Here is a 72,089-nt window from a genome sequence, read left to right as displayed (position 1 = left end):
TTGAATAAAATTGAATTTCCATTGCAAGAACTTGTACAAATCATCACATATTATTCAGTTCATTCATTGTCGTTGATTATCAGTTATTTTCACTGTATGATCACTTTAAATTCACTCTAATAGTCACAGCAGAGTTTTCACCTCTATAGATATGTAAAGTAAATGTCAAATTATTAATATTTCAAGTAAAACCAAATTCACATTTTGTTCTGTTTTATTCCAGGAATGACGGAATATGTTACATTATTATGGGAAACAGGAACAAGTGAAGGTGGTGGCTCTCAGACGTGAGGGCTTAAAGCCAAAGTGCCAGGTGGTAGTTACAGTGGGGGGAGGTACCTAGTGCCCCACTCTCCTCAAAAGCCAGTGATGATGGTGACACTGACTGGAACAGGTTAGATGAGAAAGTGCCCACTGGTGGACAGAGGGACGGCAATAGGTGGGATGACCCACCACCTTGTAAGGCCCAGAAGGCCGTGTTTATGGCACCACAGTGCATCAAAATTCAAACTTTGACAGACAGGAGGGGGGCAAGAAAGGGAACTGACAGAAACCAAATTGAACCGTTTACCCAGCTGAACGACAGGTGTTGGTGATGAACACCCAGCCTGATAGAGAAATGGTAATAATGGGCCTTATTGGGAGAATACAGATGAATTAGTTGAGGTACAGTCTCACTGATGATGGTGTCAGCCAATATCTCTCAGACCAAGATGCCCCGACGTGTACAGCCGATTCTGTCCCGGCAATGAGAGGGTGAAGGTGTGAGCTGGCTCCCCCCAGTGCACAGCCGATCAGTGTCTCCAGGCATTTACAGATATTACAGGGACACACTGGGGAGGGGACAGGCTCAGGGGCCCAAGGGTAATATCGAGGATCATACAGAGAGGAAGCCTGAGGTGTGCAACGACCACGGGGGATTAGTAAACCCCAACCTGTGATGATGAAATCGGTTTGATGTATTTGAAAGATAACATGGGACCCTATTTAACTGTAATTATGAACGTGGGACTGCCAGTGGGAGATAATTCTAACTACATTCTGAATTGGGCCATGAGAGCTGAGGCAAACTCAGAAACACAGGGAGTAGTACAGGGAGGGTAACCAGACCCACAATGTTACAAGTGAAGCACGAAAGGACACATAGACAAGGAACGTATGCAGAGAGAGGGAGATAGATGTTCACATTGTGTGTGTGCATGAGTTCACGTAGGCCAATGCATAGCCCATGAATATTCATTGATGCTGTGTTTGGGAAACAGCAGAACATAATATTAATACAGGAGCATCTACATCAGTTACCGATACGGATTTGCCCCTCACCCCTCAATTACTAAAATGAGAGCAGTTGGAAGGGAATCGAGGAAGCTGGATGAAATAAACCTGTCCCAATGCAGATCATGGATACGGCAAAATATATTCAGATATGGGAGTGTGAAACTGAGGAAGGAACCATTCTGGGAGTTGCCAGTTTAGAACAGTTCGGAACAACTATTGATGCAGAGACACTAACTCTAATATGGGAACAACCTGGCCAGGCCCGGAACAGGAAGCAACGGAGAGGCGACATCTCCAGAGTAGTTGCCTTGCTGGGAGACTGGAACAGTCAGGGAATCTGGGGGAGTTATAGCTAGGACCCAAACAGCAGGGCGGGTAACTCAAACAGGAATGTGGGTTATTATCTGTGGATCCTGTAAAGGTCGAGGGCCCTCTCACTCCCCACACAAACCGGATCACATTAAAGCTGGGGCTGAGGAGACAATAATTGTGACAGTAACAGATTGAGAGAAGCAGGGAATAGTCAGACCAACAGTATCCCAGACTAACTCACAGAAGCCGAACGGCTCATCCCACCTCACTATTGAGAATACCGCCCTCAGTAAATCCTCCACTGAAGAGTATCCTACAGTAGTGAACCACACCACTTTATTTAATTGATTAAAATTGCAACAGAATACAGTCTCAGCCCTTGATATTGTGAATGGGTTCCTGTCGACCTAGAATGGCAGAATAAGCTAGTATCTACTGTCTGAGGAAAGCAGTTACCTCAGGGATCCCATAATATTCCAGTATATCCCACCGATACATGGCTGATGGAGTTCGTCGATTTAATCTTACCAACACCTCATTACCTCAGTTGGAGAGAAAGAACATATCCGGATATTACACAGAGTATTGGGTCAGGTCAGGCAGGCCCAGCTTAAAATTAACCTACAGACCGTGGGAAGGTCGGGAGAGATGTACCTGGGACATCACATCAGGGAGATCAAATCAAGAAGGGAGGGGGACAATCCCAGTGAAACAAAAGACCATGATTTCAAAACTATCCACCCGCACACCGTGAAGGGGGTAAGGCAATCATTAGGATTGTTTAATTATTGGACGACTTTTGTGGAGAATTACCCAGAAATGGCAGAACCATCACGAGCCCTGACAGAAGCACGGACATTAGCCAGGGGTCAGGGAGTCAGCATATACACAGACAGACAGCATGCCTTTGGTATAGTTCATGACCAAGTGATAGCCTGGGCTCGGTGACGGTACATCACCCTGTCTGTGGGCACGTAGAGCATGAAGGACAGGTCAGAGAGTTAGTGGAAGCAGCTAACTTTCCCAGTGAAGCAGCAATAATGAAGATTAGAGCTCACAGGGAAGTAGAAACCTCACACCAACGGAGCAGTGAGTATGTGGGTAAGGCAGGTGAATAGACAATAGACAATACGTGCAGGAGTAGGCCCTTCTGCCCTTCGAGACAGCACCACCATTCATTATGTTGATGGCGGATCATCCTCAATTAGTATCCTGCTCCTGCCTTATCCCCATAACCCTTGATTCCACTATCCTTAATAACGCTATCCAACTCTTTCTTGAAAGTGTCCTGAGACCTGGCTTCGACGGCCTCCTGGGGCAGAGCATTCCATACACCCACCACTCTCTGGGTGAAGAAGTTTCTCCACAACTCTGTTCTAAGTGGCCTACCCCTTATTTTTAAACTGTGTCCTCTGGTTCGGGACTCACCCATCAGCGGAAACATGCTTCCTGCCTCCAGAGTGTCAAATCCTTTAATACTGACTGAAACAGTGCAGACATTTGAGGAGATAGCAATGGCCGTAGCTACAGAAGTGAGAGAGGAAGGTTAAAGATATTCCCAGAAACAGTCCCACAACAGGAGAAACAGGAATGGGAAAAGAGTGGGGCAGTAATCGGACACGTCAGAGTCTGGATGACCCAGCAGTGCCACTCCACCTGAGGTGGGAATTGAACCCAGGTCTTTGGCGCTGTGAGGCAGCAGTGCTAACCACTGTGCCAACGTGCCGCCCTCAGGAGCATGTTACTGGCTGGAGGTCTATGGCTAGTGCTGTTCCACAAGGATCAGAACTGGGACATCTGTTGCTTGTAATGTATATAAATGAAAAGTTTGAAAATGTAAACGATTTAATGAGCAAGTTTGTAAGTGGCACAAACTGTTGAAGTTGTGAATCGTGAAGAATGATGTCAAAGGATACAGCAAGAAAGAGATGAGTCAGAAAGTTTTGTGGAGAAATTGCAGATATATTTTAATTCAGACAAGTGTGAGGTGATGCGTTTTGGAAGACACAAAGCAAGAGGAATGTATACGATAAACGGAAGGGTATTGAGCAGCTCTGATATACAGAGGGATCTTCAGTTGCAAGCTGAATGATCCCTGAAAGTGGTGAAGGAGGCGAATGGCAGTCTTGCCTTCTTTTGTCAGGGGAGTGAATATAAAACTATGATCAGGCCACCTTTGGGGTATTGTGTGCCGTTTTGATCACAACATTATAGGTAGAATGTGAAGGATTTTGGGAAGGTGGAAACAGGTTTGCCAGGATGTTGCCTGGATTGGGAGAGGTTAGAAAATCTTGGATTGTTCTCTTTGGAAAGTCAATGGCTGTGGGGTGACCTAACTGGCACAGACAGACTTTGTAAACCATGGTTTACTACTGAAACTGCATCTCTTGTTAAGAAGAAGAAAGAGGCTTTTGTGTTGGTGAGGCAAAATGGTACAGATGAAGCAATAAAGAGTTACAGATCAGCTAGGAAGGATTTAAGGAGAGAGTTAAGAAAAGCAAAGGGAGGACACGAGCAGTCTTTAGCAAACAGAATAAAGGATAACCCTGAAATTTTCTCTTGGTGTGTGAAGAATAAAAGGGTGATTAGGGTAGGAATAAGGCTAATCAAAGACAGAAGTGGGAAGTTGAGTGTGTGAGTGTGGATCCTGCAGAGATCGGAGAAGTGCTAAATGAATATTTCTCATTGGTGTTTACACAGGAAAAGGAGAATATTGTAGAGGACAAAAATGAGGTACGAGATATTAGACAAGAAAGGATTGAGGTTAGTTACGCACAGGTGTTATCAATTCTAGAAGGAGTGAAAGTAGACAAGTTCCCAGGACGGATGGGGTTTATCCGTGGATTCTCTGCTCAGCGAGGGAGGAGATAGCAGAGCCTTTGGCTTTGATATTTGAGTCATCATTGTCTATGAGTTTAGTACCCGGGGACTGGAGGATTGCAAATGTTGTGCCCTTGTTCAAGAAGGGCAGCAGAGATAGAAAACTGGCTAACCGGTCGAAGTCAGAGAGTGATGGTAGATGGTAAATATTCAGCATGGAGTCCAGTTACAAGTGGAGTTCCGCAGGGATCAGTTCTGGGTCCTCTGCTGTTTGTAATTTTTATTAATGACTTAGAGGAGGGAGTCGAAGGGGGGGTCAGTAAATTTGCAGATGATACAAAGATAGGTGGAGTTGTGGACGGTGAGGAGGGCTGTTGTCGGCTGCAGAGGGACTTAGATATGATGCAGAGCTGGGCTGAGGAGTGGCAGATGGAGTTCAACCCTGCCAAGTGTGAGGTTGTCCATTTTGGAAGAACAAATAAGAATGCGGAATACAGGGTTAATGGTAGGGTTCTTGGTCAGGTGGAGGAACAGAGGGATCTTGGGGTCTATGTACATAGATCTTTGAAGGTTGCCACTCAGGTGGATAGAGTTTGTAAGAAGGCCTATGGAGTATTATCGTTCATTAGCAGAGGGATTGAATTCAAGACTCGTGAGGTGATGTTGCAGCTGTACAGGACTTTGGTTAGGCCACATTTGGAGTACTGTGTGCAGTTCTGGTCGCCTCACTTTAGGAAAGATGTGGAAGCTTTGGAGAGGGTGCAGAGAAGATTTACCAGGATGTTGCCTGGAATGGAGAGTAGGTCGTACGAGGATAGGTTGAGAGTTCTCGGCCTTTTCTATTGGAACGGCGAAGGATGAGGGGTGACTTGATAGAGGTTTATAAGATGATCAGAGGAATAGATAGAGTAGACAGTCAGAAACTTTTTCCCCGGGTACAACAGAGTGTTACAAGGGGACATAAATTTAAGGTGGAGGGTGGAAGGTATAGGGGAGATGTCAGGGGTGGGTTCTTAACCCAGAGAGTGGTGGGGGCATGGAATGCGCTGCCCGAGGGAGTGGTAGAGTCAGATTCATTGGCGACCTTTAAGTGGCATTTGGATAGGTACATGGAGGGGTGCTTAATCTAGGATAGAAGTGCGGCACAACATCGTGGGCCGAAGGGCCTGTTCTGTGCTGCATTATTCTATGTTCTATGTTCTATGTTCTAGATGACCCAGGTAATTATCGACCAGTGAGCCTTATTTCCATTGTAGGAAAGGTTTTGGAAAGGATTATAAGAGATAATAGTTAGAATCATCTAACAAGCAACAATTTGATTTCAGATAGTCAACATGGTTTTGTTAAGGGCAGGTCGTGTCTCACAAACCTCATTGAGTTTTTTCAGAGGGTGACCAAGCATTTAGATGAGACTAGAGCAGTTGACGTGGTATACATGGAACCTTTGATCAGGTTCCACGTGGTAGGCTGTTAGAGAAAATGCAGAGGCATGGAATTGAGTGTGATTTAGCAGTTTGGATTAGAAACTGGCTTTCTGAAAGAAGGCAGCGAGTGGTGGATGATGGAAAATAATCAGCCTCTAGTGCGGATATTAGTGGTGTGCCACAAGGGTCTGTTTTGGGATCACTGCTGTTTGTCATTTTAAAAAAATTCTTAGACGCAGGCATAGGTGGATGGATTAGTAAATTTGCAGACGACACCAATGTCAGTGGAGTAGTAGACAGTGTGGAAGAATGTTACAGTATGCAGGGAGGACTTGGATAAACTGCAGAATTGGGCTGAATGTGGCAAATGGAGTTCAATGCAGCGAAATGAGAGGTGATGCACTTTGTGAAGAATAACAGGAAGGCAGAGTACTGGGTCAATGGAAAGATTCTTGGTAGTGTAGATGTGCAGAAGGATGTTGGAGGCCATGTACATAGATGCTGGAAAGTTGCCACCCAGGTGTACAGTACTGTTAAGGCGGCATACAGTGTGTTAGATTTCATTCGTGGATGGATTGAGTTCTGGAACCGCAATATCATGCTGAAACTATCCAAAACACTGGTGCAGCCATATTTGGAATATTGTGTGCAGTTCTGGTGCCCATATTTCTGGAAGGATGTGGAAGCATGGGAAAAGGCGCAGAGGATATTTACCAGGATGTTGTGTGGTCTGGAGGGAAGGTCTTATGAGGAAAGGTTAAGAGACTTGAACGTGTTCTCATTGGAAAGAAGAAGGCGAAGAGAGGATTTGGTAGAGACGTACAAGATGATCAGAGGCTTAGATAGGATAAACAGTGAAAGTCTTTTTCCTAGGATGAAGACATTAGTGTAAATAAGGGGGCATATCTACAAATTGAGGGGTGATAGATTGAAGGCAGATGTCAGAGGCAGGTTCTTTACTCAGAGACTGGTTAGGGCGTGGAATTCACTACCTACTAATGTAGTTAACTCAGCCACGTTAGTGAGATTTAAACAATCCTTTAGATAAGCACATGGGTGATTTTGGGATAGTATCGGGGGATGAGCTGAGAATAGTTCACAGGTTGGTGCAAATTCAAGGACCGAAGGGCCTGTTCTGCGCTGTACTGTTCTCTGACTATTGTGCTTCAAGAGATTTTTACTGTCTTAAACAGAGTGATGGATCTTGTATTGTGGGCTTACAAAATGTCACTGATCTCTACCAAACATGTACGAGGTAGAGAATGCTTCCTGACCTGCTGCGCTTTTCCAGCAACACAGTTTTCAGATCTGTTCTCCAGCATCTGCAGTCCTCACTTTCTCCATGTACGAGGTAGAGTCAGGCCAATAATAAGAGGCTGCAACAGGAGGGGGACAGGTAGCTCCATACAAAACCCGACTCCTTCTCAACTGTTTTCACCACAAAAACTGAGCGCCTTCCAGAAAAGAACCTCTATATCCCACCACTTTGCCCTACCATTGTGGTATCTGGCTGTGCACGAAGAGCAGTGCAACAGTCTGGACTGGGACCCTGAAACGCTTGGTAAAGAGTCAAATCATCTGAGCATTGAAAGCCCCACCACATTGCATGCATTTTCTCTTGTTTTCACTCTGTTCCTGACTTCCCTTAGTTTTCCTAATGAACCTGCTAAAGTTGTTATGACACACATCTGCACAAGCTGTGAATTGAACCCAGGCCTCTCGTCCAAGATTCGGGATATTTTCATCGCATCACAAAACATCGACTTTGTCCCTTGCCTGCTAAGTAACGCCTGAATCAAATCTGCAATTGGGAGGAAGGGGCGGAACAGGTGGACCGAGTAGCGGCCGGTCCTCTAACCAGAGTGAGTGAGGAGAGGGGTCAAAGCATTCTCGGGAATGAACGCTTCAAGATTGGTCAGAGAGCAAACTATTTTGCAGGAGTGATCATTCTCATTACATAGTGGAGCTTTAAATGTCTCTCATAAATCAATGTTAGATTTTAAAAAATGCTGTAGTTGAAATGTAAATCTGATAACGTACATATTTCCAATCGATTTACACTACTTGAGGAAGAAACTTCTTTCCAATCTCCCAGAACAGTTGGTAATTTACATACCTGGCCGGTATGGTTGATTTTAACCGGACAAATTGCATGTTAGACATCTCTATGACTATAACTCGACAAAGCAATTGTTAATGACTAATATTTTACCCCTCAGTCTGTGCAGTTATGAATATTCTCTATAAACTCACTGATAACCTCAGACGCACGCGCAGTTTGGTTTCTATGCAGAGCATGCGCAGTGTCACGTTGGTCAGGACACAGAGAGAAACATGGAGCAGATTTTTCCGGTAGCGGCTGCGATCGGCTTCAGAGAGCAGCGATCAGAGGCGGTGTGCGGGATCCTCGCTGGGAGAAAGGAGCGGAGAGAATTCACAAGTCCCGGATAAAGGTTAAAAAAAAAACTCGGAAAAGACCCTCCAGGCCCGGGTAAGGAAGTGGCGTTCTCTGATCTGGGAAGCGGCCCAGGGTCACGGCCGCCATTTATTTGAGGGAAGAGGGAGCGCGGGCCTCAGGGCCGCCATCTTGAGAAGGTCAAGGTGCAGGAGGGCGGGGCTCTCGGGGTCTGTAGAACAATCAGAGGAAAGGGAAGCCCCATTGTTATTGATTAATTCCACGAACACAGCTTCACTGGGCGGTCCTGCAGGAATATCCTCTCTCAGTCCTGCTGTGATGATTCACCCAATCAGAACCAGCAGCTCTCCTCCTCTCTCAGCTCCCCTTCTGTCCTTCCTGCAGCATCTGACCCCTGGAAGATTGAGCTGCCTGTCCTGTCCCTCCCTAAATGTGTTTCTGTAATACCTGTGATATCCCAGTCCCATCTTCACTCAAGACAGAATTGCACGCGATAGATTTTTCTTAACATCAGTAATTGTTTAATACTCATTTACAGGTTTTTAATTACATCGTTTTCGAAGCATTTAATTCACATTTAATCATTTACAATGGTGGGATTTGAACCTGTGTCCAGAGAACATTTGCTGAGTTTCTGTATAAATTGTCTCAGAATAATACCACTAGGCTATCACTTCGCCTGCTCACAGGTTGCGCATCCCAGTGTTACATGATTCAAAACCCTTTCTTCCCGCACAATTATTTGATCCTGAACTCTGGTGATATCACTCAGTATCTCTCCATGTGGGATCCGTCACTGTGTGAGTCTAATTGATCCCTCTGTCAGCGTCTCTAACTCTTGCAGCTACTCCAGATCCTGAACCAACAGAATTCTCCACTACAGAGAGATGAGGCAGCACAGGCCAGGATTGGAGACTGGGATTTTCCAGATCTCTGTGGGCTCAGTGCCATTCTACATCTGTAGTCCTCACAGCATCAGTCTAATTTCCCATTCTGCTTATTTCTGTGTCCTCTACAGGTACTCATGGAGTTCCTGACTCAATAGACTTGCCAACTGCTGGTTGGGAAGATGATTGGTCAGCCAGAGAGACAAAGGTCATGGAGGTCGGGAGCCTTTAATAAATCCTGTCGCCAGAGCAGAGAGCAATGAGACGGCTCCAAATATTAGCTAACAGGTCATGACATAGACATAGTGCTGGAGGGGGAGCACAGTACAGACACACCTCAGGGTCAATCACCACCCGTACTTTAAGTTTTGTTGTACTGAGACAGCATCGGGAGTTCCCAGTTTTCAATCCAAGCGTTTGCTGTCTTGGTGAGCACCAGGATAACAGAGGGGAATGCAGGCCTGCAATGAGAGGGTAGTAATGCTGCCTGGGATATTTCTGTTCCCTATTCCCTCTCCAACACTGTATCTATGGCTTGTCTTGTGGACCAGTGTCTTCAATCATTCTAACTCCCATAACAGTTCCTATCTCTGTCATCCCCTCCCCTCTCACCAATTATTTGTCACATTTGAAATCTCCAGTCCAGACGACTGTCCATATCGCTGTAACTTGCTTCAGTCTCTACAATATGTCTTGTCTCAATAGTCTGCTCCTCCAGCAACTGGAGACATCGGGTCTGTTTCTGTGCTGCATGACTTTTTGTGTTGAGGTTTCCGAAATGGAATGAGTTGCATTTGCCTGTGTTTGGTCCATATCCCTTCAAATCTTCACCTCTCCGCGTACCTGCTCAAGTGTCCTTTCCATGTTGTAATTGTACTTGTTTTTACCATTTCCTCTGGCAGTCCATTCCATCCATGCACCATCCTCTGTGGAAAATGTTGCCCCTCAGCTCCCTCTTTAATTCCTTGCTCTGTCACCTCACGTTTTTTCCTCTAGCATTGGACTCACCTACCCTTGGCTATTCACCTTACTTAGGCCCTACTTGGTTTCATAAACCTTTGTAACATCACCCCGTGGCCTCCTCTGCCTAGGAGAAATAGTGACGGCAATGTTACAAATATCTCCAACTTATGTACTCAATGCTCTGGCCACTGATGGCAAGTGTCCCAAATGCTGCTTTCCCCACCCTGTCCACCACTGATGCCACTTCCAAGGAACAATGTAACTGCACTCTTTGGTCTCTCTCTCTGTTCGTTAACACTGTCCAGAGCCCTACCATTAACTGTATTAGTCCTCCCTGGTTTGTCTGAACTAAATTCAACACCTGAATTAAACTCCATCTTTCATTCCTTGGCCCACTGGCCCAGTTGATTAACATCCCCTTCAATAACTATTTTCCCCGCCCACTCTTCCACTAATCTTGGTATCCACAAACATAATAACAGGGGGTCCGAAATTTTCACTCAAATCGTTTATGTAAATGGTGCACAACAGTGGTCCCAGCACCAATCCTTACAGCACATTGCTGGTCAGAGGCCCCAGTCTGAACAACAACCCCCTCCCACCACCCTCTGTCTCCCACTGTCATCCCATTTCGTATCCAGAAGGCTAGCTCTCCCTGATCTCTTGTGATCTACCCTTACTAACCAACGTATCATGCTACACCCTGACCAAGGGTTTGCTGAAGACAGAAACAGCGTCTGTTGCTCTGCCTTCATCTATCTTCTTGGTCACATCTTGAACAAACTCCAGTCAAGTTTGTGAGACATGTTTTCCCACGCACCAAACCGTGCAGGCTGCTGTAATCAGTCCTTGTCTTTCCAAATGCATGTAAGTCCTACCTCTCAGAATGACCTGCAATAACTGACCCACCCTGATGTCTCGTTCATCAGTCTGTAGTTCCCTGGCTTCCTCTTGCAGCCTTTATTAATTAATGACACATCATTATAATCATAGTCAGAGAGTCATACCGCACTGCTTGGTTAACGCTAACCAGTCTCTAAAACTGATCTCGTCCCACCTGCCTGTTCCTTGATCATATCCCTTCAAACCTGTACTAATCCTAATGTCTTTTAAACATTGTAATTGTCCCCAAGTTCACCCCTTCCTTGGGAAGTTCATTCCACACACAACCCACTCTCTGTGTAACAATGTGCCCCTCATGTCTTTTTAAAAAATGTCTCTCCTCTTACAATTAAAAATGTAGCTCCTAGTCTTGAAACTCCCCTGTCCACGGGAAAAGACAACTCCCATTACTTCTATCTATCCCCCTCGTTATTTTATAAACTTCTATGAGGTCATCTGTCAACATTCAGGTTTCAATGAAAAAATACCAACCTATTCAGCCTTTATTTATAACTGAAAACTTCCATAACCAGCCACATCCCAGTAAATCTCATCTGAACCCTCTCCAACTTAATAATATCCTTCCTATAACTGGGCGACCAGAACTGGACACAGTATTCCAGAAGAGGTCTCACCAATGGCCTGTAAAATCTCATTGTGACTTCCCAACTCCTATATCCAAAGGACTGAGCAATGAAAGCAAGTGAGGCAAGCACCTTTTTTAAACATCATGTCTCTCCATGTTGCAAACTTCAAAGAATTATGTTTCTGAACCCGGGGTCCGTCTGTTCTACAACACTACCGAAGGTCCTACCATTAATTGTGTAAGCCCTACCCATGTTTGTTGCACCAGATGCATTACCTCACAGTTATTCAGATTGAACTCCATCTACAGTTTTTCAGCCATTCACACATTTCATCCGGATCCCTTTGTAATCTCAGAAAACCTTCTTCACTGTCCACAATGCCACCCTCCAGCCTAACAGCTTATCACACATGGTACAGATATCTCGGTTAGGGGCCCTACAATTTCTCCAACAGCTTCCCACAATGTCCTGAGATACATTTGATCAGGGCCTGGGGATTTATCCACCTTTGTGGTTTTAAAACTTCCAGCATCTCCTCTTCGATAATGTGGACTCATTCCAAGAGATTCAGTCACAGAGATGTGCAACACGGAAACAACTTCGGACCAACTCCTGCATGACGTATCTAGACACTTTTGCCAGAACTTTGCCAGTATCCCACTAAACCCTTCCTGTTCATATACCCATCCACATGCCTTTTAAATGTATTTCTATCAGCCTCCACTATTTCCTCTAGCAGCTTATTGCATAGACTGTGCAGGAGCCAGTTGTCCTTTAGGTCCCTTTGAAAAGTTTCCCTCGCACTGTAAAGCTATGCCCTGTTGGTTTGGAATCCACCAGCCCTGTCGAAAAGACCTTGTCTGTTGCCCCTATCGATGACCATCATGATTTTAAACACATTTATCAGGTAACTCCTCAGCCTCCCATGTTCAAGTGAAAACAGCCCCAGCCTATTCAGGCTTTTCCCTGTAGCGCAAACCCTCCAACCCTGGCAGCATCCTTGTTCATTTCTTCTGAAACCTTTCATGTTCCACAACATCCTTCCGATGGCATTGAGACCAGAATTGCACACAGTATTCCAATAGTAGTCAGGCCAAACACTGTTTAGTTCCCTGAGCGCCCCAGTCCTTATCCACAGTAAGTTCCAAAGTGAAATATTTGTCTCGGATCTTGTAGTTTCACACATCGTTGCCTTCAATGATCATTAAGGAGACCGGGTTTGTCTCGATCTCTTCTTTTGCTCTTAATACACTTGTCGTGTCTCTTTGGATTCTCCTTAACTTTCTCTGCCAAAGCGATCTCGTGTCCCCTTTTGACATTGCTGATTTCCATCCTAAGTGTATTTCTACAGCCCCGATGCTCCTGAAGGGATTCCCTTGAGTCAGCCAGTTATATATGACATGTGCCCACTTATTTCTTGACCAGACCCTCGAAACTCAGCCAGTGTTTCCTAATTCTGTCAGCATTGAGCTGCACACTAACAGGAATATGCTAGTGCTGAATGTTCATTTTATCCCGCTTTTAAAATATTCCTACTTGCCAGACTTCCCTTTACCTGCAAATAGCCTTTAAAAATTCATTTCTAATACTATCTTGCTCCATTGTATAACTTGAGCTTGTGGACGAGGCCTGTCCTTTTCCATCGCTACTTTCAAATTAATACAAATGTCGTGACTTTCCAAAGCGCTCCCCCACTAACACCTCAGTCCCTTTCCCTACCTTGTTTCCCAAGGGAAGGTCATGTTTAGCCCCATTCTCCAGTTGGGCCATTTACATAATGACTGGGAGTTTCAGGAACACAATTAACAAATTCCTTCCATCCAAATGCTTAACACAGTAACAATCCCAGTCCAGGTTTGGAAAGGTTAAAATCCCATACCATTCCAACCCTATTATTCTAAGAGATATCTGAAATCTCCTGACATATTTGCTCCTTCATCTCCCATTGCCTATCGCTGTAGTACGACCATAGCAAACTAATGACCAATTTTTATTTCTCAGTGCCACCAATATCGCTGAACTGGGCGATTCTGCATGAATACTCTCTCTAGGTCCTGCTGGAATGTTTCACCCAATCAAAACCACCAGCTCTCCTCCAGTTTTGCCTCCTGTTCTGTCCTTCCTGAATCATCTGTCCCTCCCTTAGCTGTGTTTCTGTAATACCTCTGATATCCCAGTCCCATGTTACTATCCATGCTCTGGGTTCATCTGCCTTATCAGTCCGGCCACTTGCATTGAAATAACTGCAGTTTAATCCACCAGTTTTCCCTCATTGTCTGCTATGTTCTTGCCTGCCTTGTCTATTTATATTGCTCTCTTGAACATCTGTACCAGCCTCAAATTTCTTTTGGCCTTACAACTGTTTGGGGTCCCACACCCCTGCAAGATGGTTTAAATCCTCTCGAGCAGCTCCAGCAGCTCTCCCCATCAGGATATGGGTCCCCCTCCTGCTCCCAGTTCAGGTGTCTTCCCTACCCTGTCTACTTATGCTGACACCTTTCAGACATCCAGGGACTTGTCCACCAAGCTCCATGTGTTCCTCAGTACTCCAGGACGACCTACCAATCATGATCAATATCGTTCCCTTGTGAGACTTCCCACAGTGCGTTATCTCACAGTGATTAGAAGTAAACTCCATCTGCCATTACTCTGCTCAGTTTATCATCTGATCGATACCAGACTACAGGCTGAGACCATCCCCCTCACTGTGGAGAACACCCTCAGCTTTCATGTCATCTGCAAATCGACTAATGATACCTTCTCCTTTCACATGCGAGATAGAACATAGAACATAGAAGAATACAGCGCAGTACAGGCCCTTCGGCCCTCGATGTTGCGCCGATCAAAGCCCACCTAACTTACACTAACCCACTATCCTCCATATACCTATCCAATGCCCGCTTAAATACCCATAAAGAGGGAGAGTCCACTACTGCTACTGGCAGGGCATTCCATGAACTTACGACTCGCTGAGTGAAGAACCTACCCTTAACATCAGTCCTATATCTACCCCCCCCCCTTAATTTAAAGCTATGCCCCCTTGTAATAGCTGACTCCATACGTGGGAAAAGGTTCTCACTGTCAACCCTATCTAACCCCCTAATCATCTTGTACACCTCTATCAAGTCACCCCTAAACCTTCTTTTCTCCAATGAAAACAACCCCAAGTGCCTCAGCCTTTCCTCATAGGATCTTCCTACCATACCAGGCAACATTCCGGTAAACTTCCTCTGCACCCGTTCCAGTGCCTCCACATCCTTCCTATAGTATGGCGACCAAAACTGCACACAATATTCCAGATGCGGCCGCACCAGAGTCTTATACAACTGCATTAATGTACATAATAACCAGCAATGGTTATTGCACAGATCCCTGTGGTACACCCGCTGGGCAAAGGCTTCCAATCGTGAAAACACCCTCCACCAATTGTGGATCCAATTTGCCAACTTGCATTGGATCCAATGGGCTCTTCCCTTTAGGACCAGCCTTCCATGTGAGACCTTGTCAAAGGCCTTAATGAACTCCATTTAAACCACACCATCTGCACTGGCCTCATCAATATCAGAGTACAGTCCTCTACCAAATCCATACAGACAATCCCTAATGAATTCCTGTCCTTTCGAATGTTGATTCATCGTGTTCCTCAGAATTGTTTCCAATAATTTCCCTCCCCCTGCTGTCAGACTATCTGCTCTGTAATTACCTGGCCATTCCCTGTTGCCCTTCCTGGACAAAGGAACCACATGAGCGATCCTCCAGTCATTCGCCACTTCACCTGTGGCCAGCAAAGTATTAAATATATCCAACAGGGGCCCAGCAATCTGCTCCCTTCCCTCCCATAGCAGCCTGGGATATATATTATTGTTACCGGGAAATTCGACGCCTTTTTGCCTGTGAATAAATTTAACGCCTCCTTCTCATTGATCTTAACATGTTTGAGAACCTCACCACCCCAACTGAAATCCACGGCTACAATGTCTTTTTCCTGTTTGAATACAGATGGAAAGTATTAATTGAAGACCTCACCTACTTCCTCTGGCTCCATTCACTGATTGTCCCTTTGGATTCTAACAGGCCCCACTGCTTAGTTGGGGATCCTCTTACTCTAACTGTACTTATTAAATATCTTGTGGCTTATCCTTAACATTATCTGCTAAGAATATTTTGTGACCATCGTCGTCGTCGTCCCCCCCCCCCCCCCCCCCCCGCTTTCTATCTAATGCCTTTGTTACCCATTATTGTTAGCGTCGTCCATTTTGCCTGAGTTTCCACTAGGTTTTGAACCTTCCACCTTTTGTTCACCCTGTAACCACATCTCTCTGCTGTCTAAATCTCTTTCATCTCTGTGTCACAAATTCAGCTACCTTATTGAAGAGACTTTGTCGATAGGGAAAATAAAAGTTCTGTACTCTTTTCCACAATTTCCTATCACAAACCAATTTGCTAATGTAGAGTTTTAGTTAAACCTTATCCCATCCTGTTCCTTTCTGCTTGTCTTCAGCCACATCCCCACGCTGCTCCGATGCATCACGTTTTCTATTTGGATTTGGAAAACACTTTGCTGTGTGTATGTCGTGCAGACCACGTGAGGATGGGCAGATGTCCTTCTCGAAAGGACAGGTGTTTGGAGTTTTTGTACATTAGCAATGGTTTCATACATATTTATGGATTGTTAATTATTATTAAACTATTGATTTGAAATTCCACCATTTCTGATAGTGAAATTCAAACCTGTCTCCCCTGAACATTGGATGACGTTTTGGATACATGCCCTAACATTAATATCACTAGGATATCACTTCACGTGTTCACACGTTGCTCATCCCTGAGCACAGAAACCTTTCTCCCCACACAACTGTTTGATCCTGACATCTTCCTGCATTCTGGTAATATCACTCAGTATCTCTCCATGTGGTATCCCTCACTGAGGGTCTAATTGCTGCCTCTGTCAGCACCTCTCCCTCTTGCAGCTACACCAGATCCTGAGCCAACAGAATTCTCTACTACAGAGAGATGCAACAGCACAGGCCAGGGATGTAAACTGGGATTTTCCAGATCTCTGTGGGACTCAGTGCCAATCTCCATGTGTAACCCTCACAGCATCAGTCTAATTTCCCATTCTGTCTATTTCTCTGCCTCTTGCAGGTAATCAGGAAGGTCCTGACTCAATAGACTTCCCAACTGCTGGATGGGTCGTCCATCACCTCATCGAATGCAGTGGGTCAGCTGGAGCGCAGGGAGATCTGGATCCTTCAATAAATCCTGTAGCGAGGTAATATCACTCACAGTGACCAGAGCAGAGGACATTTAAAGGGCGAGAATCTTCAGCTCACAGCACATGTTATAGATACAGTGCTGAAGGGCAAACACAGGTCATAAAGCTCCCAGTCTCAATCTCCACCCTCTTGTAAGAGGATTATTTTCCAGCTCTGCTGTCCTGAGCCTTCCTGAGACAGTATAGCGAGTTCACAGTTATCAATCCAGGCCTGTGCTGTCTCAGTGAGCATCAGTACAACAGAGGGGAAAACAGGCCTCCCTTATGTAAGTGGTATTGAAGCTTAAGATCCTTCTGTTCCCTGGTCCCTCTCATACATTCTCTGTTGTCCTATCATCGAGTCATACAGCACGGAAACTCACCTTTCAGTCCACCTTATCTGAGCCAGTGCCCTGAATGCTTCTTACTCTGAGAACAGTTCCTATCCCTGTAACTTCCTCCCTTGTCTACAATCCCACTGTATATTTAAAACCTACTCCAATGCTGAATATTCTCCCTGTCTCTGTCAACTGCTCCAATCTGAATAATGTTCCCAATCCCAGCAATCTCCTCCTTTAGTCATTACAATAATCCCTATTACTGTCAACTTGCACAATACCCACAGCCCGCCCTGTCTCTGTAGCATCCTCCAGACTTTACCAACCACTCCCATCTGTGTACCTTCCTCCAGCCCCTACAGCACATCATATCACTATCACCTTCAATCCCTATAACATTCCTGCCTCCTGTCCTTCATCACCACATGGCCCCTGAAATCATACTATCCGAACAGACCTCCCTATCTGAGTAAACTCCTCCAGTCCCTTCAGCCTTTCCTGCCAGTGTAACATGCTCCAATCCCTGCAACCCTCCCTGTGTATAGTGTTCTGAAGCCAATTTAACCTTCCCCATGTCTGCAACCGCATCCATCCTCTGTGATATCGTCTGTCGCTGTGACCTTCTCCCAACACGACAATGTTTCCTTACTCTACCTCCTGCCATCACTACTAGCCTTCCTGACTCTGTAACCTCGTAAAGCACTAATACCATCCATGTACCTGAAACATCCTCTTTATGGCTGTATCCAAGCCCACTCTGTACAGCTCCCTCTTTCTGTAACCTCCTTCTGTCTGAAGAACCATCCAGTGTCAACACCCCTCTGTATTACTAACTTCATCCAACCTCTTCCAGTTCCTCGCTATCACTGTACGTCATCCTATCCCTACTCGCCTCCTTATCACGTCATTTCATCTCTGCAAACCTCATGGTCATAATAAATCTCTTCTATCTCTACAAAATAGTCCAAATCTCAGTAAACTCTTCTCTTCCTACTCCCCTGCCTGTGCATGTAATCTCATTGAGTCTTTAGAAACATTTGCCTATGACCACTTCTGGAAAAGACGACAATATATGTTTCTCCAATGAACACTACATCCTATAATCCTCCCTGTCACAGTAACTTTATCCAACCCATTCACACATTCCTTTTCAGTCACCTCCTCCAGCCTCCACAGGATGATTGACCATCCCTATCTCATTAAGTCTCGGTCAGACTCCAAAAGCCCCTCTATCTCTGTAACCTCCCATAGTTAATCCATCCCTTTCTATTTCTGTAACCGCCTCCATTCACTCCCTCCCTCCCTATCTCTTTCACCTCCCCCAGTCACTCCTTCTCTCCCTTCTCCTTAAGCTGACCAAATCACTCCATCCACAGCCTCCACAAATGGCGAGTCAAAGGGCCTGTTGCTGTGCTGCACTGTTGGATTTTCGAATTTCCTGGCATCTACCTGGCAGAGCCTCTCCGAATCCTAGATGTTCTGTTCAATTTCTTTGCGATTTTTTGAAATGTCAATGGTTCAACCTCAGTCTACGCCACCTCTTTCTATGAGAAAATCCCACCAACTCCAGGATCAGCTGAGTGATCCTTCTCTGACCTGCCTCCAATACAAGAATAGCTTCCCTTCGGGAACTCACACTGTTCATACTATTCGAGGGGTGGGCTGACTGGTACCTTGTATAGTTTTAGAAAGAAATCTATGTATTTTGACTCCATTCCATTTGTAATAAATGGCAGCATTTGCTTTACATTCTCAATTACCTGCTGACCCTGTAAGCTACCTTTTTCAGATTGGTACACAATGATTCCCAAAACCCTTTGTGCAGTCAGTCTGAAACCAAACAGTGTTAGCCTGACAGTAAATCAGGAACGTGCTGGAGTGTATTATAAAGGATATGGCAATAAACGATAACTGGACACTTAGAAACAATTGGAGATGCATGATATTTTAAAAGGAGTATATTTTTAAATCTGCTGAATTCTATATTTTGGTGTCACCATAAATGGCAGAATAGGTAAGGGTGGGGGAGGCTAGTGGCAGGAGGGGTATATTTGAAATTTCAGAAGCATTTTGACAAGTTTTAACCAGGGCTGAAGAGTAGTGAGAGAGAGAATAGGGCCCCTGAAAGGTCAATGGGGCTGTCTATGAGGAATCACTGTTGATGTGGAATATCCAAATCAAATATTTTGCGTTAGGATTTACTGTGAAGAAAGATATGGAAGCTCGAAAACTTGGGAAAATACATCGTGATATCTTGAAGAGAGATTAAATTTGAGAACAGGAGGTGATGTATGTCTTAACATGCAAAAAGTTAGATAAAACCTTGGGACATGATCAGATGTATCCCAGTGCCTAGTGAGAAGCTAGGGAGGAATTACAGAGCCCTTCGCAGAGATATTTGTATCAGTGACAGCCACTATAGGCCAGTGAGACTGATGGGAGGGTAATTTGTTGGACTCGATTCTGAGAGAGGATCATCATACATTTGGAAAGGCAAGAACTCATTAGCGATAATCAACATTGCTTTGTGGGTGGAAACTGATGACTGAGTGTTTGTGGAGGTAGACAAATAACAGATCAAGGCAGAGCAATGGATGGTGTCTCCATGGACTTTAGCAAGGCCTTGGACAAGGGTCTGCATGGCAGACTTGTTATTATGTTTAGATCACACATAACCAGGGAGCGCTCACCAACTGGATACAAAACAGGATTGACGGTAAGAGACAGAGCATGTTCAGAGAGGGTTACTACACAATCTGCATGCCTGTGACCAACGGTGTGCCATGGGGTTCGGTGCTGGGTCACTGTTGTGTATCATTTATATAAACGGTTTGGATGATAATACAGGAGTCATCGTTAGCAGGTTTGTGAGTGAGACTGAAATTAGTGGTAAAGTGGACAGCGAAGAGGGTTATCTAAGAGTACAATGGGGTCAACAGTACTGCTAGACCAATGCGTTTAGGAATAACATGTGGCCAAATGCAAGATGTTGCGTATTGCTAAGGCAAACCAGGCTGGACTTGTACAGTTAATGTTCAGCCCCTGGGTAGTGTTATCAATCAGAAACCCAGGGATGCAGATACACAGTTTTCTTTTGAAAGTGGTGTCACAGGTAGACAGGCTGGTGAAGCAGGCATTTGGGATGGTTATCTTCATTGGTCAGAGCATTGAGATTAGGAGTTGGGATGTCATGTTGTGGCTGTACGGAACATTAGTGAAGCCACCATAAAGCATTATTGATTATGTGGAAAAGCACAACTGGTTCACTTATGTCCTTGAGAGAAGGGCATCTGACATTCTAACCTGAAGTGGTCACATGTGACTCCAGACCCACAGTAATATGTCAGACTCTGAGCTACCTCTGAGCAATTAGCAGTGGGGTAATGTACACTGGACCAACCGGTGACATCCTCAGCCCATGAAGGAATCAATGAAAATACATGTCCATCTCTACCTCTGCAAACCACTCCAGCTGTAACAATTCATACTGGCTTAGTAACATTGTTCAGGCCTTTGCCTCTCTCTGTAACACTGTTACTACCTCCAGCGCCTTCAACTCTCCCTGTTCCTATCATCTGATTAAACCCTGACAATGTTTCCTCTTCCTACTGCACTCACCCTGCTAGTCGACCCCTAGTGATCCCTTTTTTAAAAAAAATCCATATTTCTAAAGCATTGACTTCTTCAGAATTGTTCGGTTATTTTTGTATTCTCAGCAGCTCTTAATCAAATTTGGTAACTCCTGGGAATTACTGGGTCAAGACTGTCCGAAGTGGGGGAAGAGCATTGGTAAGGTATCGAACACCTCGATACTTGCTGTGGGCAGAAAGGGGAATCCAGAAGAAAACAGCACAAGGAGCGTGCTGTCACACCAACATCTCACCCACCCCTTCCCATGGCCACCTTCTCCCCCAAGTATAACGGAGTCTGTGGAAGGCCACATTGGTCTGTACAGCCACCTACAGACTCCCCCTCCCCCTGAGAGTGGGAGAGAGTCAGCCTCGTCTGTGACCCATCACCAATAAGATGGTGAGATAGGAAAGTTGAATTCAGTTGTCCTACTGCCTTTTTTTACAAATTCCAATAATTCCCCGTCCAATGCCATGCCTTACAATGTAATGCTGAAAAGGGTCTAAGGACTGTCCTTCCAATTCTGTGTTCTGACTCTTATTACCCAGAATTTTGTCTCCTAATGATTGATAATCTGAGGCCACAAATTTTCTTGATCATCCCATTGTTGTCCCTAGCGATGAGAGTTTCCCATCCTCCTTCCCATTCTGCCTGACTTTCCACAATATTGTGTAGCCGTGAATATTAATGCCCCACCTTTTGTTCACCCTGTGACCATGTCTCCCTGATGGTGATTAGATAGAAATCACAAGTCACACGTGCATATCCCTTATTGCAAATACTTCGTGCATTCAAATTAATAAATAGTAATTTACTCTTTAAATCACAATTTCCTCTCACAAACTTATCTGCTGATGTACAATTTTCGTTAAACTAGGCCTCTTCTGTTTCTTTCTGTTTCTCCTCAGCCACAGCCCCATGCTTCAATATTTCAATCTTTCTCTATGGAAATGGGAATTTCCTTTCAGCTTTTCCAAGTCCCTCCTTGTCTGTGTTAGTTTAAAGTACTCTACATAATCCTGGTCAACTATTCCCAGCACTGTATCATCCCATTACAATAGCTGACTCATCCCTGAGTACTGGTAGCAGTGCTCACTGCATCAGAACCTCTTCTTTTGCCACCATGGTTTCATCCTAAAAACTTCCTGCACTCTGGTGATATCACTCAGTATCTCTCCATGTGGTATCCCTCGCTAGGTGGATCTAATTGCTGCCTCTGTCAGCGCCTCTCGCTCTTACACCTGGTCTGAGATCCTGAGCCAAAAGAATCCACCGAATCGCAACAGCACAGACCAGGGACGGAGACTGGGTTTTTCGTGGTCTCTGCTGGACTCAGTGCTACTCTACATGAGTTATCTTCACTGCAACAGTCTAATTTCCCATTCTGTCTTTTTCTGACTCATGCAGGTAATCAGGGTGATTCTAACTCCTGTTTCATCGATCACCTCATTGCAAATGCTTGGTCAGCCAGTGAGAGGTGGAGATGGAGATGGAGAGGGAGATCTGGAGCCTTCAGTAAATCCTGAAGCCGGTAAGATCAATCACACTAAACAGCACAGGGTGGAGGTAGTAGACGTCTATATTCAGACCCAGAAGACAGTACAAAGATACACTGCTGGGCTACATTCTAGGCTTAATTCCCACCATCTTGTGAGGGTCCTGCTTTCCCCTCCGCTGTACTGGTACTCCCTGAGACAGTACAGGAGGTCCCAGGCAACAGGCCTGGCCCATGCTGTATTAGTGACCTCTCTAATATCCTCCAGTCCCAATAATCCTTCCTCTGTTTGGAATCTTCTCTAGTCCACACAATGCTCTCTATCTCTGTCAGGTTCTCCAATCCCTAACACCCTAATCCTTAAACTTCTCCAGTAGATACTGAATTCCTTCATCCATGTAAATGCTGAGTCCTGTCTATCCCTGTAAGCTCCTCCTACCAATGCCACCCTCCATGCCAATGTGTTTTGTCTATAATCTCTCCATCCATCCCTATCTGGGTAAATGTCTCCAGTTCCTACAAACCTTCCTTATCTGTGAAAAAATTGTAACCTCGTTATCGTTCTCCAATTCTTCGATCTTAATCTATTTAAACTTCACCTGCACCCCACCAACCCGCCTGACCACAGGAACCTCTTTCAGTTTATGCAACCCTCCCCATCTGTGTAACCGTCTCCAACCCAGCAACCTGCATTTTCTAGAGCCTAGAAGTCTTTTTATATCTGTGAACATGTTCAGTCACTACAACCTTCCATATCTCTGTTAGTATACATAATACTCTTCTCCCTGAAACACCCACTGTCTGTGCCTCTCTCTCTGGCTGCCTCTCCCTACATCCATTCCTATCTCCAGAGTATAACCCAGCTCTCTCTATCTCTGTAAATTCCTCCAATTACCCAAGCCCCTTTGTCCCACTGACACTCTTGACCAGATGTAACTCCGTTTAACTCTAACATCCTTGAGATCCTGTAAGACTCCCTATCTCTGTAACCTCTACCTATCTGTTAAAACTACAACTACTGAGGAATGACTCCCTCCATTCGCCATAAGGCAGATGGAATGACAGTGAACAGATATGATCGAACTGTCATGCTGGAGATGTAGATCCAGAATGACCATCGCAGGGAACTGAATATTGAAAGGTTGTTGGGATCTCGGCAGGCTAGGCAAAAAGCCAACAAGTTGTGAAGAAAGGCTGAGGTTAATGCATCAATGAGATAGCCACGTTGAACTGAAGTCCGAAATTTGGAGGCTATTTGGGTGGAGCTGGGAATGAACAAACAGCAGCAATCATTGGCCAGAGTTCTTTTATAGGGACCAACCACTAATGGTAATGTAAATATGGTTACAGTCAGGACACTGAATGTAGTTGTAGCAAGGGCAGTACAGGAACTGTGTGTGACAGTGGTCTCCATCCCGAGTGGATAACTGATGAGTATCAGGGCTGCAATAGATGGAATCGTGGATTGTATACGAGATGGTTTTCTATAACATCATATCAAGGAGCCAACAACAAAATTGTCTATTGTAGATCAAATGCTATGTAATAATAAATATCTAATAATGCCACGATAAAGGAGTGTTGTGAACAGAGACCCATAATGTTATGCAGGACATATTGAGTTTGAGCTCAGACCATGAGATGTAGGAGCGAAGTTAGGCCATTTGGCCCATTGAGGATGCTCTGCCCTACAATCAGATCATGGCTGATCTGATGACCTTCAACTCTAATTTGCTGCCTTTTCCCAAAACACTTATTTGCCCGATTCATTAAAATCTGACCAAGTCTGTTGTGAATATTCTTAATGACCCAGCCTCAACAGCCCCCTGCAGTCAGGAATTCCCACAGAGTCTCTACCCTCTGAGTGAAGACATTCCTCCTCATCTCCATCTTAAATGGGTGAGACCTTGCTGGGATTTTCTGCCCCCTGGTTACAGATTCTCACACCATGAAACGAACTGGAGTGACAGAGATAATTCTTGCAGATGAAATGAAAATTGATGGAGTTGTGGTTAATGAGCAAGGTGATCCAAGGGTGCAGGAGGTTACAGATCGGTAGGAAAGATGTGCAGAGAAATGACAAATAGAGTTTAATCTGGACAAGTCTGAGGTCATGTCAAATTCAAGAAGAAAGTTAGCATCCTGAGGGACATTGATATACAGAAGGATCTTGGTGCAAGTCAGTAACTCCCTGAAAATGGCAACAGAAGTGTTTCAGATAGGAAAGAAAGCAAAGGGAACACTGGCCTTCATCGGTCACAACGTTGGGTATAGTGATTTGCATCTGATGTTGTAATTGTACAAAACTTCTGTTTGGCCACGTTTGGAGTACTGTGTGCAGTTCTCATCTCCACACAATAGGAAGGTTGTGGAGCCTTTGGAGAGAGTGCAAAAGGGGTTTGTCAGCATGTTGTCTGTGCTAGGTTTTTGAAGGGAGTGTTAGGTATAAGAGGAAATTAAACAAAGTTGGATTGTTTTGTGAGAGTATCAGAAGCTGACAGGCGACCAGGTACAGGAAAATAAAATTATGGCAGGGACAGGTCATGTGGATAGTCAGAATCTCTTTTCCAATGTGTAAGTTTCAAATAGTAGAGCACAGAGATTTAAGCTGAGAAAGAGGAAGTTTAAATGAGATGTGTGATACACGTTTTTAACGTAGAGAATGATAGTTACTGAGGGAGGTCGGAGAAGCAGAAATATGAACATAGCATTGAAGTGGCATTTGGACAGAAACATGAACAGGTAGAGAATAGAGGGATATGGACTATGTGCAGGTAGATGGGACGAATTTAGAATAACATCATGGACAGCACAGCCATGGTGGCCGAAGGGCCTATTACTGTGCTGTACGGTTCTGTTTTCTAACTTCCGGGCATCTGGGCAGCATGGTGTCACAGTGGTTAGCCTTGCTGCCTCACAGCGCCGGAGACCGGGTTCAATTCCTGCCTCAGGCAACTGACTGTGTGGAGTTTGCACGTTCTCGCTGTGTCGGCGTGGGTTTCCTCCGGGTGCTCTGCTTTCCTCCCACAGTCCAAAGATGTGCAGGTCAGGTAAATTGGCCATGCTAAATTGCCTGTATTGTTAGGTAAGGGGTAAATGTAGGGGTATGTGTGGGTTGCGCTTCGGCGGGGCGGTGTGGACTTGTTGGGCCGAAGGGCCTGTTTCCACAATGTAAGTAATCTAAACTGTCAGATCCCCCCAGAATCTTGAATGTTTCATTCAATTTCTCTCTCATGTTTTCTGAATGTCAATGGGTTCAACCTCCATCTACTCCACCTCATGAGAAAATCCCTCCATTCTCAGGACCAGCTGAGTGACCCTTCACCGGCCTGCCTCCAATGTGACAATGTCGTTTCTTAGGGCACTCAGACTGCTCATAATGTTCTAGGTGTGGTCTGAATTGTACCTTATCCTAGATCTCCCTCTTTTTAGATGCCATTCCCTTTGTAATAAATGTCAGCATTTGATTTACCTTCTCTATTACCTGCTGACCCTGTGAGCTACCTTTTTCAGATTAATAAACAAGAACTTCCACAACCCTTTTCGTTGTCAGTCTGAAACCAATTACTGTTAGCCTGACAGTAAGTCAGGAGCATGCTGAAATGTGTTAGAAAGGATACGTGGACCTTAAGAAACACATTTTATACAAGAGACGTTGTTATTGAGCCTGTTGGATTTTATTTGTTGGTGTGAATATAAATGGTAGAGTAGATAAGGGTGTTGGAGATGTGGTGGTACGGAGGTTATGGATTATTTGAATTTTCAGAAGCCTTTGCACAAGTTTCAAGAAGGGCTAAAGAGTAACCTGGTAGAGAATAGGGCCCGTTAAAGATCAATGAACTCACCTATGTGTGGAACCAGGGGAGATGGTGAGATCTTAGCAAAAAAAAATCTTGTCAGTATTTACTATGGAGGAAGACATGGAAACTCGGGAGCTTGGGGAAATAAATAGTGATGTCTTGGAAAGAATCCTCAACAGAGAAGAGAAAGTGCTGTAATCTTAAAACAAATAAAGGTCGATCAATCCTCAGGAGCTCATTAGGTCGATCCTGGAACATCGTGGGAAGCTAGGGAAGAGATAGCAGTCTCCCTAACAGAGATATTTACATTATCAACAGACGCAGTGAGGTTCTGGAAGACTAGAGGGCGGCTAATGCTGTTCCATCACTTTAAGCTGAAGGGAAAAACCAGGAAATTACAGCCCGGTGAAGGGTAAGTTGTTGGAGGAGCTTCTGAGAGAAAGGAGTTACGTATATTCGGAAGGGCAAGGGCTGATTAGAGATAGTCAACATGGCTTTGTGAGAGGATAACAGTGTTTCACAAACTGGATTGACTCTTCGAGGTGGTGGAGACAGTGAGGTCTGCAGATGCTGGAGATCAGACGTGAGAGGGTTTTGCTGGAAAAGCACTGCAGGTCCGGCAGCATCTGAAGAGCAGGAAAATCGACATTTCCGACCGGAGCCCTTCAACAGGAATGAGGACGTTGCCAAGAGATAGATGAATGTAGAGCAGTCAATGTTGTCCACACGGACCTCAGCAAATAATTTGACAAGATTCCAAGGGATGTAGAACGTCTAGTCAAGAGGAAGAAGGAAGCTGACTTAAGGTTGAGGAAGCAAGAATCGAGTAGAACTCTAGAGGGTGTCTCCGTGGTTAACACTGCTACCTCCTAGCACCAGGGAGCTGATTTTCATTCCAGCCCCCGGCGACTGTATGTGGAGTTTGCATGTTCTCCCATCATCTGCGTTTGTTTTCTCCCAGTGCTCCGCTTTCCACCGGCATCCCTAAGATGTGCAGGTTAGGTGAATCAGCCGTGCTAAATTACCCGTAGTTTTCAAGGATGTGTAGGCTTGGGCATTTTAGTCATGGAAAGTGTCGAGTAATATGGTGGGGGAATGGGTCTGGGTGGAATACTCTTTGGAGTCTTGGTATGGAGTTGTTGGGCCAAATTGCCTGTTTCCACACTGTAGGGATTCTCTGAAGGTACCAGGAAGGAACTGAAGAATGGACTTAGGACAGCTTGAGGGGGCATGAAAAAGCTTTGTTGGGAAGGATTAAGGAAAACTGTAAGGCATTCTCCACTTACATGAGGAACAAGAGCATGGCCAGAGTGAGGGTAAGGCTGATTAGGGATAGTGGAGGGAACTTGTGTTTGGAGTTGGAGGAGGTAGGGGAGGTCCTTAATAAATACTATGCCTCAGTATTTACGACTGAGATGGACCTTGTCATTTGTGAGGACAGCATGAAAAGGACTGATACATGTTTACAGGTTGATGTTAAGAAGGAGGATGAGCTGAGAATTTTGTAATACTTGGAATAAATAAGTCTGTCGCACCCGAAGGGATATGTCCAAAGTTACGACAGGAAGCGAGGGAAGACATTGTTGTACCTTTGGCGATGACCTTTGCACCCTCACTGTCCACTGGAGTCATACCAAATGATTGGAGGGTGGCAAATTTTATTCCCTTGTTCAGGAAAGGTAATAGGGATAATCTTGGGAATTACAGACCTGTCATCCTTATGTCTGTGGTGTGCAGATTATTGAGGACGACTCTGAGAGACATGATTTATGATTCATTAGAGATAGTCAGCATGGGGCTTTGTAATGGGCAGATCATGCCTCAAATCTTATTGAATCCTTCGAGAATGTGACACAACACGTTTATGGCTAATTCAGAAATTACGGAGGCATGGGATACAGGGAAACCTGTCTGTCTGGATACAGAATTCCTGGCTCACAGAAGACAGAGGGTGATGGAAGATGGAAAGCATTCATCCTGGAGCTCGGTGACCATTGGTGTTCTGCAGGGATTTGTTCCGAGAACCCTGCTGTTTGTGATTTTTATAAATGACTTGGATGTGGGTGTGAAAGGGTGGGTCAGTAAGTTTGCCACTGTCACAAAGGTTGGTGGAGTGGTGGATAATGTGAAGGGCTGTTGTAGGTTGCAACAGGACATTGAGAGGATGCAGAGCTGGGCTGAGAAGTGGCAGATGGAGTTCAGTCTGGAAAAATGTGAAGTGATTCATTTTGGAAGGTCGAATTTGATTTTAGATTACAGAGTTAAAGGTGGGAACCTTGGCAATGTAGAGGAACAGAAGGATCTTGGGTTACATGTCCATAGATCCCTCAAAGTTGCCACCCAAGCTGATAGGGTTGTTTAGAAAGAATATGTTGTGTTGACTTTTCTTAGCTGGGGGAATTGAGGTTTAAATCCATGAGGGTATGCTGCAGCTCTATAGAGCCCTGGTTAGACCCCACTTGGAATATTGTGTTCAGTTCAGGTTCCCTCATTACAGAAAGGATGTGGAAGCTTTAGAGATGGTAAAGAGGAGATTTACCAGGATGCTGCCTGGACTGGAGAGCATGTCTTATGAAGAAAGGTTGAGGGAGGTAACGCTTTTCTCATTGGTGTGAAGAAGGGTGAGGGGTAACATGGTCCAGGTGAACAAGATGGTGTAAGGCGTAGACAGTGAATAATGCGAGACTTCACTTTTGCATGGCATAAATGGCTATTATGAGGGAGAATGATTTTAAGTGATTGGAGGATGGTTAAGGGGAGATGTAAGAGGTAGGTTTTTTACACAGTGGCTGGTGGGTGGAATGCACTGACAGCTGTGGTAGTAAAATTAGATACATTAGGTACATTTAGTAGACTTTTGGATAGGCACATGGATGATCGTAAAATGAAGGGTATGTAGTAAGTTTGACCTTACAGTCGGATAAATTATTGGCATGGCATCATGACCAAAGGGTTTTGTGCTGTACTGTTCTGTGTTCTACCTTCCATGTGGTAAACTGGGTAATAAGCTCAGATCAATGCAAAAGGATAAGGCATTCAGGAGGAGCTAGTCAACTGGATACAAAATTGGCTTGATGGTAGAAGACAGAGGGTGATGGGAGACATGTTATTTTTCTGACTGGAGGCATGTGACCAGCGGTGTAGTCGGTCCACTGTTATTTATCATTTGGATAAATGGTTTGGAAGGGAATATTGGTTTCCTGGTAAGTAAGTGTTTTTGGGTGACACTGAAATTGGTGGTAAAATGAGCAGTGAAGAAGGTTATCTCTGATACAACAAGATGAACAATACTGCTGGGTTAGTGGGCTGAAGAATAGCAGATGGAGTTTAATTAGATAAATGTGAAGTGTTCCATTTTGGTGAAACAAACCAGGGTGGGACTTGCACAGTTAATGTTCGAGCCCTGGGTCGTGTGGTCAATCAGTGAACCAGGGGTGCAGGTACACAGTTTTTTGAAAGTGGTGTCACAGGTACACAGGCTGGTGAATCAGGCGTTTGGGATGGTTACCTTCATTGGGCAGAGCATTGAAAGGAGAGTTGGGATGTCATATTGTGGATCCGTTGCTCCCGATGCGGTCTCCTCTACATTAGGGAGACTGGACATCTCCTAGCATTGCGCTTTAGGGAACATCTCTGGGACACCCGCACCAATCAACCACACCGCCCTGTGGCCCAACATTTCAACTGTGGTTGTCAGTGACAGAAATATCTCCGTGAGGGACTACACATACCTGGGTGTCACCGAGACGGTGACCCTGTGAGGGAGCAGAGTGGAGTGGAAGCAGGAGAGACATATCTTTCTGCTGCTGTGATCCCCTGCATTGATTTTGAAAAAAACATAAGCGTCTTCACAGAAGAAAAAGTGAGTTCATTTGCTCATAATAAACCGTTACTTGCTGTAAATTGCAGCAAATTGACATTTTCTTTCCTGGAAGCAGGGCTGAAGGCTGATGTATCAGGAGTAAATGAAAGTCTGAATCAGTATCATAAAGAATCTCAGTCAGCTACAGGCCGATAAGCGAATGCATGTTAAACGTATGCCACTGTTATTAACTTTACACAACGTAATTCATTGAGTAAGACTAAACACGTTTCAGCTTAAGTCATGGTAGTGCCGGTTGGTCAAAGGAAAACGTTTTCTGTTACATTGGGAAGTCATAGCCCCTGCTGGTGTTCGAGACAAACACCGGGTCATTTAATGACTGGAGATTCTGTAAGACATCTATGATGCTGAGAGTTAGGTGGATAACACAGACAGGGAGGGGATCACACTGCTGTCATAACGGCCTGTAAGAAGGAAGGGAATGGGTGATCATTCAAGAGATACAATCTGGGAATACAGGATTACCCTGGGCGGAGAGGGGTGGTGAGACTCCCTCCCAATTCAGTTTCCCAGTTTGGAAGCTGATGAAGGTGCTGGCTGCTCAGGGGAGGACAGTCAGACCCATGTCTGTGATAACACAAGCGGCCTGACTGTACAGGAGGGGAGGGAGAAGGAAGAAGGAGCAATAGGCACAGGCCAGTCAGGAAATTGAAGAAGGTGTCAGTGGTTCTGTGACTGTCGATGTAATTGCAGGATAGTGGGGTCAAGAATGTCACTGCGTCCATCAAGTCTGCTCCACCATTCAATTTTGACTGATCGGTTTTTCAAGCCCGTTTTCCTTCTTTCCCCCTTTGATCTCATGGCGATCAAGAACTTTTCTACATTTGTTTTAAATCTACTCAATGACTTTGCATCCACAGCCATCTGTGACAATGAGTTCCACAGATTCCCCACTCTCTGGGCGAAGACATTTCCCTTTATCTCCGATCTGAAAGGTTTTCCCTTTTCTCGAATGCTGTGCCCTTTGTTACTCATCTCTCCTGTCAATGGAAACATCTTCCCAACGTCCACTCTGCCCAAGCCACTCAGTTTCTGTAAGTTTCAATCAGAACTCCCCTTGTCCCTCTAAACTCCATCATGTATAGTGCCAGAGCCCTCAAACATTCCTCATCTTTTAAGCCTTTCATTCCTGATATTTTTCTTGTGAACTTCCTTTAGACGTGCAACAGGTCCAATGCATCCTTCCTGATGTATGGGGTCCAAAGTATAAGATATTCAGAAATGATATAAAGGAAAGAAAAGGATGAAGGGTCGAAGTATTGGTTCAGGATAGTGTTAGTTAATGAGTCTGAGAGAAAGGGGATGCCTCCAAGTTCAGAATGAATTTTGCTGGAGCTATAGAACATAAAGTATAAAGTTATGTGGTGACGGACCGTCTGTGGGCTGCCATCTAATGGAAAAGGTACAGAAATGGCAGCGTGATCGTGTTGAGAAACTTGCATTATCCAGATACAGACTGGGATACTGACCGTGTCTGGGCAGTGACGGATTGCATGGAGGAGAGCTTACTGCAGGAGTATGTGCCCACTCCAAGGGAAAATGTACAGTTGAACCTTGGAAAAGTGGTGGGGAAAGTGGAACCAGTATCAGGTAGGAATATTTTCAGGCACGATGATCATTTTATTGTAACGTTCAGAATGACGGAAGAGAATACTATGCATTGACTGAGTTTGAGAAAAATCAATCGACTGGGAGATGCCTTCATTGGGGCAAGAATGAATCTGGGAAGTTATGACCAGAACACCAAGTTGGTCAGAAAAATACAAATTGAATAATGGGGTCCCTTCAATGGCTTGGGCCCGTTCGAGGAATAGTTCCTCACACTGGAAAGGCAGGGTAAACAAACCCAACGCTCCCTCGATGACAATGGAGCAAAAGGTTAAGGTGGAGAAGAACAATTGAATAGCTGTCAGATAGAGAACACAATTGTGAACCAGGAGAAATGTTGAAGGTTTAGGGTAGAGATGGTAGAGCGAAGAAATTTATGAGGAAACAGAGAGCCAACATAAAGTTATCCGACCTCTAAGGGAGCGTGCGAAAAGGTGGAGCAAGGCTGATCCAACACTTGAAAGAGGATTTTTACTGAGAAGAAGGGAAATGGCTGAGTGTGAGATGAATACTTCATCTCTGTCTTTACATAAGTGGCCGAACCCACCCAGGTCATGTTGACAGAGGAGGAAACTCTGTCACTAGAAACGTTCAAAATTGATGACGAATATCTTTGTGGCACAGGCAACAAACATGTTTCACCGTTTTTCCCTCGATATGAGTGACATTAAATCATTCATTCATCCATTCATGGAATAAAGGGGACTGCATCAATTTGGACACAAAATTGACTGATTGGTAGGGAATCGAGAGGAATGGTCACTAGATTTTTAATTCAGGCTGGAGAAAGATTTTCTGTAAAGATCCGCAGGATTCAATTTTGGGGACCTCATTCATTTTGATATGTATGAACGATGTACATCTGGTGTGCAGGGACCCTCTCAAAGTTTACGGTTGACACAGCACTTAAATTGTAAACTGTGAGGCAAACCTTACAGAACTCTAAACCTACATCGCCAACTTCTTCGAAACAGTAGAGAGGTGATTGATGAAGTTTGGCACATTGAAACATGAGACAATGCAAATTTCCAGCACGAATATTAAAAGACAACATAAAATAGGCAGGAATACAGAAGCACAGTATGTGCAAAGACCATTGAAGTTTGTAGCACATTAAACATAGGTAAAGCATGCAGTGTTCCTGTCTTTATAAATACTGGTAGTTCAAGAGTAAAGAGGTGATGTTGAACTTGCATCAAACACACTCGACTTCGAGTAACTTGCAGGTGGTGTTTGACACAGACGAATCACAACTTTGGTGATTGCTTTGGCCATGAGCTGATTTCTGACATCATGCCCTGACCATTATTAACTTTAACTACTCACTGCTCCAGAATGTACTTCACTGGCTGAACCCATCTGTTGTTTGAACCTTGAACTGTGAAATACAGACTTAATGATGACAACAACCTGCTGCTGACACTCTCGGGTTGAAACCTGCAGAAGCAAATCTGATTCGAAATCAGACCAAAATCCCATCCATCTGACATTGCTGTGCATGCTGATCTATATCGCTATTGTGTGTGGCAATGCCTTTATTTTAATATTCCCAAACACTTTCACTCATCTGTCCATGAAACTTCCCTCAGTCTCTCTGTGTCAATTATCCAAAACCCTGCCGTTAGTCATATTTAACCTCGTTTCCTTTAAGTATATTTTCTCTCAAGCAATGATTTTCACATTCAACCACCTTAAATACGCCCCCCACCAAGCACGCGCGCGCGCACACACACTCACACACACACGCCCTTGATGTGTGTATCGTTCCCATATGAGAGTAAAGTTTTGCAATACTCCTCATGCGAGGCAGATGATCCAGTTTACTGAGCAATGCACTGGCATAGTCTGCACAGCTCTCTATGTTGGTCTTCTCCCAGTTTCTGCTGCTTGAAGTGTTCTGTGAAAACGAATCGGAATTTTATGAATAAACCATTTCAGCTGATATGAAAATACCTTTGTTCAATGTTCTCATTCTTATAATTTTATGCTCTAAAGGTTTAATCCTCCAGTTAGACCCATCACCCAGTCTTTTTCTCCACATTTCTACAGCATGTTCTCAGTTAATTAACTGTCTGTTTCTTTATTTAAAGTGAATCTCTCTGTCTCTCTGCATCTTTCCCTGGCCTTGGTTATTGGCTCTCTAGTGTATGCGGACATTGTGAAGCTCAGAGACAATGAAATGGTGTGTGTCAGGCTGTTCACTTCCCAGTGTGTGCCATGTGGTGTTCCACGGATGGGGGAAGGTGATGTGTGTCAGGTTGTTGTTACTGATGTGTCCCATGTGGTGCTGCATGGACAGGGCTGTGCGAGTCAGGCTATTGTTCACTTCCTGGTGTGTGACCAACTAGGAGAAAAGGAGGACTGCAGATGCTGGAGACCAGAGTTGAAAAGTGTGGTGCTGGAAAAGCGCAGCATGCCAGGCAACATCCGAGGAGCAGGAGAATCGACGTTTCGGTCATAAGCCCTTCTTCAGGAATGAGGCTGCTGTGCCATGCGGCCTGAGATAAAAGTTGGGAGGGTATTAGGGAGAGGGGCGCTGGAAATACGACAGGTGGAATGCGGTGAGGGTGAGCGTGATAGGCCGGACAGGGGTTGGGCCATGAGGTCGGGTAGAAGATTACAGGTTAAGAGGGCGGTGCTGAATCCGGGGATTGGGACTGAGATAAGGTAGAGAGAGGGGAAATGAGGAAGCTGGAGATTTTTACATTCATCCCGTGTGTTTGGAGGCTTCCTAGGCGGAAGATGAGGCGCTCTTCCTCCAGGTGTCATGTAGCCAGAGTCTGGCAATGGAGCAGGCCAAGGACCAGCATGTCCTTGGTGGAGTGGGAGGGGGAGTTAAATTGTTCAGCCACGGGAGGTTGGGTTGGTTGGTGCGTGTGTTCCAGAGGTGTTCTTTGAAACCTTCTATAAGTAAGCAGCCTGTATCCTCAAGGTAGAGGAGACCACATTGGGTGCAGCGGATACAGTATTTGATGTGTGTGGAGGTGCAGGTGAATTTTTGATGGATATGGAAGGATCCATTGGGACCTTGGGGGGAGGTGAAGGGGGAAGGGGTGGGCGCAAGTTTTGCACTTCTTGTCATTGCAGGGGAATGTGCCTGGAGTGGAGGTTGGGTTGGTGGAGGGTGTGGACCTGACGAGGGTGTCACGGAGGGAGTGGTCTTTCCGGAATGCTGATACGGGTGGGGAGGGAAATATATCCGTGGTGGTGGGGTCTGTTTGGTGGTGGCAGAAATGACCGAGGATGATACGATGTATCCGAAGGTTGGTGGGGTGGAAGGTGAGGACCAATGGGGTTCTGTTCTGGTAGAGATTGGAGGGGTGGAGTTCAATGGTGGAGGTGTGGGAAGTGGAGGAGATGCGGTGGAGAGCATCGTCAACCATGTCTGAGGGGAGATTGCAGTCTTTGAAGAAGGAGGCCATCTGGGTTTTTCGGTATTGGAATTGGTCCTCCTGGGAGCAGATGCGGCGGAGGTGAAGGAATTGGGAATATGGGATGGCGTTTTTACAGGGGGAAGGGTGGGAGGAGTTGTAATCTCGGTAGCTGTGGGAGTCGGTCGGTTCATAGCAATGTCTGTGTTGAGTCGGTCGCCCGAGAAAGGAATGGAGAGGTGTAGGAAGGGGAGGGAGGAGTCTGAGATGATCCAGGTAAATTTGAGGTCGGGGTGGAAGGTGTGAGTATAGTGGATGAATTGTTCAGCCCCCTCGTGGGAGCACGAGTTAGCGCCAATACAATCATCGATGTAGCGGAGGAAAAGGTGCTAGTGTTAGTGTAGCTTTGCAAGACGGACTGTTCCACATATCTGACGAAGAGGCAGGCATAGCTGGGGCCCATGAGGGTGCCCATGGCTACTCCTTTGGTTTGGATGAAATGGGCGGAATCGAAGGAGAAGTTAGGACCAGTTCAGTCAGTCGAAGGAAGGTGTCAGTGGAATGGTACTGGTTGGGTCGGTGGGAGAGGAAGAAGCTGAAGGACTGGAGGCCTTCTTAAGGGCGGGTGGAAGTCTATAGGGACTGGATGTCCATCGTGAAGATAAGGCGTTGGGGGCCGGGAAGCAAAAATCTTAGAGGAGGTGGAAGGCATGGGTGGTGTTCCGAACGTAGGTGGGGTGTTCTTCGACTAAGGGGGACAGGACAGTGTCGAGGTATGCAGAGGTAAGTTCGGTGGGACAGGAGCAGGCTGAGGCAATGGGTTGGCCGGGGCAGTCAGGTTTGTGGATTTTGGGTAGGAGGTAGAAACGGGTGGTGCGGGGTTGTGGGACTGAGTTTAGAGGCGATGGATGGGAGGTCCCCTGGCGTGATGAGGTTCTGGATGATCTGGTAGATGATGGTTTGGTGGTGGGAGGTGGGGTCATGGTCAAGGGGGCAGTAGGAGGAGGTATCCACGAGTTGGTGTCTAGCTTCAGCGGTGTAAGTATCGGTGCGCCAAACTACCATTGTGCCTCCCTTATCTGCCGGTTTGATGGTGAGGTCAGGGTTGGAGTGGAGGGAGTGCGGGGCTGCGCGTTGTGAGGGTCACACACTTCGCGGCGTGTCCCATGTGGTGCTCCATGTTCGGTGGGGGTGGGTGTGTATCGGGCTGCTGTCCACTTCCCCGTGTATCCCATTCGGTGCTCCATGTTGGATCGGGGTTTCAGCAGTTTTGACTCACGTCTTTGAAAGATGATCTGTTCCTGTCCACTGAACGTCTGACGTCTGTGTTTGTCCCTCTGAGTGGAACGTGTGGTCAGTAACACAATGAAGCCCCTTGACTACTGTTGTAAAGGACCAGGTGTCTAACATCTTTGACAATGCTGTCACTTTAGAAAGGTTATTTGCTCCTTTTCTTGAAAGGGAGATCTTAAAGGTCGACACTGCCTACTGCAACCGGCTGAAGTAAATAACTTAGGAGGCTTTTCGGATTTTTAAAAAATCGTGATAACAATGGTCAGCTGGCACAGGACAGGATTTCCAGTTTTTCTGAGTTGTAACAATCACCAGATGCCTGGGATGGGAGAAGGGATGGACGTTCAGCAAATGATCCCTTGCTGCTATTCTCTCTGAAATCTGTCTTGATGCTGTTTGCTCCTGGATTGGAGAACTACATGCAATACTGACTGGCCTTGGATGTGTCTTTTTGGCAAGGGCTGAGTTTATGAGAAGTTAGTACATTGGAACATTTCATTAGTAGAAGGTACTGTATCCATTATTCTATTAAGATTTCCAGTTGTAAAGTTATTCTACATCCCTCTTCCTTTTTGTATAGGTTTTTATTAGAGTGCTTAAATAAATTGTGTCTTGCTTTAAGCTCTGTGCTTTTTAGATTAGATTACTTACAGTTTGGAAACAGGCCCTTCGGCCCAACAAGTCCACACCGCCCCGCCGAAGCGTAACCCACCCATACCCCTACATCTACATCTACCCCTTACCTAACACTACGGGCAATTTAGCATGGCCAATTCACCTGACCTGCACATCTTTGGACTGTGGGAGGAAACCGGAGCACCCGGAGGAAACCCACGCAGACACGGGGAGAACGTGCAAACTCCACACAGTCAGTCGCCTGAGGCGGGAATTGAACCCGGGTCTCCGGCGCTGTGAGGCAGCAGTGCTAACCACTGTGCCACCGTGCCGCCCAGATGATGAGCCGAATCGCATCTGGAACACCCATTTCACATCTACCTTTACTATAAGACAAGGTTAGAACCAGGCTATCAACTTAAACTATTTTAAGGCAGTCTGGTCTGGTCCATAGCCTGATTCGATACCGACAATTCCAAATTGGGTTCAGAACGTTAATCCCTACCATCTGGAAACAGGCCATTTGGCCCATCAATCCACAACAACCTTCTGTGACAAAAGGAGAGATGATTATAGCTTTAGCTTGGCGTTTTAAGTTTGGTGGAAACGCCATCAGGATTTTTGGAAATGGGTAAAATTCAATTGTAGATGAGGCAGCTTGAACAGTAAAAGGAATTGAATCAGTTTGAAATATGATTATTAGCATAATCAAAAGAAAAGTAGAGGAAGAATAAAGACAGAAAAATAAAGAAGAAAGGTTGAAAGAGAGAGACTTTCAACCTCAAATGTTAACAATTTGAGTAGAAAGTCGACTTAGAAGGCAGAGATGAATGTAGATGCTAGGCTGAGATGGGAGGATATTGAGCAGAAGCAAACCTATGGTAGACAAAGGTGTGATGTGGATCTGTTTAAATGCATCCAGGCATTGTCTACATTTGATGAGAAGGATGCGAAAGCCTTTTTAATTTTATTTGAGGAAGTGGCTAAACGAATGCACTGACCAGTAACCGTATCAATTTAGTTGATCCAAACAAAGCTGGTAGATATAAGGAATGAGGTATTTGCAACACTATCAGAGGAGGTATCTGACCAGAATGAGGAGGTGAAGAAACACATCTGAAGTGTATATGAGCTTAGGCCAGAAGCCCACAGACAGCGTTTTAGGAATCTAAAATAGCATCCCTGGTTAAACATACATTGAGATTGAAAGGATCAAACAAAGTAATTTCGAAAGGTGCATAAGGGCATTCAATGCAGAGCAAAAGTATGGCACTCTTAGAGAGATTCTTACTTGGGAGGAGTTCAAAGATTCGCCTCCTCCAGTCGTGAGAACTCGTGTGGAAGAGCTAGAATGGCAAGATTAGAATCAGAAATGACTGATGATTATCCATAAATCAAAGTTTGGCTTCTGTTAGGGATTGAGAAGCATGTGCATGATCTTTTTAAAACATATACCTGTGAGAGTAAGGTTTATTGGTGTAGGCCAGTTGTAGCAGCTGAGGAGGTTACAGCATTGAGAGGTACGGAGGCATGTCAATCTTTTCAGCTGAGACATGACAAGATATGTCATTCAGAAGGACGACTGGAGAGATGAGATTTGCTCAATTATGTAACGTGTAGTTGGAGTGTCTGGTGAAACCATCAACAGAAATATTTTACAGTTGGGAAGGAGGCCTTGAGCTTGGTGTTGGTGTTACAATATTTCAGCATTTAAGTTGCCAACAACGTTGTCTGAGACAAATAGAAATACTGATCGTAACACCTAAATATTTTTGGAGAAATTTAAGGCGAAAACTTCCAGTCTGTTCAGATAGAATTTATTGTTGCTGCCATTCAATGTAGAAGTTATACAGGTGACAGGGCGAGAAACCGTCCTTGCTGATAAGGTGACAAGACTTGGATGAAGAAAGGCAGAGGCGTTTTGTGACTGGAGTAAACTGACAGAAATAGAATGGAGTTGTGAATGTTTGCATGCTTAGTGTAGAAGCAATATATATGTATCATAGTCCACTATAACAATAAGAATAAGGGGTTTAAAATGAGGCTATCTTTGTGTATTGATGGTTCATTTTTCTTTCAAAGGGGGAGTTATGACTATACTGTCACTTTAAAAAGGTTATTTTCTCGTGGGTTTCTTTTTGAAGAGAGGTCTTAAAGACAGAGATGCCAAACTGGCGCCTGGAAATAGCAGAAGTAAATAACTGAGGAGGCCTTTAGGTTTTATTAAAACGGTGTTAACAATGGAAAGGCAGTGGTCAGCTCTCCCACAGCAGGTCTTCTCGTTTTGTTTCTAGCGGCAGCATTTAGAAGCTGCTGATGATCCCAGAAGGGTTGGAAGTTTCAATGCATGATCCCAATCTGCTCTTCTCCTTGAAAACTCTCTTGAAGTTTCTTCCTCCTGGATTGGAGAACTGCACGTAAGATTTCTGTATGAATTTACCTTTTCGTCAAGAGGCATGTTTATGGGGTGTTCCTGTATTAGGACAGTTAATGAATAGAAGGTGATGTATCTATTGTTTGCACAAATTTTCCAGTCGAGAAGCTATCCCCAATTGTTCTTCTCTTTGATTGTGTTTTAACTAGACCGTTTGAATTGATTGCATTCTGCTTAATGTTGAGAGGGTTGACCAGTCACAACACATCTGGAGCATCCAATTCACATCTATGTTTTAAAAAAGGAAAATATGATGAGGGGGTCTGATCTGGTCTATAACCCTTCCAGTTGAGGGGTTTCTGTTTGTGTCCTGTTATTGAAACGTTAGCAGAGGTGCTGGGGATTGTATGCTCGAGGACGTGCTGTGAGCTGCCTCAGGCATTCAGAGATGCCTGAGTATTTTGTGATCCAAATCTGGATGGAGCACACGAGGAACGGATGAGGATCCTAGGATTGTATTCATTGGAGTTTAGAAGATTAAGGGGAGATCTAACAGAAACTTACAAGATAATACATGGCTTGGAAAGGTTGGACACGAGGAAATTGTTTGCATTAGGCGAGGAGACTAGGGCCCGTGGACACAGCCGTAGAATTAGAGGGGGTAAATTCAGAACAGAAATGCGGAGAATTTCTTCCGCCAGAGAGTGGTGGGCCTGTGGAATTCATTGCCGCAAAGTGCATTGGAGGCCAAAACGCTAAATGTCTTCAAGGCAGAAATTGATAAATTATTGATGTCACAAGGAATTAAGGGCTGCAGGGAGAATGCGGGTAAGTGGAGTTGAAATGCCCATCAGCCATGATTGAATGGCGGAATGGACTCGATGGGCCGAATGGCCTTACTTCCTCTCCTATGTCTTATGGTCGTACTGCAGTTACAGCATCTGGGTGGGTAACAGGGACCACAAAAAAATGGAGCAGAGGCTGCAGACGGGGAAGCTCTGAAATCACAGAGTGAGTGTGTGGGCGAAAGGGATCTGCTGTGTCCACTCGGGGTTTGCGAAGACCAGCTTCCCAAGGGACACTTAACCCAGGAGCAGTGTGTGAGGGGACCTTACAGAACAAGGAGCTGGTTACAGAGCGGTGTTACCTCTTTCAACACGACCTACATCTTCATACCAGGGGGAGACGGTGCTGCCAGTGGCTGTTCGGGTCCCTGCTTCATTCAGCTTCTATGATCCGGAACGTTCCAGGCAGAAATGAGTGACATATCCACCATCTCCCAGTATCTCAGCATCAATGTCACTGTTCGGAAATGTAGGATATATATGGTGGATGAGGTGAATATTTTCTCCTCAGCAGGGTGTATCCTTGTTTTCCCAGTATAGTAGGATTCCCGATGGTGTACATAGCTCTGTGGGGTCCCCATGTCAATGAGGAGATCTAGAGGAACTGAAGGAATTCTCACCTCATTATTGTTGCAGTGTGCCCATGCACTGTACATCATCTAAGCGAATACCCACTGTCCTGGCCGCAGCCACAGCCTCGTCATTCAGAAACAGCCATTCCCATAGTCCTCGGATGTCCATTTGGAAAGAAAGGATGGAATCTCAGATGCAGGCCCTTTGTACACTGCTCAAAACACGCTCCTCCTCGCCACTTTCAACCACCAACCAACTGCATCAAAATATGCCGTTTGTACTGACAGCATAGGTGCCACTGTGAATATCAGATGGATCAACACATCCCATGCCTGAACGGGCCAGAGTGAAACCTCCAGAACACGCTGTTTCACTTAGCCCTGTAATTCCTCTCAATTACAGGATAATACTGCCTTACAAACTACCTGAAACAAATTGCATGTTGTATGTTCAGTTATATTCCACCTGGTAAACTACTATTCATTGACTTTACCTGTCTATATCAATTTTCAGACTGTCCACGTTCTTTTGCTAACTTAATGCCTTGCCAACTTAGTGTCATCACCAAACGTAGTAGCAGTACATCTGTTCAACTCCTCCTGATCATAGATATAGATTGTAAAGAGCTGAGGACTCAGCGCTGGTCACAGTTTGACTCCACTCGCTCCTGAATGGCTTTTGCCTGAAACGTCGATTTTACTGCTCCTCGGATGCTGCCTGAACTGCTGTGCTCTTCCAGCACCACTAATCCAGAAACTAGTTTCCAGCAACTGCAGTCATTGTTTTTCCCTATCCACTCACTACGCTCTGTCAAACTGATTGAAACAGATTTATCCGGAGTGCCTGATTCCTGTTTGATAACCAGTCCTCCCCATTCCGGTGCAGCACAGTTGAAGGACTGAATAAAAACGAGGAGCATCAGTCAGCAATCCAGTCCCGCGAGCCTGCTCCGCCATTTAATACAATCATGGCTGATGTCAACGTGGCCTCAGTCCCACTTTCTTGTCGCTCTCCCTATCCCATAATTTACTCAATGTCCGAGTACTCACTGCACTCCGAGACAGTGATTTCACAGATTCACAACTCTTCGAGAGAAGTAAGGTCTCCTCACCCCTGTTTTAAGTCTGCTCTGCCTAATCCTAAATCTATGATCTCTTGTTCTAGTTTGCCCCACATGAGGAAATATCCACTCCATACCGACATTGTCAATCACCTTTAACATACACCAAACCTCAATGAGGTCTCCTCTCCTTCTTCTAAACCCAGATTGTATCGGCCTGAACTGCTCAAATGCTCTTCAAAAGACAAATTCATCTCTGAAATCAGTCTAATGAATTTGTTCTGAACTGCCTTCATTGTAACTACATCCTTCTGCAGTCAAAGCGCTAGAAGTGTACAAGGTACAGCACTTAAAGTCTCACTAATACCTTGCAGAGCTGCAGCAATTCTTCCATTCCTTTATATTCGATTCGGTTTGGAATAAGTGCTGAAATTGCACTTGCCTTTCTCATTCCCTGCTGTACCTGCATGTGAGACTTGTGTGATATGCTCAAGTATACCCTGGTCCCTCTGCACATAAACACTCTGAAGTTGCTTTCCATTTCCATAACAAGTTCGATTCCTCTGATCGAAATGGATAATCCCATAATGTTCCACATTAAATTTTACCTGCAAGATGTTAGCCCTTTCATCTAAACTGCTCATTTCCATTTGTAAATTTTCTACATCATCATTGCATCCACCTACTTTGCTACCTGTTTTAGTATCAGCTGAAAATGTGGCTGTCGTGTTTTCTCTGGCCTCGTCCAAGTAATACAATCGATTGGAAATAGTCGGGCCATATGGTCTGAACTCTATAGAATCCCCAAAGGTGCCAACCATTAAACGAAACAACTATTCCATCTCTCTATATTTTATTGGCTCACTAGCCCTCTATCCAAGCGAATAACCGATGTCCCTTTATTTTGCAGCTTAATCTTTTGTGCAGCGCTTTAATCAATGCTTTCTCAAATTCCAGATACTTTATGCCAACAGGATCCCTATTGTCTACTTTGCTTGTCACATATTTAAAGAACTCGAACAAATAAATTCTTTAAAAGACAATGCTGATTCTGATGTATTCCATTTTGACGTTGCAAATCCCCTGTTGTTAATTAATTAATAATGGATTCTCACAATTTCCCTTAATTCCCAACAGTTTGCTCACTAATTTTATTCATTACTGATGATGATTATCCTAATTCCTACCCGTTGTATAACCTCTACGTTCCCTTTCCCGTGTTCCTGTATAACAGGCACAAAGATTTAAAAAGATCTGCTCCAATCGCTGTGCAAGGGGCATGAGTGTCTGAATGGAATAATTCTGTTCCTGGTTTACACACTCAATGGGCTGAATATCCCCATCATGTTCCTACATTATAGTCTCAATGTAGACGGAACATCCTGATTTACATTTTCAAGACCTGTTTCTCCTCCACCTGATGATATGTCAGGAGCTTGAGGTCTTACGAAATCTTCCTGTTGCTGTGTAACAGGATACAGGACGAGCTGAAGTGTCTCTTCATACTCCTTCACAACAGGTTTATACTGAACAATTACCTCCTGCATCCCTGAAAAGGGATCAAGGGAGTGGTTGGTCTTCTCGTGTTCCCATATAACAGATACATGTGTGAATGACCTCTTCCTTTCCATAACATGTCTCAAATAATTTTATCCCCTTCTCTAATTCTCATGCTGAATGACCTCTTCCAGTATCTTCCAGTTCCTGTGTTACAGACCTGAGGAGGCTGAATGGACTGGTCCTATTGCTGTGTAACAGGATACAGGAGCACAGCCGACTCTGGGTCTAGTGTTCAAGGATCGAGGAGCTGATTGGTCTCCTCCTGTTACTGTATAACAGGCTCCAGGAAATAAATAGTCTCATTCTGTTCTGGTGTAATCGGTTTGAAGGTTTGAATATCCTTCTGCTGTTCCTGTGTAACAGGCCGGAGACGTGGAATGGATTCCCCTATTTGGCTGTGTAATTGTCCTCTGTTGCTGACTCCTTCCAGTGCTCTATGTAAAAATATGATCATCTTTCATTCTCATAAACTCCAATGGGTATTGGATCAACCTGATCATCCTTTCCTTACAAGTTAACATCTTCGTTGAAGCAATTAGTTGAGGGAACCATCTCTGAGCTGCTTCCAATGTAATAATATCCTTTCTTCAGTGAGGAGACTAAATGTGTACACCAGACTCCAGATGCGATCTCACTAGGTACTGTACAGCAGCAACAACACTTTAACAGCCTGTTGTAAGGTTCCCACCCAGTTTAGAGCAGTGTCATCTGTCTGGGGGAAATGCACAACATTGCTGATAGACCATTCTCCTTCTCTTCTCCATCAGCATAACGGGAGATCTAGTGAAAAAAGGACAACGACACTTGAGAAGAACGAATAACGTGACGAGATTACTTCAACGTCCACAAAAGCCACACAAATGTCTCAGATGAATTACCATTTATCTCCCCAGAGGCCACAAATCTCAGATTCCAAAGAACCTGGTAAGGTGGTGCTTAGCGAACATTGATGGAAGTTATATCTCAAAGTGAAAGAAGCAATACAGAAGTTGGCTGTGTTATAAAACAGGGAAATATATACGTAGGTTTGTGAGTACTACAGTGATAATGACCAGCTTCAAGCTGCATCTAAACTGTGTTAACCTATGTGAATGCTAATGCTGGGAAAAATGGATTTCATGACCATGTTTGAGATGGCTTCATTTAAGAGTATGTTGAGCACTGAGGTAGAGGTCAGGCAGCTTTGGAATTGACAGTATGTGATCAGAAGAGCGAAATGAAAATACTGCTGTAAATGAGGTGCTTGGAATATTAATCATAATGTATTGAATTTTGTATGACGTCTGAATATATTTTTTTGAAATTGCGGTTATAAACCTGAGTCTTGCAAGTGATGAATGTATGAGGGGCAAATTAGCTTCAGTGAATTGGAGAAGTACATGAAAAAGATTTACTGGCAGACAGGCAATGGTTGTTGTTTAAATAAACACTTAACATGTACAATATATACATATTCACCACAGGGCAAACAGCAAAAGGATAAGGTGACTTGCCAATAGTTAACAAAATAAGTGAAAGATTGCATCAAATCAAAGGAAGCATCTCAGAAAAATGCCAAATATTGTGGTAAGCAATGGATTCAGAAATATCTGGGACAAAGCAAAGGAGGACCAATGAACTAATAAGAAAATCAAAAAGAACAAGAATGCCAACTACAAGAAACATAAGGATGACCAAACGCTTCTCTCGATACTTGATGGGAAAGTGACGGCAAAGACGCGTGTGAAATGGTGAATATCCACACAAGATAATTTCTTGGAATTTAGGAAATTACAGGCAAACGATACAGTTACTTTCGTGTCTATCTTATAAGAGGTAAGATTAACTGATGGAGAAACTCAGTTTTTATTCTCCAGTGATTGACGAAATGAAAAGATATTGCAGTGAAGCTTAGAAAGTTCACACTTTCTGACACAGGGCATGGAGATATACAGCCAGGCAAGGTTATGGAGAATCCCAAGATGTTCTCCACGTACATTAAACAGAACAGAATAACCAGGAACAATTAGGGCCTATTAGAGACCAAGGGGGCACTCTGTGTGTGAAGCTGGAGAATTGATCGATTGTTACATGACAGCTCCACATCTATTTTACTTGGGAGAAGAAGGATGCAGGAACAGAATTCAAGAAGATGTATTGGGAAGCTCTTGAACAGATTGATATAAGATGTGAACAGGGATTGGAGGCTTTGGTTGGTATAAAATTGGAATGATTGCCAGGTCTGGGTGAGTTGTATCACAGGCTGCTGTTGGAGACAACGGACAAAGGGCCCTGACTCAAATGTTTAAGTCGAATCTGGCCACAGGGAAGTTGGAGATGTCTGATGACTGGAGGATAACTAATTTGGTCCCATTTTATCGGAAGGGTGGTGGAAATAGACCGGGGAATTGTAGACCAGTCAGTAGTTGATCAGTGTTATGCCAAGTCTTGGAGAAAATAGGAAAGGAGAAAATTGATCTTCATTTAGAGAGGCAAGGCTTGATCAGGGATAGTCAGCATGACGTCATCAGGGGAAGCCACTCCGAATGAAATTTATTGTACAGTTTCGAGCATGTTGTTTATATGGTTTTTCAACAAGGCCATTGACAAAGCCCCGTATGGGAAACTGATTTTTAAAAATATTCATGATATCAAGGGTAACTTTGTATGCTACATCAAACATTGTCTTAGTGGCAAGAGACAGAGGGTGGTGGCAAAAGGCTGTTTGCGCAACTGGACACCAGTGTCTGCTGGTGTACCATTGGAATCAGTGTTCTGTCCCTTATTATTTGTGCCATTCATAACTGATCTAGATGTGAATTTCCGGCGGTGGGGGTGGGGGTGGGCGTGGTGGCGGGGGTGGGGGGTGTAGAGTGGAGGAGTGTGATAATCAAGTTTGTGTTTGACACAAAGATTGGCCAAGTGGTTGGTAGTGTAAAGGAAGGCCTTATGTGAAAGGAAGATACAGATGGAATGGTCAGATGGAAAGTAACCTTCATAAATATGAGGTGATGTACTTTGGAAGAAGGAACCAAAAATAGGGTTATGCATTGAAAGGCAGCACACTGGGAATCTCAGAGGGTGTTTCTCCACAGATCCCTGACTGTGACTGCACAGGTTAACAAGTTAGGGAAAAAGTGAGGACTGCAGATGTTTGACATCAGAATCACGAAGTGTAGTTCTCGAAAAGCAGTCAGTCAGGCAGAATCCAAGGAACAGGAGAGTCGACGTTTCGAGCATAAGCCTTTTATTAAGGAATAATTGTCACATTTCTGATGAAGAGCTACTTCTCGAAACATCGACTTTACCACTTCTCGGATGCTGGCTGATCTGCTGTGCTTTTCCAGCAACACACTTTTTGACTGACGGTAATAGGTTAGATAAGAAGGCGGAGGGAACCGTAGGCACAGCCTTCATTTACCAACATATACATTGTCAGAGCTATACAACTCTATCTTTAGGCCAAGATGGAATACTTTGTGTAGTTCTGGGAACCTTATTACAGGAAGGATGTGATTGCAGTGGATGGGGTGCAGAGGAGATTCCCCAGGATGTTCCCTGGGATGGAGCATATCAGCTATGGAGAGAGGCTTGGTAAGCTTGGGTTGTTTACTTTGGAGCAGAGAAGGCTGAGGGAGACGTGATTGGGAAGGGTAAGATTACGAGGGGAATTTTCAGAAAGATTTTTGCTGAAGTCCCAAGCCCAGTGTGCAAAATCAAATCTTATGGGATTGTGGCGAATATTTGGACATGGTTTCATAAAGGGACAGCTGGCAGGAAAGAGTGAGTAAAACTTTTTCCGATTTTGATTTTATGAGCAGGTGTATTTTACAGGATAATTACAACAAAATACAGCGAGAAGCTTTCACGTGTTGCCACAAAGTTGTACCACTTTGAATAATTGAAGAAAAGGGAATAAACAGAGGATACAGCTTGAAGAGAGTTGATAGGTTGTGAGCCTGCTCCTCACCATGCACCACCGCTGGAACCCAATCCCTCCATGACAGCTACATCATCATCTCCACCAGACCTCAGCAACATTGAAGATGCTGATCCTCAGGGATCATCTTTGCCACTGGGCAGATACTCCTCCATCACCGGCTCATCGCCCCCTGTGCCAGACCATTCCAATGTCAGAGACATGTCTCTTACTGCTAGACCCACCTCATCGATGTTACCACAATGGCCTTCCACTATCCGCTTCATCATCACCAGTGCAGGATCCAATCTGCAACGAATCTCCAATCCTCAGACATCACCGTTTGCTGCTGGGCCCTATCTCATCCACGTTGACATTGCTGATGTAGCAGTTGCCAATTCCACGTCCTGTGCTTGCCTCGGAGAAGTAAGGACTCACTCTCCTACGCACTGGATTCAGCTTGAGGTCCAAACCCTCGGTCCAGTTTGAGGCCACTAAGTTACAGAGAGAAAAGTGAGGGAGAAAATCAGGAAAAAAAAGCAGGTCAGAGTGTACAAGCTACAGCAAAGGAGCCCTTGGACCGGAAAAGTGGGATAAAAAGGATCCTTTTATTGGAGATGAAGGTTCGTAGAGTATCTCAGGAAAGTGTTTTTGGGTCCCAGTTATTCGCAAACATCTCGAACATTTGGTTGGTGGAATCAATTGCAATATTTCTCAGTCTGCCTGAACTGCTGTGCACTTCCAGCACCAATAATCCAGAATCTGGATTCCAGCAGCTGCAGTCATTGTTTTTACCACAGTCACTGACACCAATCTCCCCTTTCTGATATAAACCAGCTCCACAGTCACTGACACCAATCTCCCCTTTCTGATATAAACCAGCTCCACAGTCACTGACACCAATCTCCCCCTGTCTGATATAAACCAGTCCCACAGTCCCTGACACCAATTTCCTCCTGTCTGATACAAACCAGCCCCATAGTCACTGACACCAATCTCCCTCGTCTGATATAAACCAGCCCCACAGACACTGACCGCAATCTCCCCCATGTCTGATATAAACCACACTGACAGTCACTGACACCAATCTCCGCATGACTGATAAATACCAACCCCACACTCATTGACACCAGTCTCTGCCTGTCTGAAAGAAACTAGCTCCACAGTTCCATACACCAATCTCCCACAGTCTGATATAAACCAGACCCACAGTCCCTGACACCAATCTCCCCCTGTCTGATATAAACCACACCGACAGTCCCTGACACCAATCTCCCCCTGTCTGATATAAACCAGCCCCACAGTTCCTGACACCAATCTCTCCCTGTCTGATATAAACCAGCCCCACAGTCACTGACACCAATCATCTCCTGTCTGATATAAACCAGACCCACAGTAACTGACATCAATCATCTCCTGTCTGAAATAAACCAGACCCACAGTAACTGACATCAATCTCTGCCTGACTGATATATACCAGCCCCACAGTCACTGACACAAATCTCCCCCTGTCTGATGTAATCCAGCCCCACACTCACGGAAACCAATCTCCCCCGTCTGATATAAACCAACTCCACGGTCACTGACACCAATCTCCCCATTTCTGATATAAAACCAGCCCCACAGACACTGACACCAATCTCTGCCTGTCTGATATAAATTAACTAGGAAAAAACAAGGACTGCAGATACTGGAAACCAGAGTCAAGTTTAGAGTGGTGCTGGAAAAGCACTGTCAGCGTTGATATAAACTAACTCCACAGTCACTGACGCTATTCCCCACCCTGTCTGATATAAACCAGCACCACAGTCACTGACACCAATCTCCCCTTGTCTGATACAAACCAGCCCCACAGACACTGACCGCAATCTCCTCCTGTCTGATATAAACCAGCCGCACAGTCAGTCACACCAATCTCGTTCTGTCTGAAATAAACCAACTCCACAGTCACTGACACCAATCTCCCAATGTCTGATATAAACCAGACCCACAGTCACTGACACCAATCTCCCCTTTCTGATATAAACCAGCCCCACAGTCACTGACACCAATCTCCCCCTGTCTGATATAAACCAGACCCACAGACACTGACACCAATCTCCCCTTTCTGATATAAACCAGCCCCACAGTCCCTGACTCCAATCTCCCCTGTCTGATATAAACCAGCCCACAGTCACTGACAAAAATCTCCCCATGTCTGAAATAAGCCAGTCCCACAGTGCCTGACACCAATTCTCCCTGTCTGATATAATCCAGACACACAGTCCCTGACACCAATCTCCTCCTGTCTGATATAACCCAGACCCACAGTCCCTGACACCAATCTCCTCCTGTCTGATATAAACCAGCACCATAGTCCCTGACACCAATCTCGCACTATCGGACATAACCAGCCCCACAGTCCCTCACACCAATCACCACCTGTCTGAAACAAACCAGCCCCACAGTCACTGACACCAATCTCCCGCGTCTGAAAGAAGCAGCCCCACAGACACTGACCGCAATCTCCCCCGTCTCTGAGAAAAACCACACTGAAAATCATTGACACCAATCTCGTCCTGTCTGATATAATCCAGCACCACAGTCACTGACACCAATCTCCTTCTGTCTGATATAATCCAGACCCACAGACACTGATACCATCTCACCCTGTCTGATATAAAGCAGACTTACAGTCCCTGACACCGATCTTCCTCTGTCTGACATAAACCAGCACCACAGTCACTGACACCAATCTCCCCCTGTCTGATATAAATCACCTCCACTGTCACTGACACCAATCTCACCTTGTCTGATGTAAACCAACCCCAAAGTCCCTGACACCAATCTCCTCCTGTCTGATATAAACCAGACCGACAATCACTGATGCCAACCTCCCCCTGTTTGACATAAACCAGCCCCACACTCACTGACACCAATCTCCACCTGTCTGACTTAAACCAGCCCGACAGACCCTGACACCAATCTCCCCCTGTCTGATATAAACCAGTCCCACAGTCACTGATGCCAATCTTCCCCTTGTCTGACATAAACCAGCCCCACAGTCCCTGACACCAATCTCCCCCTGTCTGGTATAAACCAGCCCCACAGACAATGACACCCAACTCGCCCTGTCTAACATAAAGCAGACCCACAGTCACTGACACCAATCTAACCTTGTCTGATGTAAACCAACCCCACAGTCACTGACACCAATCTCCCCCTGTCTGATATAAACCAGACCGACAGTCACTGATGCCAATCTCCCCGTGTCTGACATAAACGAGGCCCACAGTCCGTGACAGCAATCTCCCCCTGTGTGATATAAACTAGACCCACAGTCACTGACAGCAATGTCCCCCTGTCTGATATAAACCGGCCCCACAGTCCCTGACACCAATCTCCCCCTGTCTGACATAAACCAGCCCCACAGACCCTAACACTAATCTCCCCCAGTCTGATATAAACCAGCCGCACAGTCACTGATGCTAATCTTCCCCTTGTCTGATTCAAACCAGCCCCACAGTCCCTGACACCAATCGCCCCCTGTCTGGTATAAACCAGCCCCACAGACACTGACACCCAACTCGCCCTGTCTAACATAAAGCAGACCCACAGTCACTGACACCAATCTAACCTTGTCTGATGTAAACCAACCCCACAGTCACTGACACCAATCTCCCCCTGTCTGATATGAACCAGACCGACAGTCACTGATGCCAATCTCCCCGTGTCTGACATAAACGAGGCCCACAGTCCGTGACAGCAATCTCCCCCTGTGTGATATAAACCAGCTCCACAGTCACTGATACCAATCGCCCCCTGTCTGATGTAAACCAGACCAACAGACACTGACACCAATCTCCCCCTGTCTGACATGAACCAGCCCCACAGTCACTGATGCCAATCTCCACCTGTCTGATAAAAACCAGCCCCACAGTCACTGACACCAATCTCCCCCTGTCTGATAAAAACCGGGCCCACAGACACTGACACCAATCTCCCCCTGTCTGATATGATCCAGCCCCACAGTCACTGATGCCAATCTCCCCCTGTGTTATATAAACCAGGCCCACAGTCCCTGACACCAATCTGCCCCTGTCAGATATAAACCATGCCCACAGTCACTGATGACAATCTCCCCATCTGACATAAACCAGACCAACAGACCCTGAAACCAATCTCCTCCTGTCCGATATAAACCAGACTCACAGTCACTGACACCAATCTCCCCTTGTTTACTATAAACCAGCCCCACAGTCACTGACAACAAGCTCCCTCTGTCTGAAAAAACCAGCCCCACAGTCACTGACACCAATCTCCCCCTGTCTGAAACAAACCAGCCCCACCGTCACTGACACCAATCTCCCCCTGTCTGAAATAAACCCAGTCCTACAGTCACTGACACCAATCTCCCCCTGTCTGACATAAACCAGCCCCACAGACCCTGACACCAATATCCTCCTGTCTGATATAAACCAGCCCCAGAGTCGCTGATGCCAATCTCCCCCTGTCTGACATAAACCAGGCCCACAGTCCCTGACACCAATCTCCCCCTGTCTGATATTAACCAGCCCCAAAGTCCCTGACACCATTTTCCCCCTGTCTAATTTAAACCAGCCCCACAGACACTGACACCTATCTCCCCCTGTCTGATATGATCCAGTCCCACAGTCCCTGACACCAAACTCCACATGTCTGACATAAACCAGCCCCACAGTCACTGACACCATTTTCCCCGTCTAATTTAAACCAGCCCCAAAGTCCCTGACACCATTTTCCCCCTGTCTAATTTAAACCAGCCCCACAGACACTGACACCTATCTCCCCCTGTCTGATATGAACCAGCCCCACAGTCACTGACACCAATCTCCCTCTGTCTGATTCAAACTAGCCCCACTGTCACTGACACCAATCTCCCCCTGTCTGATATTAACCCAGTCCTACAGTCACTGACACCAATCTCACCTTGTCTGATGTAAACCAACCCCACAGTCCCTGACACCAATCTCCTCCTGTCTGATATAAACCAGAACGACAATCACTGATGCCAATCTCTCCCTGTTTGACATAAACCAGCCCCACAGTCACTGACACCAATCTCCACCTGTCTGACATAAACCAGCCTGACAGACCCTGACACCAATCTCCCCCTGTCTGATATAAACCAGCCCCAGAGTCACTGATGCCAATCTCCACCAGTCTGACATAAACCATGCCCACAGTCCCTGACACCAATCTCCCCCTGTCTGACATAAACCAGACCCAAAGTCCCTGACAGCAATCTCCCCTGTCTGATATAAACCAGCTCCACAGTCACTGATGCCAATCTTCCCCTTGTCTGACATAAACCAGCCCCACAGTCCCTGACACCAATCTCCCCCGCGTCTGATATAAACCAAACCCACAGACACTGACACCCAACTCGCCCTGTCTAATATAAAGCAGACCCACAGTCACTTACACCAATCTAACCTTGTCTGATGTAAACCAACCCCACAGTCCCTGACACCAATCTCCTCCCGTCTGATATAAACCAGACCGACAGTCACTGATGCCAATCTCCCCGTGTCTGACATAAACGAGGCCCACAGTCCGGGACACCAATCTCCCCCTGTGTGATATAAACCAGCTCCACAGTCACTGATACCAATCGCCCCCTGTCTGATATAAACCAGACCAACAGACACTGACACCAATCTCCCCCTGTCTGATATGAACCAGCACAACAGTCACTGATGCCAATCTCCACCTGTCTGATAAAAACCAGCCCCACAGTCACTGACACCAATCTCCCCCTGTCTGATAAGAAACAGGCCCACAGACACTGACACCAATCTCCCCCTGTCAGATATAAACCAGCCCCACAGTCACTGATGACAATCTCACCGTCTGATAATAAACCAGACCAACAGACCCTGAAACCAATCTCCCCCTGTCCGATATAAACCAGACCCACAGTCACTGACACCAATCTCCCCTTGTTTAATATAAACCAGCCCCACAGTCACTGACAACAATCTCCCCCAGTCTGAAAAAAACAGCCCCACAGTCACTGACACCAATCTCGCCCTATCTGACATAAACCTGCCCCACAGACCCTGACACCAATATCATCCTGTCTGATATAAACCAGCCCCAGAGTCGCTGATGCCAATCTCCCCCTGTCTGACATAAACCAGCCCCAAAGTCCCTGACACCAATCTCCCCCTGTCTGATATTAACCAGCCCCAAAGTCCCTGACACCAAACTCCACATGTCTGACATAAACCAGCCCCACAGTCACTGACACCAATCTCCCCCGTCTGATACAAACCAGCCCCACAGTCACTGACACCAATCTCCCCCTGTCTGATATAAACCCAGTCCTACAGTCACTGACACCAATCTCACCTTGTCTGATGAAAACCAACCCCACAGTCCCTGACACCAGTCTCCTCCAGTCTGATATAAACCAGACCGACAATCACTGATGCCAATCTCCCCCTGTTTGACATAAACCAGCCCCACAGTCACTGACACCAATCTCCACCTGTCTGACATAAACCAGCCCGACAGACCCTGACACCAATCTCCCCCTGTCTGATATAAACCAGCCCCAGATTCACTGATGCCAATCTCCCCCAGTCTGACATAAACCAGGCCCACAGTCCCTGACAGCAATCTCCCCCTGTCTGATATAAACCAGTCCCACAGTCACTGATGCCAATCTTCCCCTTGTCTGACATAAACCAGCCCCACAGTCACTGATGACAATCTCCCCGTCTGATAATAAACCAGACCAACAGACCCTGAAACCAATCTCCCCCTGTCCGATATAAACCAGACCCACAGTCACTGACACCAATCTCCCCTTGTTTAATATAAACCAGCCCCACAGTCACTGACAACAATCTCCCCCAGTCTGAAAAAAACAGCCCCACAGTCACTGACACCAATCTCCCCCTATCTGACATAAACCAGCCCCACAGACCCTAACACCAATATCATCCTGTCTGATATAAACCAGCCCCAGAGTCGCTGATGCCAATCTCCCCCTGTCTGACATAAACCAGGCCCACAGTCCCTGACACCGATCTCCCCCTGTCTGATATTAACCAGCCCCAAAGTCCCTGACACCAATCTCCCCTGTCTAATATAAACCAGCCCCACAGACACTGACACCAATCTCCCCCTGTCTGATATGAACCAGTCCCACAGTCCCTGACACCAAACTCCACATGTCTGACATAAACCAGCCCCACAGTCACTGACACCAATCTCCCCTGTCTGATACAAACCAGCCCCACAGTCACTGACACCAATCTCCCCCTGTCTGATATAAACCCAGTCCTACAGTCACTGACACCAATCTCACCTTGTCTGATGTAAACCAACCCCACAGTCCCTGACACCAGTCTCCTCCAGTCTGATATAAACCAGACCGACAATCACTGATGCCAATCTCCCCCTGTTTGACATAAACCAGCCCCACACTCACTGACACCAATCTCCACCTGTCTGACATAAACCAGCCCGACAGACCCTGACACCAATCTCCCCCTGTCTGATATAAACCAGCACCAGATTCACTGATGCCAATCTCCCCCAGTCTGACATAAACCAGGCCCACAGTCCCTGACACCAATCTCCTCCTGTCTGACATAAACCAGACCCAAAGTCCCTGACAGCAATCTCCCCCTGTCTGATATAAACCAGTCCCACAGTCACTGATGCCAATCTTCCCCTTGTCTGACATAAACCAGCCCCACAGTCCCTGACACCAATCTCCCCCTGTCTAATATAAAGCAGACCCACAGTCACTGACACCAATCTAACCTTGTCTGATGTAAACCAACCCCACAGTCCCTGACACCAATCTTCTCCTGTCTGATATAAACCAGACCGACAGTCACTGATGCCAATCTCCCCGTGTCTGACATAAACGAGGCCCACAGTCCGTGACACCAATCTCCCCCTGCGTGATATAAACTAGACCCACAGTCACTGACAGCAATCTCCCCCTGTCTGATATAAACCGGCCCCACAGTCACTGACACCAATCTCCCCCTGTCTGACATAAACCAGCCCCACAGACCCTGACAAAAATCTTCCCCAGTCTGATATAAACCAGCCGCACAGTCACTGATGCTAATCTTCCCCTTGTCTGACATAAACCAGGCCCACAGTCCCTGACACCTAACTCTCCCTGACTGATATAAACCAGCTCCACAGTCACTGATACCAATCGCCCCCTGTCTGATATTAACCAGACCAACAGACACTAACACCAATCTCCTCCTGTCTGATATGAACCAGCCCCACAGTCACTGATGCCAATCTCCACCTGTCTGATAAACACCAGCCCCACAGTCACTGACACCAATCTCCGCCTGTCTGATAAAAACCAGGCCCACAGACACTGACACCAATTACCCCTGTCTGATATGAACCAGCCCCACAGTCACTGATGCCAATCTCCCCCTGTCTTATATAAACCAGGCCCACAGTCCCTGACACCAATCTCGCCCTGTCAGATATAAACCAGCCCCACAGTCACTGATGACAATCTCCCCGTCTGACATAAACCAGATCAACAGACCCTGAAACCAATCTCCCCCTGTCCGATATAAACCAGTCCCACAGTCACTTACAAAAATCTCCCCCTGTCTGATATAAACCAGCCCCACAGTCACTGACACCAATCTCCCTCTGTCTGAAAAACCAGCCCCACAGTCACTGACACCAATCTCCCCCTGTCTGATATAAACCCAGTCCTGCAGTCACTGACACCAATCTCCCCCTGTCTGACATAAACCAGCCCCACAGACCCTGACACCAATATCCTCCTGTCTGATATTAACCAACCCCAAAGTCCCTGACACCAATCTCCCCCTGTCTAATGTAAACCAGCCCCACAGACACTGACACCTATCTCCCCCTGTCTGATGTGAACCAGTCCCACAGTCCCTGACACCAAACTCCACATGTCTAACATAAACCAGCCCCACAGTACCTGACACCAATCTCCCCCTGTCTGACATAAACCAGCCCCACAGACCCTGACACCAATCTCCCCCTGTCTGACATAACCCAGCCACACAGTCACTGATGCCAATCTTCCCTTTGTCTGACATTAACCAGGCCCACAGTCCCTGACACCAAACTCTCCCTGTCTGATATAAACCAGCTCCACAGTCACTTATACCAATCTCCCCCTGTCTGATATAAACCAGCCCCACAGTCACTGACACCAAACTCCCCCGTCTGATAAAAACCAGGCCCACAGACACTGACACCAATCTCCCCCTGTCTGATATGAACCAGCCCCACAGTCACTGATGCCAATCTCCCTCTGTCTGACATAAACCAGGCCCACAGACCGTGACACCAATCTCCTCCTGTCTGACAGAAACCAGCCCCACAGTCACTTACACAAATCTCCCCCTGTCTGATATGAACCAGACCCACAGCCACTGACATCAATCTCCCCCTGTCTGATATAAACCAGCCCTAAAGTCACTGATGCCAATCTCCCCCTGTCTGATATAAACCAGACCCACAGTCACCTACTGCAATCTCCCCCCGTCTGATATAAACCAGCCCCACAGTCACTGATGCCAATCTCCCCCTGTCTGACATAAACAAGACCCACAGTCACTGACACCAATCTCACCTTGTCTGATGTAAACCAACCCCACAGTCCGTGACACCAATCTCCTCCTGTCTGATATAAACCAGACCGACAGTCACTGATGCCAATCTCCCCGTGTCTGACATAAACGAGGCCCACAGTCCGTGACACCAATCTCCCCCTGTCTGGCATAAACCAGCCCCACAGACCCTGACACCAATCTCCCCCTGTCTGATATAACCCAGCCGCACAGTCACTGATGCCAATCTTCCCCTTGTCTGACATAAACCAGCCCCACAATCCCTGACACCAATCTCCCCGCGTCTGACATAAACCAAACCCACAGACACTGACACCCAACTCGCCCTGTCTAATATAAAGCAGACCCACAGTCACTTACACCAATCTAACCTTGTCTGATGTAAACCAACCCCACAGTACCTGACACCAATTTCCTCCTGTCTGATATAAACCAGACCGACAGTCACTGATGCCAATCTCCCCGTGTCTGACATAAACGAGGCCCACAGTCCGTGACACCAATCTCCTCCTGTCTGATATGAACCAGCCCCACAGTCACTGATGCCAATCTCCCCCTGTCTTATATAAACCAGGCCCACAGGCCCTGACACCAATCTCCCCCTGTCAGATATAAACCAGCCCCACAGTCACTGATGACAATCTCCCCGTCTGATAATAAACCAGATCAACAGACCCTGAAACCAATCACCCCCTGTCCGATAAAAACCAGACCCACAGTCACTGACAACAATCTCCCCTTGTTTAATATAAACGAGCCCCACAGTCACTGACACCAATCTCCCTCTGTCTGAAAAAACCAGCCCCACAGTCACTGACACCAATCTCCCCCTGTCTGATACAAACCAGCCCCACAGTCACTGACACCAATCTCCCCCTGTCTGATCTAAACCCAGTCCAACAGTCACTGACACCAATCTCCCCCTGTCTGACATATACCAGCCCCACAGACCCTGACACCAATATCCTCCTGTCTGATATAAACCAGCCCCAGAGTCGCTGATGCCAATCTCCCTCTGTCTGACATAAACCAGGCCCACAGTCCCTGACACCAATCTCCCCCTGTCTGATATTAACCAGCCCCAAAGTCCCTGACACCAATCTCCCCCTCCTAATATAAACCAGCCCCACAGACACTGACACCTATCTCCCCCAGTCTGATATGAACCAGTCCCACAGTCCCTGACACCAAACTGCACATGTCTGACATAAACCAGCCCCACAGTCACTGACACCAATCTCCCCCTGTCTGATACAAACCAGCCCCACAGTCACTGACACCAATCTCCCCCTGTCTGATATAAACCCAGTCCTACAGTCACTGACACCAATCTCACCTTGTCTGATGTAAACCAACCCCACAGTCCCTGACACCAATCTCCTCCTGTCTGATATAAACCAGACCGACAATCACTGATGCCAATCTCCCCGTGTCTGACATAAACGAGGCCCACAGTCCGTGACACCAATCTCCCCCTGCGTGATATAAACTAGACACACAGTCAATGACAGCAATCTCCCCCTGTCTGATATAAACCGGACTCACAGACACTGACACCAATCTCCCCCTGTCTGATATGAACCAGCCCCACAATCACTGATGCCAATCTCCCCCTGTCTTATATAAACCATGCCCACAGTCCCTGACACCAATCTCCCCCTGTCAGATATAAACCAGCCCCACAGTCACTGATGACAATCTCCCCCTCTGACATAAGCCAGACCAACAGACCCTGAAACCAATCTCCCCCTGTCCGATATAAACCAGACCCACAGTCACTGACAACAATCTCCCCAGTCTGATATAAACCAGCCCCACAGTCACTGACACCAATCTCCCCCTGTCTGATACATACCAGCCCCACAGTCACTGACACCAATCTCCCCCTGTCTGACATAAACCAGACCCACAGACCCTGACACCAATATCCTCCTGTCTGATATTAACCAGCCCCAAAGTCCCTGACACCAATCTCCCCCGTGTAATGTAAACCAGACCCACAGACACTGACACCTATCTCCCCTGTCTCATATGAACCAGTCCCACAGTCCCTGACACCAAATTCCACATGTCTAACATAAACCAGCCCCACAGTCCCTGACACCAATCTCCCCCTGTCTGTCATAAACCAGCCCCACAGTCACTGACACCAATCTCCCCCTGTCTGATATAACCCAGCCACACAGTCACTGATGCCAATCTTCCCCTTTTCTGACATAAACCAGGCCCACAGTCCCTGACACCAAACTCTCCCTGTCTGATATAAACCAGCTGCACAGTCACTTATACCAATCGCCCCCTGTCTGATATAAACCAGCCCCACAGACACTGACACCAATCTCCCCCTGTCTGATATGAACCAGCCCCACAGTCACTGATGCCAATCTCTCCCTGTCTGATATAAACCAGGCCCACCGTCCGTGACACCAATCTCCTCATGTCTGATAAATACCAGACCGACAGTCACTGATGCCAATCTCCCTCTGTCTGACATAAACCAGGCCCACAGACCGTGACACCAATCTCGTCCTGTCTGACAGAAACCAGCCCCACAGTCACTGACACAAATCTCCCCCTGTCTGATATGAACCAGACCCACAGCCACTGACATCAATCTCCCCCTGTCTGATATAAACCAGCCCCAAAGTCACTGATGCCAATCTCCCCCTGTCTGACATAAACAAGACCCACAGTCACTGACACCAATCTCACCTTGTCTGATGTACACCAACCCCACAGTCCCTGACACCAATGTCCTCCTGTCTGATATAAACCAGACCGACAGTCACTGATGCCAATCACCCCGTGTCTGACATAAACGAGGCCCAGAGTCCGTAACAACAATCTCCCCCTGTCTGACATAAACCAGCCCCACAGACCCTGACACCAATCTCCCCCTGTCTGATATAACCCAGCCGCACAGTCACTGATGCCAATCTTCCCCTTGTCTGACATAAACAAGGCCCACTGTCCCTGACACCAAACTCTCCCTGTCTGATATAAACCAGCTCCACAGTCACTTATACCAATCTCCCCCTGTCTGATATAAACCAGCTCCACAGCCACTGATACCAATCTCCCCTGTCTGATATGAACCAGCCCCACAGTCACTGACACCAATCTCCCTCTGTCTGAAAGAACCAGCCCCACAGTCACTGACACCAATCTCCCCCTGTCTGATACAAACCAGCCCCACAGTCACTGACACCAATCTCCCCCTGTCTGACATAAACCAGGCCCACAGTCCCTGACACCAATCTCCCCCTGTCTGATATTAATCAGCCCCAAAGTCCCTGACACCAATCTCCCCCTCCTAATATAAAGTAGGCCCACAGACACTGACACCAATCTCCCCCTGTCTGATACAAACCAGCCCCACAGTCACTGACACCAATCTCCCCCTGTCTGATATAAACCCAGCCCTACAGTCACTGACACCAATCTCACCTTGTCTGATGTAAACCAACCCCACAGTCCCTGACACCAATCTCCTCCTGTCTGATATAAACCAGACCAACAATCACTGATGCCAATCTCTCCGTGTCTGACATAAACGAGGCCCACAGTCCGTGACACCAATCTCCCCCTGCGTGATATAAACTAGACACACAGTCACTGACAGCAATCTCCCCCTGTCTGATATAAACCGGCCCCACAGACACTGACACCAATCTCCCCCTGTCTGATATGAACCAGCCCCACAATCACTGATGCCAATCTCCCCCTGTCTTATATAAACCATGCCCACAGTCCCTGACACCAATCTCCCCCTGTCAGATATAAACCAGCCCCACAGTCACTGATGACAATCTCCCCGTCTGACACAAACCAGACCAACAGACCCTGAAACCAATCTCCCCCTGTCCGATATAAACCAGACCCACAGTCACTGACAACAATCTCCCCCTGTCTGATATAAACCAGCCCCACAGTCACTGACACCAATCTCCCCCTGTCTGATACAAACCAGCCCAACAGTCACTGACACCAATCTCCCCCTGTCTGACATAAACCAGCCCCACAGACCCTGACACCAATATCCTCCTGTCTGATATTAACCAGCCCCAAAGTCCCTGACACCAATCTCCCCCGTGTAATGTAAACCAGCCCCACAGACACTGACACCTATCTCCCCTGTCTGATATGAACCAGTCCCACAGTCCCTGACACCAAATTCCACATGTCTAACATAAACCAGCCCCACAGTCCCTGACACCAATCTCCCCCTGTCTGACATAAACCAGCCCCACAGACCCTGACACCAATCTCCCCCTGTCTGATATAACCCAGCCACACAGTCACTGATGCCAATCTTCCCCTTGTCTGACATAAACCAGGCCCACAGTCCCTGACACCAAACTCTCCCTGTCTGATATAAACCAGCTCCACAGTCACTTATACCAATCTCCCCCTGTCTGATATAAACCAGTCCTACAGTCACTGACACCAATCTCACCTTGTCTGATGTAAACCAACCCCACAGTCCCTGACACCAGTCTCCTCCAGTCTGATATAAACCAGACCGACAATCACTGATGCCAATCTCCCCCTGTTTGACATAAACCAGCCCCACACTCACTGACACCAATCTCCACCTGTCTGACATAAACCAGCCCGACAGACCCTGACACCAATCTCCCCCTGTCTGATATAAACCAGCACCAGATTCACTGATGCCAATCTCCCCCAGTCTGACATAAACCAGGCCCACAGTCCCTGACACCAATCTCCTCCTGTCTGACATAAACCAGACCCAAAGTCCCTGACAGCAATCTCCCCCTGTCTGATATAAACCAGTCCCACAGTCACTGATGCCAATCTTCCCCTTGTCTGACATAAACCAGCCCCACAGTCCCTGACACCAATCTCCCCCTGTCTAATATAAAGCAGACCCACAGTCACTGACACCAATCTAACCTTGTCTGATGTAAACCAACCCCACAGTCCCTGACACCAATCTTCTCCTGTCTGATATAAACCAGACCGACAGTCACTGATGCCAATCTCCCCGTGTCTGACATAAACGAGGCCCACAGTCCGTGACACCAATCTCCCCCTGCGTGATATAAACTAGACCCACAGTCACTGACAGCAATCTCCCCCTGTCTGATATAAACCGGCCCCACAGTCACTGACACCAATCTCCCCCTGTCTGACATAAACCAGCCCCACAGACCCTGACAAAAATCTTCCCCAGTCTGATATAAACCAGCCGCACAGTCACTGATGCTAATCTTCCCCTTGTCTGACATAAACCAGGCCCACAGTCCCTGACACCTAACTCTCCCTGACTGATATAAACCAGCTCCACAGTCACTGATACCAATCGCCCCCTGTCTGATATTAACCAGACCAACAGACACTAACACCAATCTCCTCCTGTCTGATATGAACCAGCCCCACAGTCACTGATGCCAATCTCCACCTGTCTGATAAACACCAGCCCCACAGTCACTGACACCAATCTCCGCCTGTCTGATAAAAACCAGGCCCACAGACACTGACACCAATTACCCCTGTCTGATATGAACCAGCCCCACAGTCACTGATGCCAATCTCCCCCTGTCTTATATAAACCAGGCCCACAGTCCCTGACACCAATCTCGCCCTGTCAGATATAAACCAGCCCCACAGTCACTGATGACAATCTCCCCGTCTGACATAAACCAGATCAACAGACCCTGAAACCAATCTCCCCCTGTCCGATATAAACCAGTCCCACAGTCACTTACAAAAATCTCCCCCTGTCTGATATAAACCAGCCCCACAGTCACTGACACCAATCTCCCTCTGTCTGAAAAACCAGCCCCACAGTCACTGACACCAATCTCCCCCTGTCTGATATAAACCCAGTCCTGCAGTCACTGACACCAATCTCCCCCTGTCTGACATAAACCAGCCCCACAGACCCTGACACCAATATCCTCCTGTCTGATATTAACCAACCCCAAAGTCCCTGACACCAATCTCCCCCTGTCTAATGTAAACCAGCCCCACAGACACTGACACCTATCTCCCCCTGTCTGATGTGAACCAGTCCCACAGTCCCTGACACCAAACTCCACATGTCTAACATAAACCAGCCCCACAGTACCTGACACCAATCTCCCCCTGTCTGACATAAACCAGCCCCACAGACCCTGACACCAATCTCCCCCTGTCTGACATAACCCAGCCACACAGTCACTGATGCCAATCTTCCCTTTGTCTGACATTAACCAGGCCCACAGTCCCTGACACCAAACTCTCCCTGTCTGATATAAACCAGCTCCACAGTCACTTATACCAATCTCCCCCTGTCTGATATAAACCAGCCCCACAGTCACTGACACCAAACTCCCCCGTCTGATAAAAACCAGGCCCACAGACACTGACACCAATCTCCCCCTGTCTGATATGAACCAGCCCCACAGTCACTGATGCCAATCTCCCTCTGTCTGACATAAACCAGGCCCACAGACCGTGACACCAATCTCCTCCTGTCTGACAGAAACCAGCCCCACAGTCACTTACACAAATCTCCCCCTGTCTGATATGAACCAGACCCACAGCCACTGACATCAATCTCCCCCTGTCTGATATAAACCAGCCCTAAAGTCACTGATGCCAATCTCCCCCTGTCTGATATAAACCAGACCCACAGTCACCTACTGCAATCTCCCCCCGTCTGATATAAACCAGCCCCACAGTCACTGATGCCAATCTCCCCCTGTCTGACATAAACAAGACCCACAGTCACTGACACCAATCTCACCTTGTCTGATGTAAACCAACCCCACAGTCCGTGACACCAATCTCCTCCTGTCTGATATAAACCAGACCGACAGTCACTGATGCCAATCTCCCCGTGTCTGACATAAACGAGGCCCACAGTCCGTGACACCAATCTCCCCCTGTCTGGCATAAACCAGCCCCACAGACCCTGACACCAATCTCCCCCTGTCTGATATAACCCAGCCGCACAGTCACTGATGCCAATCTTCCCCTTGTCTGACATAAACCAGCCCCACAATCCCTGACACCAATCTCCCCGCGTCTGACATAAACCAAACCCACAGACACTGACACCCAACTCGCCCTGTCTAATATAAAGCAGACCCACAGTCACTTACACCAATCTAACCTTGTCTGATGTAAACCAACCCCACAGTACCTGACACCAATTTCCTCCTGTCTGATATAAACCAGACCGACAGTCACTGATGCCAATCTCCCCGTGTCTGACATAAACGAGGCCCACAGTCCGTGACACCAATCTCCTCCTGTCTGATATGAACCAGCCCCACAGTCACTGATGCCAATCTCCCCCTGTCTTATATAAACCAGGCCCACAGGCCCTGACACCAATCTCCCCCTGTCAGATATAAACCAGCCCCACAGTCACTGATGACAATCTCCCCGTCTGATAATAAACCAGATCAACAGACCCTGAAACCAATCACCCCCTGTCCGATAAAAACCAGACCCACAGTCACTGACAACAATCTCCCCTTGTTTAATATAAACGAGCCCCACAGTCACTGACACCAATCTCCCTCTGTCTGAAAAAACCAGCCCCACAGTCACTGACACCAATCTCCCCCTGTCTGATACAAACCAGCCCCACAGTCACTGACACCAATCTCCCCCTGTCTGATCTAAACCCAGTCCAACAGTCACTGACACCAATCTCCCCCTGTCTGACATATACCAGCCCCACAGACCCTGACACCAATATCCTCCTGTCTGATATAAACCAGCCCCAGAGTCGCTGATGCCAATCTCCCTCTGTCTGACATAAACCAGGCCCACAGTCCCTGACACCAATCTCCCCCTGTCTGATATTAACCAGCCCCAAAGTCCCTGACACCAATCTCCCCCTCCTAATATAAACCAGCCCCACAGACACTGACACCTATCTCCCCCAGTCTGATATGAACCAGTCCCACAGTCCCTGACACCAAACTGCACATGTCTGACATAAACCAGCCCCACAGTCACTGACACCAATCTCCCCCTGTCTGATACAAACCAGCCCCACAGTCACTGACACCAATCTCCCCCTGTCTGATATAAACCCAGTCCTACAGTCACTGACACCAATCTCACCTTGTCTGATGTAAACCAACCCCACAGTCCCTGACACCAATCTCCTCCTGTCTGATATAAACCAGACCGACAATCACTGATGCCAATCTCCCCGTGTCTGACATAAACGAGGCCCACAGTCCGTGACACCAATCTCCCCCTGCGTGATATAAACTAGACACACAGTCAATGACAGCAATCTCCCCCTGTCTGATATAAACCGGACTCACAGACACTGACACCAATCTCCCCCTGTCTGATATGAACCAGCCCCACAATCACTGATGCCAATCTCCCCCTGTCTTATATAAACCATGCCCACAGTCCCTGACACCAATCTCCCCCTGTCAGATATAAACCAGCCCCACAGTCACTGATGACAATCTCCCCCTCTGACATAAGCCAGACCAACAGACCCTGAAACCAATCTCCCCCTGTCCGATATAATCCAGACCCACAGTCACTGACAACAATCTCCCCAGTCTGATATAAACCAGCCCCACAGTCACTGACACCAATCTCCCCCTGTCTGATACATACCAGCCCCACAGTCACTGACACCAATCTCCCCCTGTCTGACATAAACCAGACCCACAGACCCTGACACCAATATCCTCCTGTCTGATATTAACCAGCCCCAAAGTCCCTGACACCAATCTCCCCCGTGTAATGTAAACCAGCCCCACAGACACTGACACCTATCTCCCCTGTCTGATATGAACCAGTCCCACAGTCCCTGACACCAAATTCCACATGTCTAACATAAACCAGCCCCACAGTCCCTGACACCAATCTTCCCCTGTCTGACATAAACCAGCCCCACAGACCCTGACACCAATCTCCCCCTGTCTGATATAACCCAGCCACACAGTCACTGATGCCAATCTTCCCCTTGTCTGACATAAACCAGGCCCACAGTCCCTGACACCAAACTCTCCCTGTCTGATATAAACCAGCTCCACAGTCACTTATACCAATCTCCCCCTGTCTGATATAAACCAGCCCCACAGACACTGACACCAATCTCCCCCTGTCTGATATGAACCAGCCCCACAGTCACTGATGCCAATCTCTCCCTGTCTGAGATAAACCAGGCCCACCGTCCGTGACACCAATCTCCTCCTGTCTGATATATACCAGACCGACAGTCACTGATGCCAATCTCCCTCTGTCTGACATAAACCAGGCCCACAGACCGTGACACCAATCTCCACATGTCTGACATAAACCAGCCCCACAGTCACTGACACCAATCTCCCCCTGTCTGATACAAACCAGCCCCACAGTCACTGACACCAATCTCCCCCTGTCTGACATAAACCAGCCCCACAGACCCTGATACCAATATCCTCCTGTCTGATATTAACCAGCCCCAAAGTCCCTGACACCAATCTCCCCCGTGTAATGTAAACCAGCCCCACAGACACTGACACCTATCTCCCCTGTCTGATATGAACCAGTCCCACAGTCCCTGACACCAAATTCCACATGTCTAACATAAACCAGCCCCACAGTCCCTGACACCAATCTCCCCCTGTCTGAAATAAACCAGACCACAGACCCTGACACCAATCTCCCCCTGTCTGATATAACCCCAGCCACACAGTCACTGATGCCAATCTTCCCCTTGTCTGACATAAACCAGGCCCACAGTCCCTGACACCAAACTCTCCCTGTCTGATATAAACCAGCTGCACAGTCACTTATACCAATCTCCCCCTGTCTGATATAAACCAGCTCCACAGACACTGACACCAATCTCCCCCTGTCTGATATGAACCAGCCCCACAGTCACTGATGCCAATCTCTCCCTGTCTGATATAAACCAGGCCCACCGTCCGTGACACCAATCTCCTCCTGTCTGATATATACCAGACCGACAGTCACTGATGCCAATCTCCCTCTGCCTGACATAAACCAGGCCCACAGACCGTGACACCAATCTCCCCCTGTCTGATATGAACCAGACCCACAGCCACTGACATCAATCTCCCCCTGTCTGATATAAACCAGCCCCAAAGTCACTGATGCCAATCTCCCCCTGTCTGACATAAACAAGACCCACAGTCACTGACACCAATCTCACCTTGTCTGATGTAAACAAACCCCACAGTCCCTGACACCAATCTCCTCCTGTCTGATATAAACCAGACCGACAGTCACTGATGCCAATCTCCCCGTATCTGACATAAACGAGGCCCACAGTCCGTGACACCAATCTCCCCCTGTCTGACATAAACCAGCCCCACAGACCCTGACACCAATCTCCCCCTGTCTGATATAACCCAGCCGCACAGACACTGATGCAAATCTTCCCCTTGTCTGTCATAAACAAGGCCCACTGTCCCTGACAACAAACTCTCCCTGTCTGATATAAACCAGCTCCACAGTCACTGATACCAATCTCCCCCTGTCTGATATAAACCAGCTCCACAGTCACTGATACCAATCTCCCCTGTCTGATATGAACCAGCCCCACAGTCACTGACACCAAACTCCCTCTGTCTGAAAAAACCAGCCCCACAGTCACTGACACCAATCTCCCCCTGTCTGATACAAACCAGCCCCACAGTCACTGACACCAATCTCCCCCTGTCTGATCTAAACCCAGTCCAACAGTCACTGACACCAATATCCTCCTGTCTGACATATACCAGCCCCACAGACCCTGACACCAATATCCTCCTGTCTGATATAAACCAGCCCCAGAGTCGCTGATGCCAATCTCCCTCTGTCTGACATAAACCAGGCCCACAGTCCCTGACACCAATCTCCCCCTGTCTGATATTAACCAGCCCCAAATTCCCTGACACCAATCTCCCCCTCCTAATATAAACTAGCCCCACAGACACTGACACCTATCTCCCCGAGACTGATATGAACCAGTCCCACAGTCCCTGACACCAAACTCCACATGTCTGACATAAACCAGCCCCATAGTCACTGACACCAATCTCCCCTGTCTGATACAAACCAGCCCCACAGTCACTGACACCAATCTCCCCCTGTCTGATATAAACCCAGTCCTACAGTCACTGACACCAATCTCACCTTGTCTGATGTAAACCAACCCCACAGACCCTGAAACCAATCTCCCCCTGTCCGATATAAACCAGACCCACAGTCACTGACAACAATCTCCCCAGTCTGATATAAACCAGCCCCACAGTCACTGACACCAATCTCCCCCTGTCTGATACAAACCAGACCCACAGTCACTGACACCAATCTCCCCCTGTCTGACATAAACCAGCCCCACAGACCCTGACACCAATATCCTCCTGTCTGATATTAACCAGCCCCAAAGTCCCTGACACCAATCTCCCCCGTGTAATGTAAACCAGCCCCACAGACACTGACACCTATCTCCCCTGTCTGATATGAACCAGTCCCACAGTCCCTGACACCAAATTCCACATGTCTAACATAAACCAGCCCCACAGTCCCTGACACCAATCTCCCCCTGTCTGACATAAACCAGCCCCACAGACCCTGACACCAATCTCCCCCTGCCTGATATAACCCAGCCACACAGTCACTGATGCCAATCTTCCCCTTGTCTGACATAAACCAGGCCCACAGTCCCTGACACCAAACTCTCCCTGTCTGATATAAACCAGCTCCACAGTCACTTATACCAATCTCCCCCTGTCTGATATAAACCAGCTCCACAGACACTGACACCAATCTCCCCCTGTCTGATATGAACCAGCCCCACAGTCACTGATGCCAATCTCTCCCTGTCTGATATAAACCAGGCCCACCGTCCGTGACACCAATCTCCTCCTGTCTGATATATACCAGACCGACAGTCACTGATGCCAATCTCCCTCTGCCTGACATAAACCAGGCCCACAGACCGTGACACCAATCTCCCCCTGTCTGATATGAACCAGACCCACAGCCACTGACATCAATCTCCCCCTGTCTGATATAAACCAGCCCCAAAGTCACTGATGCCAATCTCCCCCTGTCTGACATAAACAAGACCCACAGTCACTGACACCAATCTCACCTTGTCTGATGTACACCAACCCCACAGTCCCTGACACCAATGTCCTCCTGTCTGATATAAACCAGACCGACAGTCACTGATGCCAATCACCCCGTGTCTGACATAAACGAGGCCCACAGTCCGTGACACCAATCTCCCCCTGTCTGACATAAACCAGCCCCACAGACCCTGACACCAATCTCCCCCTGTCTGATATAACCCAGCCGCACAGTCACTGATGCCAATCTTCCCCTTGTCTGACATAAACAAGGCCCACTGTCCCTGACACCAAACTCTCCCTGTCTGATATAAACCAGCTCCACAGTCACTGATACCAATCTCCCCCTGTCTGATATAAACCAGCTCCACAGCCACTGATACCAATCTCCCCTGTCTGATATGAACCAACCCCACAGTCACTGACACCAATCTCCCTCTGTCTGAAAAAACCAGCCCCACAGTCACTGACACCAATCTCCCCCTGTCTGATACAAACCAGCCCCACAGTCACTGACACCAATCTCCCCCTGTCTGACATAAACCAGGCCCACAGTCCCTGACACCAATCTCCCCCTGTCTGATATTAATCAGCCCCAAAGTCCCTGACACCAATCTCCCCCTCCTAATATAAACTAGGCCCACAGACACTGACACCTATCTCCCCCAGTCTGATATGAACCAGTCCCACAGTCCCTGACACCAAACTCCACATGTCTGACATAAACCAGCCCCACAGTCACTGACACCAATCTCCCCCTGTCTGATACAAACCAGCCCCACAGTCACTGACACCAATCTCCCCCTGTCTGATATAAACCCAGTCCTACAGTCACTGACACCAATCTCACCTTGTCTGATGTAAACCAACCCCACAGTCCCTGACACCAATCTCCTCCTGTCTGATATAAACCAGACCGACAATCACTGATGCCAATCTCCCCGTGTCTGACATAAACGAGGCCCACAGTCCGTGACACCAATCTCCCCCTGCGTGATATAAACTAGACACACAGTCACTGACAGCAATCTCCCCCTGTCTGATATAAACCGGCCCCACAGACACTGACACCAATCTCCCCCTGTCTGATATGAACCAGCCCCACAGTCACTGATGCCAATCTCCCCCTGTCTTATATAAACCATGCCCACAGTCCCTGACACCAATCTCCCCCTGTCAGATATAAACCAGCCCCACAGTCACTGACACCAATCTCCCCCTGTCTGATACAAACCAGACCCACAGTCACTGACACCAATCTCCCCCTGTCTGACATAAACCAGGCCCACAGTCCATGACACCAATCTCCCCCTGTCTGATATTAATCAGCCCCAAAGTCCCTGACACCAATCTCCCCCTCCTAATATAAACTAGGCCCACAGACACTGACACCTATCTCCCCCAGTCTGATATGAACCAGTCCCACAGTCCCTGACACCAAACTCCACATGTCTGACATAAACCAGCCCCACAGTCCCTGACACCAATCTCCCTCTGTCTGAAAAAACCAGCCCCACAGTCACTGACACCAATCTCCCCCTGTCTGATACAAACCAGCCCCACAGTCACTGACACCAATCTCCCCCTGTCTGATCTAAACCCAGTCCAACAGTCACTGACACCAATATCCTCCTGTCTGACATATACCAGCCCCACAGACCCTGACACCAATATCCTCCTGTCTGATATAAACCAGCCCCAGAGTCGCTGATGCCAATCTCCCTCTGTCTGACATAAACCAGGCCCACAGTCCCTGACACCAATCTCCCCCTGTCTGATATTAACCAGCCCCAAAGTCCCTGACACCAATCTCCCCCTCCTAATATAAACTAGCCCCACAGACACTGACACCTATCTCCCCGAGTCTGATATGAACCAGTCCCACAGTCCCTGACACCAAACTCCACATGTCTGACATAAACCAGCCCCACAGTCACTGACACCAATCTCCCCCTGTCTGATACAAACCAGCCCCACAGTCACTGACACCAATCTCCCCCTGTCTGATATAAACCCAGTCCTACAGTCACTGACACCAATCTCACCTTGTCTGATGTAAACCAACCCCACAGTCCCTGACACCAATCTCCTCCTGTCTGAGATAAACCAGACCGACAATCACTGATGCCAATCTCCCCGTGTCTGACATAAACGAGGCCCACAGTCCGTGACACCAATCTCCCCCTGCGTGATATAAACTAGACACACAGTCACTGACAGCAATCTACCCCTGTCTGATATAAACCGGCCACACAGACACAAACACAAATCTATCCCTGTCTGATATGAACCAGCCCCACAGTCACTGATGCCAATCTTCCCCTTGTCTGACATAAACCAGGCCCACAGTCCCTGACACCAAACTCTCCCTGTCTGATATAAACCAGCTCCACAGTCACTTATACCAATCTCCCCCTCTCTGATATAAACCAGCTCCACAGACACTGACACCAATCTCCCCCTGTCTGATATGAACCAGCCCCACAGTCACTGATGCCAATCTCTCCCTGTCTGATATAAACCAGGCCCACCGTCCGTGACACCAATCTCCTACTGTCTGATATATACCAGACCGACAGTCACTGATGCCAATCTCCCTCTGTCTGACATAAACCAGGCCCACAGACCGTGACACCAATCTCCTCCTGTCTGACAGAAACCAGCCCCACAGTCACTGACACAAATCTCCCCCTGTCTGATATGAACCAGACCCACAGCCACTGACATCAATCTCCCCCTGTCTGATATAAAACAGCCCCAAAGTCACTGATGCCAATCTCTCCCTGTCTGACATAAACAAGACCCACAGTCACTTACACCAATCTCACCTTGTCTGATGTAAACCAACCCCACAGTCCCTGACACCAATCTCCTCCTGTCTGATATAAACCAGACCGACAGTCACTGATGCCAATCTCCCCGTATCTGACATAAACGAGGCACACAGTCCGTGACACCAATCTCCCCCTGTCTGACATAAACCAGCCCCACAGACCCTGACACCAATCTCCCCCTGTCTGATATAACCCAGCCGCACAGTCACTGATGCAAATCTTCCCCTTGTCTGACATAAACAAGGCCCACTGTCCCTGACAACAAACTCTCCCTGTCTGATATAAACCAGCTCCACAGTCACTGATACCAATCTCCCCCTGTCTGATATAAACCAGCTCCACAGTCACTGATACCAATCTCCCCTGTCTGATATGAACCAGCCCCACAGTCACTGACA

The 72,089-nt window shown here is 46.8% G+C and overlaps 1 long non-coding RNA gene across 1 annotated transcript; it reads left to right on the top strand.

Moving 5' to 3' along the window:
- Nucleotides 1-16,720: 16,720 nt before the first annotated feature.
- On the top strand, nucleotides 16,721-44,121 carry LOC140456789 (uncharacterized). Its single transcript, XR_011953126.1, has 3 exons — nucleotides 16,721-16,841; nucleotides 22,199-22,322; nucleotides 44,036-44,121. It is a non-coding gene; the product is annotated as an uncharacterized lncRNA (long non-coding RNA).
- The last annotated feature ends 27,968 nt before the right edge of the window (nucleotides 44,122-72,089 follow it).

The sequence above is a fragment of the Chiloscyllium punctatum genome, chromosome 31 (assembly GCF_047496795.1).
Source record: "Chiloscyllium punctatum isolate Juve2018m chromosome 31, sChiPun1.3, whole genome shotgun sequence".
In the NCBI taxonomy this organism is placed as follows: Eukaryota; Metazoa; Chordata; class Chondrichthyes; order Orectolobiformes; family Hemiscylliidae; genus Chiloscyllium; species Chiloscyllium punctatum.
The sequence above is the reverse complement of the archived record's forward strand: the minus strand, read 5'-3'. Positions and strand labels throughout refer to the sequence as shown.